This window comes from Apium graveolens, chromosome 11 (assembly GCF_009905375.1).
Source record: "Apium graveolens cultivar Ventura chromosome 11, ASM990537v1, whole genome shotgun sequence".
In the NCBI taxonomy this organism is placed as follows: domain Eukaryota; kingdom Viridiplantae; phylum Streptophyta; class Magnoliopsida; order Apiales; family Apiaceae; genus Apium; species Apium graveolens.
The window spans coordinates 181,064,927-181,137,015 of record NC_133657.1 but is presented as its reverse complement, the minus strand read 5'-3'; the positions used below and the strand labels follow the sequence as shown (position 1 = coordinate 181,137,015).

The following is a 72,089-nucleotide window of genomic DNA, read 5'->3' as shown; positions in this document are numbered from 1 at the left end:
CACATCTGCAAAAACTCTCATGGCCACTGCAACTAAGCTTGAATTAAACACTACTGAAAGGTCTGTGGATATTTCAAGCTATAGAGGCATGGTTGACTCACTTCTGCACTGAACAGCTAGTACGCCAGATATAATGATTGGTACATGTTTATGTGCTATATTTCAGGCTGATCCTAGAGAGTCTAACTTAATAGCTATTAATAGAATTTTCAGATATCTCAAGGGAACACCAAAACTTGGCGTTTGGTATCCTAGAGATTCTAGTTTTGATCTAACTGGTTATTCAGATGCAGACTATGCAGGTTGTAGAATTGACAGAAAAAGCACAACAGGAACTTGTCAATTTCTAGGAAACAAGCTTGTGTCCTGGTTCAATAAAAAGCAAAATTCAGTTTCTACTTCTACAGCTGAAGCTGAATATATTGCTGCTGGCAGTTGCTGTGCACAGATTTTATGGATGAAAAATCAATTGCTAGACTATGGTCTGCAAGTTGAGAGGATTCCTATTTTCTGTGATAACACAAGTGCAATTGCCATCACTGAAAATCCAGTGCAACATTCAAGGACAAAGCACATAGAAATCAAGTACCATTTCATAAGGGAACATGTAATGAATGGTACTGTAGAGTTAAATTCTGTTCCAAGTGAGAAGCAACTTGCAGATATATTTACCAAGCCACTGGATGAATCCACCTTTTCTAGGTTGGTAAGTGAGTAAGGTATGTTTAATTACTCTTGAATCTATCTGAGTTACTTTGCAAGTTAAAAAGTAGCCAGAAATTTAACTGATTTTTAGCCATGAATGAAATTTTGACTAAGTCAAAATTTACATCTCGACGGATGACCATTATCCATCGAGTTAAGTCATCCGTCGATATACAATGTGCAAATAAAAATCAATTATTTTTCTGGAATCTTTTAAAACTCGACGGATACCAGTTTATCCTCATCTGTCGAAGTGTCTAAATCTTAACCGTTAATTCTCTGAACATTATCCATCGAGTATACTTTCAGTTAGTAAGCATTACACGACGGATAATGAGTGGAATTTTTACAGTTTATTTTTAAAAACGACTAATTTAGGCAATTTCTATTGGGTAATTTACTTCTCTTTATTATTTTTATCCGTTGTTTTTGAGGAAAGTATAAAAGCTTATTTCATTCTAATCATTTTCTTTTATCATTCTCAAATTCAACTGTGTTTATTTCATTCTCTCTCAAGCAAAAATCCTCTTTCTCTTCAAGCTTTCCATCTCTAACAATGGCACCTGTAGTAAAGATTATGTCTCAGACTGGGTTCATTTATGAGAATAACAACTTCACTGCTTTGGTCAACAAGGGCATTCAGCAATCAGAAGACTATCACAAGATGATGGACTTCGTGAAGAACTGCAAGTTAAGTTTTTCCATGCTTGAATCACCCACAATCTTTTGTGAAGTTGTAGAAGAGATGTGGACCTCTGCAATTTACAACTCTACTGACAAAACCATCACTCTGACCATCAAAGGTAATGAATTATGTATCAATAGTGATGTGATAAAAGCATGTTTCAAGATTCCTGATGATAATGTAACTTCACCACACACTGACACTGATTTGATCAATATGCTTAACTCCATGCATTATGCACTTCCTACTAATAAACTAAGTGATATTAGGAGATTAGGTCATAGGAAGGAATGGAGTTTTATGTGTGATGTTGTAACTAAAGTTTTCTATGGAAAAATCAGTTATTTTGATTCTGTGAACATTTCCATGCTTAACATGCTATACATGCTAGTTACAGACAAATTTTACAATTTCAGCGACCTTGGCATATATGAGTGAGGTTTTAAACTAGGTGAGTTAGCTAAAAGGGGAAAGAACATATATTATGCTAGATTTTTTATGATATTGGCTAACCATCTTTGTCAAGAAATTGCACTTGAGAACCCAAACAACAAATTAGCTTGTTGGGTTCAAGAGAGAAGAATCATTGCAGATTTGAAAAGAGACAACCACCATAGGGATGTGCCAATGTTCTATTTCCCTATAATACTGACACCTCAGGTAAGTGAGGTAAGTTCATCCATACCTTCAACTATTCCAATCTCCTCTATTTCTTTGACTTCAGGCATAGCTATGGCAACTGTGACAATGACCAAACAGTTGCCTACCAAAGCTGCCAAATCAACTGTAATTTCCAAATCCAAATCAAAGAAAACCCCCTCTGGTATCTCTCAAAAGGTACCAGTTAAAAAATCTACCAAAACCAAAGAGGGGAGTGTGAAGGAGGGTCAGATAGGTGAGGGAAGGGGTGAACATCAAAGAAACCCCAAGGATAAGGTTGGAGAGTTGAGTGAATCCCAGCCTAGCCACACTGCAGTTTCCCAACAAACTGCAGTGCTTAAAAAGGACAAAAGCTCACTTCTAGCTGCATCCTCCCAAAAGGATGTGGTTATTTAACAAAGCTCTCATCCAAGAGCACAGGCCAAAAGGGTTAGGGACACAAGCTCACCCCAAACTTACATTAGAAAGAAGAAATCCAAAACAACTGGGGATGCATAGGGCACACACACAGTGCAAACTGGTGCTAAAGACACAGTCCCTGCACCTTCTCAAATTCAGATTGATGTGGCTCCAATAAATGTGGAGTCACAGCCAAAATCTCTTATAATAGAAGCCACTGAAACACCATACTCACCAACTAACTCACTGGAAGTGGATATGATAAACATTTCAATTCCTGATTCCCCTTCTTGAACTCTGTTGGGGAAGCCAAAATCTAGTGCAAGTGAGCATCATCTTTTAGATGATTTGTTGGCTCACTTGCCAATTCTTTCAAATACTATTGTGACATCTGTGTCTCAAATAACTTCAATCAACACAGAGTCAACAATAGTTTCTCTTCCCACCTCATTCATTTCTACTCTCTCGATAGATATTGCTCATCCGTCGAGTAGTTATTGTATCCCGACGGATAAGCTTAACAGCAGTTATCCGTCAGATAGCTTTACCACTCACCCGATGGATATCACTTATCCGTCGAGTGTCTCTGCACAACTTCAAACTTCAGTTATTTCTAGTGCAGAAGATTTAGTGGTAATACAATCACTCTTAGGACTGAGAGAGGAGAGTTCTTTGAGTGAGAGGCTGGGTTGCTCCCAGGCAAAAGGAGAGGAAAAGAGTGAATCTCAGCAATTCATTTCTTTAGGATTGGCAAAAGTGAGTGAGAGGAGTCCCACTTTAGTAGGTGAAGGTGAGGGTGGGGAGCCAGGGTGAGACCCTGATGCAACAAAAGAGAGAACATGAGAGAAAGGCAGGTACAGGAGAAATAAGGGTGGATCCAGCCATTGCTAGTGAATCAATGATTGTGGATTATGCTGAAAAGGGAAGATAATTTCAGTAACATTATAAAGCTGAAATTGATAAAATTTCCTTGGATGCTGACACTTTTACTCCTCCTGTGTCAGCCTATCAATTGTTAACTGCTCAGGGTAATGTGAAGGCAGAGCAGACTTTGAATTTGGTGTACACCATAGAATCTCTTCAAAGAGATAAAGCTGCTGTTAACAGGATGCCTTCTCAAGCTGAAGAGCCATCTGAATAATTTGGAGTAAATTCTAATGATGATGACTCTGGTTCTTTGGATGGAAGCATGAAATCAGGGGGAGCTGAAGGCCCAAGTTCTGCTTTAAGTTTACCTGAATGGGCATGGGCAAAGGATTCTACACTAGGACAATTTGAGGTTTCTTTGGTCAAACAAGTAATAGCTATTCAACAGACCCTTCAAAAAACTTCAGATGCTGGTACCAAGGCTGTTCTTCAAGATCACCTAGACTCTCTACATCTAATGAAGATCCAGCACTTAAGATAGAATCTCAGTGTGGATGAATTGAAAAGAGATATAGCTGACTTGAAGATCTATAACTCTTAGAAGCTGGATTCAGTAATGCCATATGGTACCATGCAAGATCTACTACTAAGATTGAGGAGAGAATCAGACTCTGAAAAGAAGCTAGCCAAGCTGGAAAATAGAGTTCAAGTTATTGAAGATTCAGTGGCTATTCTTCTTCAAAATCAACAGACTCAGACAAATCTTTTCATGCAACTGGCTAAAGCACAAGGCCTAACTCCTCAACCCGATGATAACAAAAAGAGGGAGAGAGAATCAAGTAAGGGGGAGAAAGGACCTTCAATTACAAATCAGCAAAGTAATTGTACCTTCAATTACTATCTCCAAGCCACCAGTTGCAGATGGTATAGATCTAATTAAAGCAGCACCAGCAGCAAATTTGAAAGTTGCTGAAAAAGGAAAGTTGAGTTTGATCAACTGGGATAAGATTGATGAGGAGATACAAAAAAAGTTTGAACTAGTCAAGGAGCCAGTTAAGTCAGCCATCCATCACTCTCATGTCAAGCCAATCAGTGTGAATGAGATGAGCATGAACTATCTAGAGAAAGGACAATCTTCCTGCATCAAATCATAAAAGGCTGAAATAATTCTCAAACCAAGGGCAAATTATCCAAAGTCATCTTTGAAGAATCCCTTGGACACTGTGTATGAGACACCCAAGCCTGATGAAAAGAAACTTCTGTCAAGATCCATTGTCTTCTATAAAGATCCAGCTGATTCAGCCTCAAAAAGGAGAATTGCTAAGATATTCAGAAATGGAAAGGAAATTTGTGTGGTAGCTGGACATCTACAGTTTGCTCAAGCAAAGAAAGAAGAAAAAGCCAGATTAAAGCAGAAAAAGAGGTAAGCTACTCTAGATGCAAAGAAGTCTAAACAAAAGAAAGAACATATTGCTATCTTGGCCAAGCTACAGGCTGTGAATTCTTCTCAACAAATTCCTTCTCAACCATCTGAAGCTGCTGAATCAAAGAAGAAGATTGAAGACCAGAAGAATTCCCCAAGAAAGAAAGAATTGGCTAGAAGAACTAAATGGAAACTGGATGTTGTTGACAAGGAATTGGAAGATCAATTTCCTAAGGAATCCACACCAGCTAAAACTCAAGCATCAAAGCCCTCTGTGGTATTTGAAGACATAAGGGTGGTGGACCCCTACAGGAACATACATGGAGAGCCTATTATGCCAAAGTATGAGCCAATAGAGTGGGATAAATTACCAATTCCTGACTTCAACTTGCAAATCCTTACCAAGCCAAAAAGGAAAAAATCAAGGGCAGTCAAGAAAGTGAAGCTGTCACCTCTCAAATCCAAGTCAGTAGTTAAAGCTCAACCTAAGGTCAACAGGGGAGACTACTTGTACTTGTGTGACATCAAAGAATTTTCAGATATAAACCTTTATCTAGAGGAACTGGATGAAGTAAGGGAAATTGATGCATACAGACACCTACCTGAAAGGTTGGTGTTCAAGTACAAAGGAGGAAGGGAGATTCAGTGGCCTCTTCACAGGATACTTCAAGAAAGCCAAGCTGTGTTGATCAAAGTCTATTCATCCTTCAAGAAAAACATTGGGTTCAATGTAACTGTAAGAAGACTAGTATTGAAGAAGATTGAAGAGCTGAGGAGTGTTAGAGCTAAAGATGCACTCCCAAAGACTCTAATCATCCCATACACAGGGAGAAGAGTGCATCTAAGGCCCTACTGGCTGATGGAATTCATGGATGATAAGGGTGTGACAAGATTCTTCAGACTAGAAGACCAATTGAGTATCTCTAGCAATGAGACTCTCTTGGAGATGCAAGAAATGCTAGATCTCTCAGAATCTGATGAACTTGAATTCCACAGGCAGCTCCAGAATCAAATTGAAGAAAACAATAGAAAGCTTGGAAGAAGATCCAGACTTTCAAGAAACTAGAAAAACCTGCTCAGGCTAGAGGAGCATCTTGAACTGACTGTGAGCCAAACGTTGTACATTTTGTTTAATTGAAGCACTTTCAGTTTTATCTACTTATCTTTAAAGATATATGTTTAGGATGTTTTGTTATCATCAAGTATCTCTTAATTTATGGCTACAATTCCAGTAGACATAAATTAGGGGAGATTGTTGTGAATATGTTGTGTACTTGATGATCACTTAAACAAAACATCTAAGTAGATTTTACTTAGTGAAATAATGTAGCAGTCGACGGATAAGAATTATAGTCCCGACGGATAACTCATTATAGTCCCGACGGATGATTAACTTATTATCCATCGAGTGAGTAGCTTATGTAAGAATAAATTTGTAGCACAGTGATGTATGCACCTTTGTATAGAATCTGTAGTAGCATATAAGTCATGTTGACTTTAACTAGATATGCAGAATAGGTTGATTAATTGTACATAAGCAATGTCTTGTAATTCTGTATAAGTAAAATGAAGTCAAGTGCCAAAATAGCTACCGACGGATGATTAACAAAGCCTTCGACGGATGATCAAATGACTATCAATGGATGTTTAACATAGCAGTTGACAGATGATCAATTAAGTCATCGAGGAATGATCTGAAAGTCGACGGATGATCATATCAAGAATTCAAACATCAGTTGAACAGTGAAAGCTGACACACACCCGTCGAGTTGGATACAAACACATTATGGAAGCCCATTAACTGGGTAATAGAGGACGAAAAACAGCAAAGATTAAGACTGTTAGATTTTATATTTGTTCAGTCTTTTTGACTTTGTAATCTTGGTATTATATAAACCAAGAGAGTAGTAAATAGAAAAATAACTGAGATAGCTAAGAAACACAAAAATAGAGAAATCTTTGTAAGCATAATCTTTAGCATTTCCTGTATTCTCAGCAGTTCAATTTGTAAGCAGCTGTGAGCATTTCTACATACAGATTCCTCTCGATATATTATATATATCTCTGGTGGAATTGTTTAAATCCACCAGAAAGTTTTTAAAGACTCTTATTTTTAGTTACTTGTGTTTTGATTCATTTGAATTTATATTCTGCATTGTGCTAATCAAAACAAATATATCAATAATCGAGTTGAACATTTTTATTTCAAGAAAAAGGTTCAAGAATTCCATTCAACCCCCCTTTTGTAATTCTTGCTACATTGTCAAGGGACTAACAACTTGCCTTATCAGCATTTGCCATCAAGGCATAATTCTCCTCACTTTCAGAATTTGAGGTGTTTGTCCTGCTTTTCTTCTTTGTGACAAGAGCCTTGCCTTTGTCACTCTTCACTTTCTTGCAATCAGGAGATATGTGGCCTTTCTCACCACAGTTGTAGCATTTGACATTTGTATAATCTCCTCTGTCATACTTTCCTTTTCTGCTCTCAGATCTTCTGAAATTCTTCTTATCAGAACTTGTGCCTTTCCTGGAAAACTTCTTTCCCTTCCCGAACTTTCTGTATGCAATCTTTGTGATCCCTTTCACCATAAGAGCACACAGCTTCATCATCTCTTCATCAGCATCCGTCTCAGGCAGGCTTTCAGATTCCGTGTCATCATCACTTTCAGAACTTGATGACTCAGTATCAGACTTTGTGAAAAGAGTTTACCCCTTGTCTTTCCTTGAGGTAGGTGCTTTGGGGGATTCTTCTTCAGCTTTAAGAGCAACTGTTCTTTACTTTCCTCCTTTCCTCTTGCTTCTTTGTTCCATCTCAAGTTCATGAGTCTTGAGCATTCCATAGATTTCATCAAGAGTTGTTTCATCAAGATTGTAGTTGTCTCTTATTATTGTTGCCTTTAAATCCCAGCATTCAGGAAGAGCTAACAGGAATTTAAGGTTTGAATCTTCAAGATAATACTCCTTATCAACCAGTGACAAATCATTCAAGAGTTTGACAAATCTATCATATAAATTAGTCAATGACTCATTAGCCTTTGAGTCAAAGTGTTCATACTCTTGAGTGAGTATTGTCTTCCTGTTCTTCTTAATCGTATCAGTTCCCTCACACCTTGTTTCCAGGGCATCCCATATCTCCTTTGCAGTCTTGCAGTTTATTACCCTGTTTGACATTATATTATCAATGGCACTATGCAGTAAGTGTCGTACCTTAGCATCCTTAGCAATTGATGCGATATCTTCAGCAGTGTAATCACTCTTCTCCTTTGGTACAGTCTTTGCTGCTTCACCTGCAACTGCAACCGCGAGCTTGGTTGGTTTGTGAGGCCCTTCCTTGATTCTATCAAGATATTCTGGATCTGTCGCTTCCAGGAACATGGTCATCCTCACCTTCCATATGGGATATTCAGATGGTCTCAATATGGGATTTCTGATAGTCTCATATCGGCTTTAAATTTGTGAATACAGTGTAAAGTACAATCAAATCGAACTTTAATAACTCAAGTAACATAAAACAAACTTTATTGAAACAATAAACTATGTTACAGTATGGAACTGTTACCTCTCAGTGATGAACAAATAGCACGAGAGCTGCTAGGGTTAAAATGAATAATATTTTCGATAATGATAACACTTATAGTGTAAACCCTATATATGTGTTTATATACTATACAATTACAAGATAATTGCTAATTGATATGGAACATAATTCTGCTTCCTAAAATATATCAATCAGATATCTTTTCTTCTAAGTATTATATTCTTCATAAAATTCCTTCTTCATGCATATCTCTTCTTATATTTGTCTCGATCTTCTTTTCTTTAATCAGCTGCTGTCCTTATCTGAACGTCCTTCAGTACTTAAGTTCTGATATCCATCTTCTGATGATTATCTCGTGATAATATAAGTACTGATATCCTTAAGTCCTGACTTTCAGTAAGTACTGATTTATCCTATTTAAGTAAGATCTGAAAACTAAACATAAATCATATTAGCCATGACATTATCAAATATATCTAACAAGATGCATTCTGTGTTGTGCACTGATATGATTTATAGGAAAGAGGAATGGATGTATGAAGTTACGTGATGATTATCAGAAGTTGGAAAAGTTGATGAATAGGAATAAGTAACCCTGCATAGAATTGATTATTTATGAAAGGAACGAGTTGGTTCTTGGAGGAAGACCTAAGATCAGACTACTGTCAGCTAAAGGTAAGCCTGAGGACATACCAAAGATTGTGATTAGAATGAGTTATGAGCGCTGTAAGTTTTGGTGATAATAGGCGGAGTAACGAGTGTATCAGTTATCTATAAGGAATTAAAGAATGTGGTGTATCAGGAGTACTTGCATGGTATAATCGTATTTATTGATAACATCCTTGCCATCTAAGGGCTAAGGAAGGCCAGGTTGAAAACCTAAAGAAATGTCGCAAAGGAGTGAACAGTAGCAATTGTATATTAAACCTTAAGAGTATGAAGTTCTGGTCAGGAGCCCGGTTGTTTGAGTAACTACAAACCAAGCAAGGTCCATTTAGGGACCGATGTCTTGAATAGGAGAGAAGAAATGAATATGGTTAAGATTACTGAGGAATTAATAGAAGAATTGGAAAGAGTAAAAGTTGGAGTTCGAATACTTAAAGGTGGATATATGAGACTACTTTCTAACCTTGACATATGAGAATAAGTAAAAAGTGTTCGAATGTTTGGAACTAAGTTGAAAATGAGTATTGCCTATCATCCGTAGATGAAGGGTCAAAGTGAGAAGGTGATTCAGAAAATATAAGATATGTGGAGAATATATATATGATGGGTTTAAAAAGTGAACTGCGATAATCACCTACTTTGGATTGAGTTCTCTATGATAATAGTTACCCTGTTAGTAAGAGAATACTATTTTGTGAAGTGTTGTGTGGACATAAGCGTGAGTCCTCACCCTAGTGAGAGAAAGTGGAAGTAGAGATATTATTAAGTCCTAAACTAATTCAGTACCTTAAGAGTGTAGTTGTGTTGATTTGAAAGAGAATTGAAACAACTCAGGAAAGATAAAGAAAGAAAGTGGATTTGTATCGAAAGAATATGAATATATAGAATTAGGATCGTGGTTCAGGAAAAAGTTTCACCTTGAAAGAGATTGGTTAAATAGAAGGGACAAGTAGAGTCCTAAATGTATTGAACCGTTCGAGGTATAAAGAAATATAGGTAAAGTTGTTTATGAGTTGGTATTATCACCACAGTTGCAGTATATATATATATATATATATATATATATATATATATATATATATATATATATATTTATTTATAAATAATATGTTATACGTGTCAAAATTAAGGCGATATGTACCTGATTCGAACCAAGTTGTTGATTGGGAGCCAAATGGCTCTCATCCGAATTTGTTTTGCGTGGAATGATCGATCCGAATTCTAGTTCGTTAAAAATGAATCCCTAGGAATGAGTTTATGTCTATAGTGAGTATGGTTTGAATAGATCATTGAGTAGAAGAGTCTACCTAGTAGTTAGAGAAAGATATGCTTGGCAAAATATCCTCACTTATTTAGTTAAGTCAGATTCTGAGGACATAATCCTTTTAAGGGGGAAGGATGTAATGACTCGTATACTTTTATATTTAATTAAAGTGTAATTATGAAATTATTAATTGGATAATATATGTGTATAGCTTCTGTCAGCAATGTGTTGTTTTACTTTTATCTATGTGTGTGAATTATGGTGTCCAGGGTGGTTGTGTAATTAATTATGGACTTGTATTGAATTGTTTTCACTTTTAAAAGTGTATTTAATACAAGTTTATTTGTGTAAATATGTGTATTGTCTCTAAAATTATTTTTATGACTTTACAATTTTAATATTTATTTATGGGATTTTATAAAATTTAGAACTCAATATTTCAACAATTATTTAACCCTGTATGATTCTCTAACTGCATTTATTTATAAAATCTGTATTTAAATCCCGAATTCTTCAAATATTATGGAACTCATGTTTATTTAAGTTGGGAATATTCTAGGAATTTTAAAATTATTTTGGGGGTTTTTGAGATTAATTTTACCCGCGCGTTGATTCTTTTATTTGAGAAAAGCGGGTATAAATTACATTTCAGAAATTGTTTTAAAATTTTAAAATGTACGTTTTTATTTACTTCGGGATATTTGTAACATTTTAAGACTGTTTCCATGATTTTTCTGAATTTCTTTTAAGTGCAGCTCGGTTCGTTAATTATCAAATGCGGGTATGAGTTGTGTTTTAAAAATGCTTTAAAAATTATGAAAAATTTATTTTATTAGTTTCAGGATTTTTAGAAAATTTTAAAACTATTTTTGTGCTTTTACGAGTTTATTTTAATCACAACTCGGTTCGTTTAATTTCGAATTTAAGATCAAAATAGCCCATCAAACCTTCGTGTTTATCTCAAATTCCACGTGTCAGCATTTCAGCGAATTAGTAATACATGTTGCAAACTGAGTAAGGGAAAAAATAAATAATAAACAACCCACTCCCTGTTCACTCATCTTTCTCCCTCACTCTCTCTTACTCTCTCTGTTCGATCTCTCATCTCATATCTCTCCCTCTCCTCTCTTTTTCTTGTTGTTCTTTTTCCTATTTCTTTCTCTTCGTTTCTTTCTTGTTTCCCAGACGTTCTCTTCGCCGACTTTCCTATTCCGGTTCTAGTTAAAGGACTCCAGAAGTGAAGTCGAACTAAGGATAACCTAGTCATCAGTCGACAAGTGTAGCGAGGTTCCAAGCGAAGAACCTGAACGTTGAAGTCGGATCCAGGATAGTCTGATAGTAAGGCGATAAAGCAGAGTGTTCAAGTTAGTCCAAGGTCAATCGGTAATAGTGGTAACGTTCTGTAACGCAAGTACCCCTGACCATTCTTTTGTGGTTCAGTATATATGAATAGATAAATGTTTTATTCTCGTAATGGAACAGAAACATTTTAAGTTACGTATCCCCTGTATTTGAAAATGTTGTTTAAAATTATATTTTGGGGAAAAGTAACTTCTGAAAACACCTATCTCTAAACGTGATTTAAATGAAAAGAGTTTTGAATAGTGCGCTGTGATAGATTAGTTTTAAAAAGAGATAGGTGACAGTGATTTTGGAAACTGGATAAAGAGACTGTTTTGATCCACCTATGTCGTGGAATTTTGGAAAGAGGCAAAAAGGGAATTCAGTGGATCTATTGGAGTTGCGTAAGAGGCCCGTTATTCGGTAACGGCCCAACATGTGGTTGCGTAAGTGGCTAATTGGATTGGGCATTTTGTTTAACCGATTAGTCCAGCATGAGGGAAAACCTAGCTAGTCTTTTCCTAAGTTCCGGAACACATTCTATTTCTGGATGGCCGCTAGTCACTGTCCGGTGAGGGTAGACTGATCAACTATCTTCACCCGTTAAACGTCCAATAGATTTGATTGATTCAGTTTTAAAATTGATTTAACAAATCAACTTATTGAGATAGATGATGTGAAAATGAAATAGCATGTTAAGCCTTGATTCTGGTAATTATACACAACACACGACTAATATTTTCTAACGAGTTATAAATTCTGTTCCTATCATTGTTTTATCATACATTATTTTATTGTTATTCATACAATGGTACTGCTGAGCAAGCAATTGCTCACCCTTGCAGAATGTTTTATATATATTGCAGATGCCTAGGAGATTCTTTCGTGGTAGTCAGGGCAAAGTTCCAGTTCCTTTTGGAGTCAGGCACCTCTGAGATAGTTATGCTGGAACAAAGATGGTCTGTTGAGTTGCTGTATTAGGTTAATTGCATCAGGATAAATTGTAGTAAGTTGGTGTTGTAATAGTTGTAACCTAAATTATACTTAAACTTGGAAAAGATCTTGGTAAAGGGGTCGTAGTTATATCCTGTTACTGAATTGTTTATCTTATGGTTGTTGTTGATAACATCAACTCCTGACCCCGGGGTTGAGGCCGTCACAACATCTATATACAATTTTTTTGTGATTTTGTTAAAATTTTATCAAAACAACGAATAATTTGTAGATGAGATTTTGTTTTTTGCATCCATTTTCCCAACATACAACTAAAATTAACAACCCATTTCTATCAACAAGCAATAGATTATAGGTTGCGCAAAAAAACATTAGAATTACAATGTGTGTAATTCTAAATATAAGTAAAATAAGATAATAGAAAACTATGGTATGCAAATTCTAACGGTTCTTTTGTTTATCTTCGTGATTTTGTTGAAGTAAAAGCTCCCACTAGTATTGGCAAACTGATATGTACTCCAATTTTATTTGTGAATCTCAGGAAGTATCTGCATTTATATGCTATATAACTATTTGTATACCTTTCAACAGGGATGATAAGTGCCCGGATTGACAATAATCCAACAGCTGGAGATAAAAAATGCATCATCAAAGACCCAGATCGGTTCATGTTGATGGCAAATGTGATCCGCCTTACATGGAAAAGCATTTAATTCCATGGAAAAATATCCGGTAATGCCAAAGAACTACTACAAGAAAGTGTGTCTTAGTTCATCAGCTTTGTCACCAGTGAAGCAAACTTCCGGTGCCAGAGGGAGAAATGTAAGACCATAACCGCAGGAGATGTGCTTTGGGCGATGAGTAGTTTGGGATTTGACGACTATATTAAGCCACTAACCATCTACCTAGACGGCTCCCGCGAGGCTGATGGTGGTGAGCGTAGAGCATTAAGGGTTGAGCCGCTGATGAGGAGGCCAGTTGAGCTTGGGGCAAGAGGGATTCCTCCTACATTTCCACCAGGGTACACTACAAGAAAGTCAGGGTATTTTTCGACCAACTAAAAATGACTACGGCTAAATTCTACCGTATTTGGTCGATTTTAAGGGACACGGGTAAATTCAACCATTTACGATCGAATTTAGGAGCAGTCGTTTTTAATCGGTCAAATTTAACAACTAAATTCAACCGATTTTTTATGACTTTTTTTCGGTCGTATTTAGTACTTTGCCAAAAAAGGGGGAAACTTCCCACCAATAACTTGAATTTTGGAAAAATAAATTCAACCATTTTTGGTCGAATTTAGTAAATAGTTTGGGTGGGAAATTTTCCACCTTTTTTTCAAAATGAATGGAAATAACAAATTTTCCTCTAAAGAAAATGCACCAAATTTTTTTTACTAAATTAGACGAAAAATGGTAGAATTTAGCTAAAAGCGACCGAAATCAGTCAAAATTTCAATTTTTTTTAAAAAAAATGTTTTTGTTTTTTAAATGGTTAGTAAATATCATGTACAGAAAAAATTTAAATTAAAGGACACTTTCATTCTTTAAAAAAAATATTTAAGAATATAAATATATATATAATATAAGTATGTTGAATTTCTATTTGTGTTATATTTGATAAAAATTAAAAAAAATCTTAATTAGTTAAAACAAATACAAAAAAATTGATATATCAAGAAGGCATATGCTTAAATATAAATTTACTAGAACATGCTATCATGGTGATAACAAAATCTTCTAATTTAATAATTATGAAGAATAAGTTTTCATAATTAAACATGAAGTTTATGGTATGAATTAGGGTTATAATATTTATTTTTAATTTTTTTAAGTGAATCAACCATACGAATGAGAAGATTGTCAAAAATAAAGAGTGTACATAAAAAATATTTACTTATATATTAAACATTAGTAAGAAATACTGGTCAAACGATTGGCTGTTAAAACAGTAAAATAAAAACATTTATTTTTTTTCTAAAATTTTTGTCATATCACTAAATTATATGGATCTTAACATCGTTACGGTTGAATTATTCATAAATATTTATTATAAAATATTAACATCAATATGGGAGTAAATATTAGTTGGAAGTATTATGCAAACTATTTGTTGATTATTAACATAACAAACAAAATAAATTATTTTTTTTTGAAATTTTTGTCATATCACCAGAATATGTCGATCATGACATATGTACGGTTGAATCATTTATAAATATTTAAAAAAAATCAAAACATGAATATGAGACTAAACAGTAGTCCCACTTATATTCCATATCTAATTCTTTTCTCACCACCTATATATACACACACTTATACACAAACTTCTCCACCACTGCACAAATTCTCAAACACAATTTTCTCTCAAACACTTATCTTTTATTCTGTCTTATTCAATCCCAATGGCACCCAAGAGACAAAGAACTCAAGTAAGCAGTAGAACCACCGATTCGTTGAGTGCAGGTGGTGTGAGGCCGAGGTTTTTTACTCCCGAGGCTGAAGCGGAGTACACGAGGCTTCTCTCGAAGCCTATAGCGAGGGAGCGAGGTTTTCTGCCATTAGGGAAGGATGGTAAGTTGTTCGAGATGATCTTGGAGATGGGCTGGGTTCCTTTTTGCGAGGCACCCGCTGCTGTGCTCATGAGTGTTGTTCGAGATCCTATGCTAATGTGAAGGTGGAGAAGAATGGTTTTACTATAGTTAGGGGGATGACTTTAGAGTATAGTGCTGATGTGATTAGGAGGGTGATTGAAAAAATATTTAAAAAACATGAATATTTATAAGAATTAGATATGGAATATAACATGAATATCAAACAAAATCATTCTTTTCTAAAATTTTTGTTATATTACCAAAATATATAGATCTTGACATCCGTACAATTGGATCATTCATAAATATTTTTTTTAAAAAAACTGAAATATCAATATAGGATTAAAAACTAGTAAGAAATACTGGTCAAACTACTTGTTGACTGTTAAAATAACAAACTAAATAAATTATATTTTTATAAAAAGTTTGTAATATCATTAAAATTTATAGATATTAACATCCATACGGTTGAATTATTCTTATATATTTTAAAAAAATTGAAACATCAATACAGAACTAAACAGTAGTTAGAAATACTATTCAAACTATTGGTTGATTGTTAAAATAAGAAGAAAAATCAATTTATTTTTTTCAAAAACTTTTTCCACATCACCAATATATATATATATATATATCTTTACATATATATATATATCTTTAAATCCGTACAGTTACATCATTCATAAATATATTTTTTTAAAATTGAAACATTAATATAGGATTAAACACTTGTAAGAAATACATGCGAGACTACTTGTTAACTATTATAATAGCAAACTAAATAAATTTATATTTTTCTAAATTTTTTGTGATATCATTAAAATATATATAAAACTTAACATCGGTACAGTTGGATATTCATATACATTTTAAAAAAATTGAAACATGAATACCGATAGAAGTACTATTCAAACTATTGGTTGATTGTTAAAATAACAAGCAAAAATAATTTATTTTTTCTAAAACTTTTGTCACATCACCAAAATATATATACATCTTGACATCTTTACGGTTGGGTCATTCATAATTATTTTTTAAAAAAATCAAAACATCAATATATGATTAGAAATGGCATACTAGATAAATTTATTTTTTATAAAATTTTTGTGATATCATTAATATATATAGATCTTAACATCCGTACGGTTGGATTATTCATATATATTTTTAAAAAAAAATAAAACATTAATATGAGACTAAACACTAGTTAGAAGTAATAATCAAACTATTAGTTGATTGTTAAAATAACAAACACAATCAATTTATTTTTATTTCTAAACATTTTTTCATAACTAAAATACATAGATCTTGACATCCGTATATTTGGATCATTCATATATTTTTATTAAAAAATTGATATATCAATATAGGGTTAGACACTAGTAATAAATGACGATTAAACTACTGGTTGACTGTTAAAATAGAAAATCAAATTAATTTTTTTAACATTTTGTCATATCACAAAAATATATATTTAAATTAAGAGTGTATGTGAAAAATCAAACTATTTAAATATTAAAATATTAAATATTTAGTAAATATATGTTTCATATGCATTAAATACTACAATAGTTGTTCAATTTAGCTACTAAGTTCTACAAAAAATGGTCAAATTTAGGTGCAAAATTCGACCAAAATTAGTCAAATTTAACTGCTAAATTAAAAAAAATGGTAGAATTTACCCGTGTTTTATTTTTGACTAAATCTGGTTGAAAAAAGTAAATTTGACCATTATTGGTCGAATTTAGCACATTTCAGAATTGCCATTTGTCACGCTTCTATTGGCCGAGAAGAAAGCACATGGATTGCCAACTTGAATTAATCTTGATCATTCATTTATTTCTCAATCTTTTCATCCCAACCATTCAATTTTTCACCCTCATCTCTTTCTCTTTATATTCCTCATTCAATTTTATTCCCTTTGCACTCATACTTAACCTTACTCTCTAACTACATACACACTCATTCATATTTTGTATATTCCAAATAATATATATATATATATATATACATACACACACACATCTCTCATACTAAATCTCCTTTAATTATATTTCTCCAAATGGCAAATTAATTTAAACCAATTCTGATTCACACCAATTCCGACCAGTTCACAATTTCACAACAATTTCGGCGAGTTCAACTCCGTCACCTCCGACGAGAGTTTATGCCATCACCTCCGACAAATTTATTTCCGAAAACTTAGAAGTAAAATAAGACTTGTATTAATTAGTTCATGTATATGAACCAATTTAAGTTTATTTTTATTTTTTTTTCATATTTGTTTATCATTTGGGTGAGTTAATTTTTATAATATTTGATTTCCAATATGTTACTAAAGGATAGAATTTGTTGTATTTTAAAATCTATATTACATATTTATGTAATTTTAATATTAGTAAATAAAAATTACTATTATGTCCGTTATTATTTTTTAATATTACATTATGGAAAAACTAGTAAAGAATTCCGAAAAAAATTTTGAGCAACAAAATGCATTTTACTACATTTTGTTGCTGTTTTTTTAAAAATCTGACGCTTACTAAATTCTACCAAATTTGGTCGAATTTAGCATAGTAATTTCGACCAGATTTGGATGAATTTAGCGTAGTAATTTCGACCATATGTGATTGAATTTAGTATTTGTGGGCGGGATTTTTGAATTTTTACGAATTTTTTTCAAAAAATTTTGGGAATGAGTTTTTACAACCAATTTCGGTCGAATTTAGTTGGTCAAATTTATTCGGTCGAATTTAGTAAGGTCGAATTTAGCTAAATTCGACCGCCACTTCTTATTTTCGACTAGCGTTTGTTCGACCAACAACTGGCTGGTCGAAAATAGCTATTTTCGACCAAAATCGGTCATATTTAGCTAAATTCGACCAAAAAAATTCGGTCGAATTTAGCCAAATTTCTTGTAGTGGTACTATAGGGGATCTCATACTGCGCTTTTAGGGGCTATGACCGGAGGTTTTGTTCATGATGTTCCCAATGCTGGACCTTCTGGTGCTGGAGCTAATAGCCTTGATCCATAAGCTTTTAAATGCAAAGAGGATGGTAAGTCAAGTATCTTAGAGATATTAAATGAGTAGTAGTTCTCTCTTATTAGGAGCATCTGATGAGAATGATTTGTCTGTTATTTTAGTACCAAAAACTAGTAGCTAAAGTTTATTTTTATTGTTGTCTCTTTAATTTAACTAATTCATGTTTCCTTTTACACCTTTAGGAAATTGACCATGAATCTGAATGAACTGATTTAATATGAAATTTGGTTGATGTGTCTCTTAACTAATTTAGTGTATATGCTAGCAAGATCATTCAACAATTTAGTGAAGCACACTAACACATCATATTTAAAGCATGTTTTCTAGCGTTTGAAAGGAAAAAGCAACTAGAATAGATTCAGTACTGGATATTTATAAATGTTCAAAAAGGAACTGGTTGACTTAGCTAAAAGATATCTATGAAAGAATGTGTCTCGGCTTTCATCTGCACTGTGACAACTGCAGCCCCCACTAGGTGCCCAGAGGATATGCGCAACACTATTAGTGACAGATGTGTTAATATCATTAAAGATTAACTTAGGCTTCTACAACTACTTAGCGCTAGTTTTTATAATTCTGAACAACTTTCCTAAGTCTGAAGGTGATGAGCATCCACTGTCATCCCTGCCTGGTGCTGGGGACTGATAATGCATTGGAACATGATCAAAATGTGGAAGAGTACATGAAAATGGGATGCTTTTCTAGGGTTGGTCATAATGATGGTCAAGTGTGAAGAGACTTAAAAAGAAGAGCAAGGTGCACATAATTGGCTATATAAAATATATACGGAATGATATGATGTGGCATTGTCATCTAGCACCTACATTAAATACATATACATTGTCGGCCATTATAGTGATTTATTTTATTTTCCTTTTACTCTCACAACATTTTTCCCTAAAATTCAAACAATATTTATTTGTTTCTTAGTTTAGTATGATTATAAAATTGAAAACCAGTTTCGTAAAAACATCTTTTACTTCTTTTACTTTAGTATGATTTTATAGTTGCATATAGCTTCTTTTACTCCAAAACACTTTTTTTTATTTGATTTGCACATTTAAAGAGACTAAAAAATCTTTACATTATAATTTTAAATATAGAGTTGATATTTTAGTTTAATAAAATATTATAAAATTTACTTACCATATTTAAATAAACAAATATAATACTTGTTAGTTGTTACAACTCACTCTCTTTGTAATTTAACGATTTACAAAATCATTTTAGTCAATTTTGTTAGGATATTTTAATATAACATATAATAGTAACAATTATTTTTTTATATTATCATGTTATTTTCTTAACATCTATTTATGTCAGGATGATAATCCTGATGATGCTACTCTGAAAGCTGGAATAGAAGCATCTAAAATGTATAATTTTGGTTCATCACCTGGTCATGCTCCTACTCTTAGTACTCAAAGGGCTCATGAATGGAATCACTCCTGGAGATTACCAAGTGAAAATATCTCTCTAGAATCTTCTCCGACTTTAGCTGATCATGCCGTTCATTTGGTTTCTACTTCTGATATGAAAGCATCTATCAAGGCCACAACAGTTTTAGTCAAAGGATTGCATTCTTATGTCTCTGTACTTAAACAAGATAATGTTGATCTTAGAGAAGATATTGCTGATCTGTTTTGTGCCTATTAAAGGAACACACATACATAAAGGCTTGATAAAGAGGATGTTCAGCATGGAGACTAAGCAAGATCACATGTCTGAGATGATGACATCTCTAGAGGATGGTTAGAATGCAAAAAATTCTAAGTTGGATGCTATTCTCTCTCTTCTACAAAGTCTGTATGCCAAAAAGGGGAGATAGTATCAAAGACAAAATGTCAACCTGAATCAGTTTTGTGGAGAAATACCAATTCTGATGATGATGGTGATAAGCAAGCAAAGAAGACCTCTATTGTTGTGATAATTCAAACCGGAACTGGAATTCAAAATCAAACTACACCGTCAACTCAAGTCTTTAAGGGTAGATCACATGGATCTAATCTAGAAGCTGTTCTTGTTACCCCAAGTTTAATTCCTGACAACAAAGATACAAGTTCTGATTCTTTTCCTAACACTGACCATGTTATAGTAATTCCTGATTCTGTTAAAATTGAAGAGAATACATTCTATTTTGGATGGATTTACAGATTCTTTCTGCTTATGTTGATGCTTTAAATGCTGAAAATTTCAAGGAAGAATAAATGGCTTTCGACAGAGAAGAAAAGGCATAGGAAGGAAAAATCAGAATTACTATTGATAAAGCAAATCATGCATATAAAAATATGCTTGGAATATCTGAAGGGAATAAATGGAGGAGTACAGATATGAAGATGTTATATGAAAGAGCATAAAGGAAAGCTCAAGTATTTCCAAAGATCAAGAATAAGTACAAATAGAGAAATATTGCTGATCTTATTTGTGATGATAAACTGTGCTTTAATTCTGGAGGAATAAGGATGGATGGTTTACCTGGTTCTAATACCATGGGAGATAAGAAGTCTTGGTTCGTACAATCCAAGAATTTCAAGTTGATTGAAACATTCACAAGAGCTTGAATAAGAAATCAAGAAACTAAACTCGTCAACTTAAAGTTATTGAACTTCACTCTTGCTGATAGTCTTGGTCAGGAAGTAACTGTTGATTATCTAGATAGAATTGAAGCTGTGAAGATTATTCTTAACAAACATGATGGTTCTGAACCTAAGCAAAATATCTTACTGATATTGTGAAATGATCAAGTTCAATTTCTTTTAGTAGATGAACTGCTGATCATGTCTACAAAGGAACTGAAATACATTCACTATTTGCTAAGAGTTGAAGATGAAATTTTAAGGTTATGGTCAAAAATGATTCTTGCCAATATCAGAAAAAGGATACTGGATGATGGTCAATATTACTTTGGATCATATATTCCTACATACATAAATTTCAAAGGGCAAGAAGTCAACATGAAGATAAGAGAAACTATGATTGAAAATGTTCTTACACAAAGATACATAACTATGAATCATGATGGCTCTAAAGCTTGCTATATGACAGTGGAGGAGTTGATGATTCAAAGAACTCCTATCAGAAACTTAAGGGCTGTTATCTATCAACTGTCAGATAAATATGGATATGAGAAGAACTTGAAGATCAGATTACAAGAGATATTATTGAAGAAGATTGATGACAGATTTAAAGCTTTTGTTCAGAGATAATGTAGAGTTTATCAAGGAATATGAAGATTTAAGTATGAAATAATTATGCTTTGTACTCTATAATTTGTCTCTTTGGTTTTTGGCACTAGAAATTAATAGAATTTATGCTTATTTTGCAAAGCATAAAATAGGGGAGATTATTAGGAACTGTCTATGTCAGGAATCAGGATTTATCAAGGCGTCAGGATCTGACAAAGGAATCAGGATATGTTAAGCCAATCAGGATCTGTTTGACAGTCAGGATATGTCAGTACGTCAGATAAGAAGACTGTTAGGATCTGAGTGGATAAGTCAATTCTGCGGGATAAATTAGGAGGTACTGATTTATAGGATCGTAGTTGATTTAGATATATATAGAAAGTTTTAGAATTATACTATAACATATCTTGTGATTGATAGTGTTTGATTGTAGCTGTGTAGTATACAAACACATAATAGGTTAACACTTTAGGTGTGGTGCTTAACTAGAGTATTCGTATAACCTAACAACTCTTAAGAATATTGTTCTTGAGAGAGTTTTGTAACAGTTTATCAAAGATCAATATAAAATGTTATTTGATTCTTCTGTTCTTACTTTACTTTCATAATACATTGATTTGTTTAGTAATTTTATCCAACCCCCTTAAACAATTACTTTACTGGGCAACACTTGATGATCCCAATGGAGTGGAAAACCAGGTGTATAGTTATTATCTATGCTAATTTTGCATTGATTTTTGATTTTATAAAGAAGGGTTCTTCTAGAGAATTTAAATGTATTTGTCTAACTTATGTGTACTTTGGCCACTTAAAATTTATGATACTTAATTTTTATTATTTTAGGCATAAAGGCATTCTGTAACAAACTTATTGTAAAGTAATACAATGTATTACATGACATATTAACTATAGAACCCTTTGTTTCATTGTAAATTCAAGTTTGCATGTAGTAGGTTAGGATACATTTTATATACTCTCTATATAATCAAGTCGGTGTAAAAATGTTTGAAATGAGACAACTTGATCATACCCTAAGTGAAGGAGAAGTCTTTCAAAATCATGCAGTTGCAGAAAAATGGTGGAAGGAGATTCTTCTACATTAGGATATTTCAAGGTCCTAGAGAAGGCAGTTTTATTCAGTACATAATATTATATCATGAAGTCACCAGGTAAAATAGTCAATAAAAGTCACCATATAATAAACTCTGATAAGCTATGTCGTGAAGTCTAGACTCCATAATTTTCAAAGTCAAGGGCATTCAATACTCATATCATATCATGTCTATTACATAACTACAAAAATATGTGCTTTAATAATAATTTTTGTGCTTAATTTATGTAGATGTAAAGTCTGAGATGCTCTAATTTTGATAACCAATTTAATCATCTTGATGGAGTTTAGTGAAAGCAGTTCAAATAAGATAATATATAATTGGTGTAGGCATCCCTGCTAACTCGGATATAAGCACCAAATAAAGATTCCAAATTATGAGAACTCACATATATTTAGAACTTAATTTTTAAATGAATTATTTTTATCAGATGTAGATAAGCTTGCAAATTAATGTTTCCTCCTATTGTTGTATGTGTGAGTGCAGGTGTTTATATATTTGAGATGTTTCAATCCACATTATAGTGCAAATCTCAATCCTTAAAAATATGTTTAGTACTTGACAATCTCAAAGTTTATATTTAAAACTCAAAGGTTCATAATGTTGATGCTTGAATAATGGTGAAGCTACATTGCAGCAACTAAAATCAGGTACCAATTTTGTTCCCTTCATCAATACTTAAAGATCCATGGCTATGGAAATAGAGATGTTCTCATGCAGGAAAAAAGGATCTGAAGCAAAAAAACCTTTCCTACTAATTAATTAAAGCTAAGAATGAGTCAAAATAAATCAGTTACCAAATACTGTAATTACACAAGGACAATAATCCTGAACTTTAAGTGTGTCATACTGAAATCCAGAAACATCCAATGCACGTCTCAGTAGTTCAAATTATAATTTCAGCATGAAATTTAAATTTGTTGGATGTAGAATACTGGACTGACCAAAAGCTTGCACCAACTCACTAGTTGTAACTAGATGTGGATGGATCTTAATTGCCTATGACGATTTCTTCTACCGTTGTCGAAATTTCTGCATTTGTTAGTTTAAACAAATTAAAGTTTAGTATCTAGTTGTCGAAGAAGTAATAAATATTTATTGGCAAGCTTCAATGGAGGGTATATATTCTCAGTAAATAGGCCAAGTTATTTTTTTCCAGATAAACATCGATAGATAATAAATCCTTTTGTAACCTCAAATGGAGATTATGATTTTCATAATATATTATACTTAATTATGTTTATTTAACTGTTTGACAGATTAAAAATTATGGAGCACCGTATTTAAAGATTTCAAATCTAATATAAAAATTAAACTACTATAGGTTGCAGAAAGACCTGCAAATGGCTGTTTACTTGTGTCCTAGTCAGTCCCGGCAAATTCAAAATCTTCAAAATTTTCTTCCCAGAACATCCTTGATCTCCAATTCAAACTCCTGCTGTAAAAGAACCAATTGAATCAATCTAGCCTTCGAGTCCTTTTTCGAGACGAGATAGCGAATAGCAACGTGATCAGTGAAAACTGTCACCTTCGTCCCAAGAAAATAAGATCAAAACTTCTTAAAACCGTAGACATTGGCTAAGAGTTCTTTCTCAGTATTAGTATAGTTCAGTTGAGCACCATTTAGGGTCTTACTAACATAGTAGACCACATGAAATATATTGTTCTTCCTCTGCCCAAGAACTGCTCCAACTGCAAAGTCACTTGCATCGCATATCATCTCAAAAGGTTCATTCCAATCAGGCGCAGTTATGACAGGTGTCGTGATTAAACTCTTCTTTAAGATCTCAAAAGCAGCTAGGCATTCGTCATCAAACTTAAAGGGGACATCTTTCTCTAGAAGATTGCACAGTGGTTTAGAGAATTTCAAGAAGTCCTTGATGAGCCGCCTATGGAAACCCGCATGACCAAAAACGTTGTGGACTCCCTTAACAAAAATTGGTGGAGGAAGGTTTTCAATGAACCCTACCTTGGCTTTGTCCACCTCAAGTCCTTTACCAAGAGACCTTGTGCCCAAGCATGATGCCCTGTTGCACCATAAAGTGACATTTCTCCCAGTTGAGAACCATATTGGTCTCAACACACCTTTTAAGAACTGCACCAAGATTTTGCAAGTACTCGTCAAAAGAATCACCGAACACAGAAAAATTGTCCATGAACACCTCCACATTCTAACCAATCATGTCAGAGAAGATAGCCATCATACATCTCTGAAATGTGGCAGGTGCGCCACACAACCCAAAAGAAACTCTTGTAAAGGCAAAAGTACCAAACGAACAAGTGAAGGTAGTGTTTTCCTGATCTTCTAGAGCAATGCAAATCTGATTATAACCCGAATAGCCATCCAGAAGACAATATTATTCATGCCCAGCCAACCTGTCAAGCATCTGATCAATGAAAGGAAGAGGGAAATGATCCTTCCTCGTGGCTTTGTTCAGCTTCCTGTAATCCATGCAAACTCTCCACCCAATGATTGTTCGAGTAGGAATGAGCTCATTCTTCTCATTAGCGACCATAATGATACCTCGTTTCTTCGGCACACAATGTATTGAACTCACCCAAGAACTGTCAGAAATAGGATAAATGATCCCTGCATCTAGCCACTTGAGAATTTCCTTTTTCACAACCACTTTCATTATCGGATTTAGCCTTCTCGGCGGCTTAACATTTGGCTTGCTTCCTTCCCCTACCAGAATTTTATGCATGCAATAAGAAGGGTTGATTCCCTTGATATCTGCTATGTTCCTTCCAATTGTCGATTTGAATTCTCTCAAAATTCTCAAAAGCTTTTCCTCATCACTACCTGAAAGGTCAGATGCAATAATAACAGGCAAAGTAGATTCATCACCTAAAAAAGCATACCTTAATTATTTAGGCAAAGGTTTAAGCTCGAGTGTAGGAGCTTCCTCCTTGAGGCGCTTTGGAGACTTTTTTAGCTCTTCCAATCCAAAAGATTCAAAAGGTATATCCAGCCTTCGCTTCCAAGGAGAAGCATTCAAATATTGCAACTGCTCATCACCTTCATCATTTTCACTATCTGAATTCCCCAAGAAGGCCTTTTCTAAAGCATCAGACCTTAGCATTTGGTCAAGTTCTGAAGTAACCACAGAATTGACCAACTACACTTTTAAGCACTCCTCATTATCACTAGGGAATTTCATGGCGTTAAAGACATTAAGAGTCACATCTTGATCCAGCACTCGCATAGTGAGCTCACCCTTCTACACATCAATCAAGGTTCGGCCCGTAGCCAAGAATGGTCTTCCCAAAATTATGGAAATCTTTTTATCCTCCTCGAAATCAAGAATTACAAAGTCCGCTGGAAAGATGGGTTTGTCCACCTTGACCAAGACATCCTCCACAATGCCTCGTGGATACGTAATAGAGCGATCGACCAACTACAAGGACATAGAAGTGGGATTTGGATTAGGTAAGTCCAACTTCTTTAAGATAGACAAAGGCATCAGATTGATGCTAGCTCCCAAGTCACAAAAGCATTTGTCGAATGACACTTTTCCGATAGTACAAGGAACAGTGAAGCTTTTAGGATATTTAAGCTTTGGAGGCAACTTCTGTTGCAGCACATCACTACATTCCTCCGTGAGAGCAACGGTCTATAAGTCATCTAGCTTATTTTCGAGAGAGAATACCTTTCATGAACTTCGCATAGATAGGCATCTGTTCAAGAGCTTCAGCGAAAGGTTTGTTGATACGAAGTTTATTGAACACCTCCAGAAACTTAGCAAATTGCTTATCCAACTTTTGCTTCTGCAAGCTTTTAGGAAAATGAGGTGGAGGATAGACCTGTTTTTCCCTTGTATTACCCTCAAGAGGAGTGTGTTCTATAGTTTTCTTCCTTGTTTCCACTTCTGCTTCCTTTGGCACTTCTTCTTCATCCACACCTTCAAATTCCGAAACTTGAGCTTTTTCTTGGCTTGCAACCTTCCCAAACCTCAATGTAATTGCCTTCACCTGCTCTTTTATTTCCTTCTTACCTGGTACTTATGTGTCACTAGGGAGTGTACTAGGTTGTCGATTCATCAATGCATCGATAATCTGCCCAATTTGATTCTCGAAGGTCTTGATAGATACTGCTTAGCTCTTGCACATGAGCCTCAACTCCTCAAATTCAGATTTTTTATTAGATTGTTGTAGTTAGAGTTGTTGTCTTGGGGCATATTGTGGTTGTTGAAAACCAGTAGGGTTGTATTGTTTTGCTGCATACTACTGATAAGGCTGTTACACCGCATTCTGAGTGTTGCTCCAGCTAAAGTTAGGATGATTGCGGTTGTTGGGATGATAGGTGGCTGTAACTTATTCCTACGACCTCTGAAAGTTGCTCACGAACTGAGCTGATTCACTAGAAATAGCACACTGCTCTGTCTCATGGGCACCAGCACAAAGCTCACAGACACTAGTGATCTGATTAATTCCATAATTAGCCAAAGAATCTACCTTTATCATCAAAGCCTTAAGTTGAGCAGCTATAGCCGTAGCTACATCTACCTTCGGAATTCCCGCTACCTTGCCTTGAGTCAGTCTCTGAGATGGGTTCTGGTATTCATTAGCAGCCATCAGTTCAATCAAATCATATGCTTCATCGTAGCTCTTAGCCCATAAGGTTCCACCTGATGTTGTATCAAGCATGGGTCTAGAAGTCACACCCAAACCATTATAAAAGCAGTTAATGATCATCCAGTTAGGCATCCCATGATGAGGACACTTTCTAAGCATCTTCTTATAATGATCTCAAGCTTCACACAAAGATTCTCTCGATTGCTGCGTAAATTGAGTAAGAGCATTCCTGATTGCAGCAGTCTTCGCCATAGGAAAGAACTTAGTGAGAAACTTCTGAGCAAGATCTTCCCACTTGGTGATAGAGCCTTGTGGTAGAGAATGCAACCAACACTTAGCTTTACCCCTTAGAGAGAATGGGAAAAGCCTTAGCTTTATAGCATCTTTAAACACATAGTTCAATTTAAAGGTGTCGCAGATCTCGATGAAATCTCTAATATGCATATTGTGATCTTCCGTTGGAGAACCCCCAAACTGAACCGAGTTCTGCACCATCTGAATCGTGTTACCCTTGATTTCAAAAGAGTTAGCCGAGATGGCTGGTCTGACAATGTTAGACTGAATATCATTGATCTTCGGCTGAGAGTAGTCCATCAGAGCCTTTGTATTTATTTCTGGTTTACCCATTGCCACTAGAGCTTCTTCATCAACTTTCTCCTCTACTATAAGAACTTCTTCCTCTACTAAAACTTCTTCCTCCGCTTTATTCAGTGTTCTCTTTCGAGATCGAGAACGTGTTAGTATAAACGCTCACTAGAGTACCTAAAAAAGCAACAAGCAAACAAGTAAAATATCCGAGTCAGTGAACTTTAACGACCACTGATGTCAAGAACATAAACTAAAAATTAACACCGAGTCCCCGACAGCGGCTCCAAAAACTTGTTAGGATGAAAACACGCGCTAATATTCACGTAAGTGTACGCGTTCACAGAGATTGGTTTAGATTAACTTCAATCTATGCACTTATGCAACAATGGTATGGTTATTAGTCAATGCTAAGATGATAACAAGTTGAGATTGTTTATAACTAAGATATTAACTAACATGCAATTAACTAAGAGATTAAAAGGTTTGATTTACTTATATGACACAATATGGGATTCTAACTTCATTAAATATTTCATTCATTAGTCTCTTTGTTCTTAACCTTAGCATGAAATGGTGATGACACTAATCAGATAACAAGAAACTAGTAAACGCCAACTTTCGTTGTACGAATACCCTACTACCATACATCCATTAAAGAGATAGAACAAGAATAGACACCAATTATATTGAGACCCTATATGTCTATAGAATTTGACAACATAACGGTTTAATGTACAAGTTATCTATCATGATTACATAGGGCAAGTAAGATGGTTAAAATTACCTACGAATCATACATATCAAATACATGAACCTATGCTAGAATAGCAAGTTCTAAACCCCTATATTCACTTTCGCTTCAATAGAGATTAACAAATAAGAAAACTAGCATCCAAGATTATAACTCAATTAAAGAATCACAAGTATAAACAAGTTGTTCTTCTCCTTTGTTGTATTTGTGCTCCTAGGTCTTCTCAATGTCTTCTCCTTAAGCTCCGTTACGTGCTTCTTATGAAAAACGACCTTAAGTCATCATTATATAGCAGCCCATGTAGATTAGAATTCCAGAAAATCAGTTCTCTACTTGAAACAGGGTTCTGTCTCTCTCTAGTTCTGGCGCGGGCGCGCTCTATCAGAGTGCGGGCGCGCTGACATTCTGGAATTTCTACTTCTGCTTGTTTTCTTGACAGGTTTGAGATGGTGTTCTACGAGCAAACTTCCTAGACACCCTCCTAACACCACTTTAGCAGCAAAACAATGCTAAATCTCCTTGATCCCTTATTTATGCCTGAAATGCAAAATACTACAAAAATGAATCAAATACATAAAATACTAGAGTACATAACACTAATCCAAATCTTTATAGAACGTTTTATGTAGACATAAATGCCACTTAACACACCCCAAAACTTGAACCGATGCTTGTCCCCAAGTATAAACAGACACAAAGAACAAGAAATAAAAATGCATGAATGCAACTAACATGAATGCAATGATCCCCTCAGAATAACTAAACCAACCAATAAGTAACATCTCAACAAATGAAGTTATTCGCACAAAGATCAATCAAATCCCATAAATCAACTCACAATCCAGAAATGTGCGTGTGTGCAATTGCTTAACAGATATACTGTCGTAACTAGATCAATAATCATGACTCACTACTGATCAAGGCAATCACAAGGTTATAAATAGAATAAAAGCTAAACTCAAAATGATTAACAACACTTCAATTCTTTTATCGGAGTTATTATATGTTTTATGCTTTTATTTATAACACATAAACAATCACAAATATGTTTATTTGACCGTGCAATGAGTGAGGTCCACAAAAGACTTATACAATAATAACCATGTAGCGAGCATTAGGTTAGTGGATCCCAGACTATAAAAGCCGTAGGTCACTAGGCACAAAGTCCCCTAAGAACTTAATAACTCGAGTATTAAAGAGCCCACTCGTGATCAATTATGCATCGACACATATTTTTTTCTTTTCTTTTTTTTTCTTTTTTTTTCTTTTATTTTTTTCACATGACTTTTGAATGAGTGCATTTCGCTCCATCTAGTTCAACCATAGACTACTCATATAAAATGAGCCGACTACTAGCCATTTGACACCTAACCACAACAACTAGCAATGAAATCCAATGTTTTCTTCAATTTTTAAATATCCATGTTATATTACCATTAAGAGAATTTAAATTCTAAATATAAAAAAGTGATTAAACCTCCACAAACTTCCATGTTCCACGATCAAACTTCCTAGACACCCTCCTAACACCACTTTAGCACCAAAACAATGCTAACTCTCCTTGATCCCTTATTAATGCCTGAAATACAAAACACTACAAAAACTAATCAAATACATAAAATACTTGAGTACAAAACACCAATCCAAGCCTTTATAGGACATTCTACGTAGACATAAATTCCACTTAACAACTTCTAAGGTGGAACTCCATGTCTTACTTGCATGATCGGAAGAATTAGCTTACCTCTCATTCAAACTTCTCTTTTGTTGACTAGTACCAGAGCAGTTCCCTACTCTCAGAGTGTTCACTCCCTTCCTTCATACCTATATATGTTAAAGTAATTGTTTTATCATGTGGAGATGTAATACAACCTGTACCTTTATCAACTTCTATGAAGTAGCAGTTGATCGAACAATTTGAACTATCAATGGTTGTGCTGTTAGAATAGCCATTGATGGACTAACACTTATCAATGGCTGATAGATAGTCACTGATGAGGTGAACAGAAGACGTCACTGTGGTTAAAGTCTGTGAAAATTGATTAAAGATTTAAGAGCATATTTTTAGATACATGTGATTTAAATGAGATATTTATGATTATTAGCTTTAGTGAAAGACTTCACCATGAATTCAAGAGTTATAAAACTGCCTTGAGGTATTGGTATTTAACCCACATTCATGAGATGAGTAGGTGATCTGCTACGGTGATTATGTGAGTTTGCTTTCAAGATTGATTTACAAGATTTTGGTTGTAATTTTGCAGAGACAGGTATCACATCAATCTGAATTTAATAAAGGTATTGTCTTAATGAGTGAGATGCCTCTAGTTTTGAAATGAACAACTGAACTCACATAATTAATGATTTAGCATTAAATCATTTCTTTGGTTATATGGATGTGTTCTTCACTTTCATGAAACTCCAGTATACTAGAGGGGATTTAACTACATCTTCCAGTTAGATTGTATTCTCAAACCCTGGTTCCCTTTAAAAATGGACTACCATTGTTAAGGGTTTCCTATCTTGACAAATCAAAATAGTTTTACTTATTGTCTCAATAATTCTGTAAAGTGTATCTTAGTCAATAGTTGTGAGGGATGTTATTTAAATAAACTGAACCTCCATTTGAATTGAAGTGGGTTTGAATTGTTTTCCCTAGAAAATATCATTCTCAAACCATGTAGTCATTGCAGGTCTCCTTGCACATAAGGAGAGAGAGAGAGTAACCAGAGAGAGTGTGCTGAGAGAGATGGGTAACGAGAGAGTGTGTGTTGAGATAGAATGAGAGGCGGACTAGTTTGACTTGCCAAAATTCTCAATTTGTCTAAAAAGATTTAGGTAGATTTTTCCCCAAAATTTCACCCTCTCAACAAATTACTGGGCCCATAATTTGGATATATGTTCATGCCCAAACTGCAATAGTTATGTAATAATTAATATTTAAATTATTATACAATTTTTATGTATTTTAATATTTTATATAAATTTGTATTATACAATTTTTTATTTTTTTTTAATTTTGTTATAAAGATATTCTTGTATCACATATCTCATTTTTTAAATTTATATTAGTATATCAGGTTAGATTCTTGAAAAATGAATTAAAATTAATATTAAATCTTAAAAATATTATAATTATATTTCAATACTCTAAGCTAACACTTTGACAAAAATGCTCCAAGCAACACTTTCTACCTAATGCAACATCAATTTTTTGGCTAAGGTAACACAAAAACAACACCTAATGGTTGGTTCAGTTGGTTAAAGAGGGGATAACAATCCTCTTGGTCACAGGTTCGAATCCTGTCGAGGAGAATATATGAATATACCTCCTGAAGAGTCTATCACTTAAATGCGATTTACCTTGGTTCACGTGGTTTGCAGGCTATTGCGTGAGCCCGTGGGTTTACCCGGTGTGCACCTGAATGGTAGCGGCTGCGGGTTCCGTAAGATAAAAAAACCACAATGTTAGATTAGCTTACGAGTACCATATCTAGGGTATCAGGTAACATTCTTCAACTGGGCGTTGCGATACGGCTTCTATGGTGTAGTGTAATGAGATAAGTTAAGTGTGCAGGGGGATTCAGTACAGTAGGTGGATAGTACTAAATAAGGGTGTTTTAAGTATTATTTTAAGTAATACCAACCATTATTTAAGAGATTACCTTTAATTTTGGAGAATCTTATAGATTTTTCTAAAGTTATATTTGACAAATTATAAATTTTTTATTATAATGTTAAAAGAAATTTTAGTTTATATTAATTATGTTAAGAATTACTTTTATGCTTTATTTTAGAATGTACAACTTTTTTAAATGTGCATACATACTTTAAACATTTTTTTCTATACCACATTAGAGGATCCGCTATTAGCGGTGTCTAAAATAATATAAAATGATGATTATGTAAAATTTACTCAAGGTGTAACTGAGCTGCTCTACTAGGGACGGTTATAATGTTAAATTTATGCTTAGATATTTGCTACAACTTTCTAGAGATTCACAAAAGTTTAGCCAATACGAGGAGGTTGGCTATATTTTTAGGTAAGGGGATTTTAGATGGTTGGAGTATCCAAATTTAGACATGTCAATACTATACTATGCTATAATGGAATGTGGTATACTTTTTAGTTTCGTTAACCCTCATTTCAGTTAGGATAGTCTGATTTTCTTCATCAAATAATCACATCCTGTTAGATTCAAATACTAAAATAAGTTCTCAGGTTCAAATTTATAAAAATACATATAAGTTCTCAAGTGTAAATATTACCAAAAACAAATATTTACATTATCAATGGGTGTTTGCATAAGGTTGGAATATATTAACTCAACTTTTTTCATTATGTTCCTAAAGTTTTAAAATTATTAAAACTTTTGTGCTTATTAATTTTTTCTTCAAATATGTTCCTAACTACAAATTTCATAAATTTTAGTTTAAATATAGGTTAGTATTATATTATATTAGTTGTTTTCAACTTTTTCTAAAATTTAAAATTTTAAAATAAAATTCAAACATGCTAATTAGTAAATGGGTTTAGTAATATCTCATGGTTAATATTATAATATTATCTGTTATTAAAATATTTTTTATGTTTAGAATTATTTTTGTTAACAAAACCCTATCAAATCAACCACTTATTTCAATTATATATAAGCATTTAGTTTGATTTTCACAATAAATAACTTAGTGTAAGATCAACATAACAATCATTAAAGAATTTTTAAAAATAGCATTTTGAATTAGTTATATTTTGATGTTTTTGATATTGTTGGTATCATTTTTAGAAATTTAACTTATTTTATATAAATAATTTTAATAGTAATTCAGTTAAACAAAAGAAATCAATAAATTTTGATAAAAATATGGAATCAAAAATATAATTGATTGTTAAGATGATTAGAAAATATAATTAAATATAATAAAATTATAAAATGTACATTAGAAGGTTCAATTACAATTTTAAATTTTAAAGAGACCGTGAGCAAGAGAGGAGATGATGTTGTTGATAAAATACAAAGAATTTAGACACAGTGAAAAGTGAGCAAAATTTAACTTTCACTAATAAGTCAAACATAATATACTAGAGATAAACAAGACCAATTTGTAATATTGCCCTTCATTTTCTGTTCATCACGTCTTTGCCACATGCCAAAAGCACGTGTTCATTTAAACACACTATACAATTAGCATTTCTCACTTCACTTGAGCTAGAGATGGTTAGAACACATCCACCAAGAAGAGGTTTCCAACCATATCAGAAAATTAGTGAACACGAACACATACTCTTTCCTGGTAATATTTTGTGTCTCTTTAATGCATTTTTTTATCATTTTATCATTTCATTATTAATTTTTGTGCTAACAAAATGATGTCCATACACATATGTGTTTATGTGTATATTGGGGGCATATATAATTTTAAGATTGTTTATTTGCAATTTGAAATATTTCCATTAGAAGATCTAATTTTTATTTAGATGTGAGGTGCATTTCTCTCATTTAATAAGTAGCCATGGTACTTCATGCAATTACAAAGCATCTTTCTTACTTTCATGTCTCTCTTTGATCTATAGTTACAAATCAATAGTTTTAATTAGGCCTTTCTTCACCTCCAATTCTATAATAACTATAACTAAGAAGAGATATGGTTGATGATAACACACACATTTACCCATTCAAATCCAAATATATAACGGTTTTCAAACTATAGATATATATTGCCTATTTTGCTTATCAAAAAATAATGCACAACACATCTGTAACGACTAGTATACTTTTATATTTAATTAAAGTATAATTATGAAATTATTAATTGGATAATATATGTGTATAGCTTCTGTCAGCTATGTGTTCTTTTATTTTTATCTATGTGTGTGAATTATGGTGTCCAGGGTGGTTGTGTAATTAACTATGGACTTGTATTGAATTGTTTTTACTTTTAAAAGTGGATTTAATACAAGTTTATTTGTGTAAATTTGTGGATTGTCTCTAAAATTATTTTTATGACTTTATAATTTCAATATTTATTTTTGGGATTTTATAAAATTTAGAAATAAATACTTCAACAATTATTTAACCGTGTATGATCTTCTTACTGCATTTATTTGTAAAATCTGTATTTAAATCCCGAATTCTTCAAAAATTATGGAACTTATGTTTATTTAAGTTGGGAATATTCTGGGAATTTTAAAATTATTTTGGGGATTTTTGAGATTAATTTTACCCTCGCGTTGATTCATTTATTTGAGAAAAGCGGGTATAAATTGCATTTCAGAAATTGTTTTAAAATTTCAAAATATACGTTTTTATTTACTTCAGGATATTTGTAACGTTTTAAGATTGTTTCGATGATTTTCTGAATTTCTTTTAAGTGCAACTCGGCTCGTTAATTATCAAATACGAGTATGAGTTGTGTTTCAAAAATGCTTTAAAAATTATGAAAAATTTATTTTATTAGTTTCGAGATTTTTAGAAAATTTTAAAACTATTTTTGTGCTTTTACGAGTTTATTTTAATTACGACTCGGTTCATTTAATTTTGAATTTAACATCAAAACAGCCCATCAAACCATCGTATTTAACCGATTATTCCAACGTGGGGGAAAGACCTAGCTAGTCTTTTCCCATGTTCCGGAACACATTCTATTTCTGGATGGCCGCTAGTCGCTGTCCGGTGAAGGTAGACTGATCAGCTATCTTCACCATTAAACGTCCAATATATTTGATTGATTCAGTTTTAAAATTGATTTAACAAATCAACTTATTGAGACAGATGATGTGAAAATGAAATAGCATGCTAAGCCTTGATTCTGGTAATTATACACAACACACGACTAATATTGTTATTTTTGAAAGCATGCTAGTTTTGAATATCCGGTTATGAATATTTTCTAACGAGTTATGAATTCTGTTCCTATCACTGTTTTATCATACATTATTTTATTATTATTCATATAATGGTACTGCTGAGCAACCAATTGCTCACCCTTGAAGAATGTTTTATATATATTGCAGATGCTTAGGAGATTCTTTCGCGGTAGTCAGGGCAGAGTTCCAGTTCCTTTTGGAGTCAGGCTCCTCTGAGATACTTATGCTGGACTAAAGATTGTCTATTGAGTTGTTATATTAGGTTAATTGCATCAGGATAAATTGTAGTAAGTTGGTGTTGTAATAGTTGTAACCTAAATCATACTTAAACCTAGCAAAGATCTTGGTAAATGGGTCGTAGTTATATCCTATTATTGAATTATTTATCTTATGGTTGTTGTTGATAACGTCAACTCCTGACCCCGTCACAGTTGGTATCAGAGCTACAGGTTAGAGTCCCTGATTTAGGTTAGGAATAGAGTCAAAAGAGTATAGGAAGGTTTATATATTGATGTGGGTCAGCAACTCAACTAGAGGATCAAGTCTATGGGTTTAGTCAAGGGTTTCGGAAACTGTAACCCTGACGTTTCTTGAGGATTGACTGGAACTGCCCTAACCTAGAGTACGTTCCCTTCATATATGTATTATTAGTAATGTTCGATAGAGATTTTTAGTTTTCTTGAGAAAATGAGTTTGGTTGCGAGGATTCAGCGTTGAGCGGGGCCATGTTGTGGCAGTTGAGAGGACGCCAGCGTTATTCCTAAATAATACCTCTTCTATGTTAAGGAATGTTATTGGCCCGATTGTGTGACCTTGGTGAGTTTGGATAACATGATAATAGTCAGGGGCTTCTATGATGACCAAGTTTTATAGTGCATGTGGATTGGATCGGGAGGTGATATCTTTGAACCCTTATACTTCTTCCTTGATACGAATTTTGTTTCTAGAGTCATTGTTTCTTATCCTATACGTTGCTTACTTTTCCTGTAAGGAAGTTGGGAACTCGGAGTAAACCACTTAGGGTTCTGCTGGTTTAGTTATAAATCAGATTTTTCTTCCTCCTTATTTGTCAATCTCTATTTAAGCATTGTTTCTTTTCTCGGAGACTCTATCGGTTGATTGGGGCGAACAGTGCATATGAGTTGACCATTTGTCTATATGACAAAAGGGTCTGGTCGGACGCCACTGAATTATGTGTTGTTACCGTATGGTACTAAGACTGGCCATCTTACGTAGTTGTATGGTTGTTCCCAGTCATACCTACATCTTCCTCACTGTTTCTTCTTATTCGATTCCCTCGAGTCGGAAATTTTATTGGATTTTCTATCGTAATGAATTTCTGCGATTAGATAGTCCTCATTATGGAAAGCAAGTAAGAGCGACTGTTGGGAAGAACATATATCAAGACATCATTTAAGAATTATGGTAACCGTGAGATTTTAGGACTTAATGATGGAATTATAGCCTTCGGGGAGAAAATCAGTGGTTGAGGAATTCTTTATTGGTAATAAGAAATCCTCCTTAGAAGAATGATTGGTTAGAATTGGACTATGGTGCCTAGAAGAGTGCAGTGTTCCTTAAGCCGACCTGATATACTAGTTGATTTATGCAATTGGTGGTTGATATAGCCATCCAAGTTCCGTAGTGTAGCAGATTAGTGTTGATATGGTAATGGAGAAATGACGGAAAGTTAGTCAGTTGCTGTTGTCTTAAGGAGCCATGCTACGGTGACTAGTTTATTTATATTTCAGTTTTTCTGTACTATAGTTGATTTTGCTACTATTATTGTTGCTATTGTTGCTAATGCTGCTAATCTAAATTTCTTTTGTAAATGGACCCCGATATTAAAGACATGGGTACTCTGATTGGGTAGCATTTTCCTGATATAGGTGCATCATTTAAACGGTGATACCTTTTGTTAAATATTTTTGTTATTGAATAAACTCATTTATATATTTCAGGAAGTTGCCACCCAAGAAAGCTACCCAGTCTAAAGAAAATAGTAGTAGTTTTACGGAGAGTCCAGCTATAAATGAAATTCTAGACTTGTTGCGTCAGCAGTAGCAACAACAGTTGTAGTTAATCCAACAGGTTCAGCAACAACAACTACTGTTGCAGCAGCAATAACAAAGAGTGAACCGAAGTGTTAGTTTTAAATCTTTTCAGAATGTTAACCCTCCTGATTTAAAGGTGAACCTAATCCGGTAGCTTCTGGAGCATGGTTAAAAGAGATGGTGAAAGTTTTCAATCTTGTTCAAGTAAGTGAGAATCTTAAGACTGATTATGCAAGCTATTTCTTGAAAAATGAAGCGAATTATTGGTGGGAGTCATCAAGGGCGTTAGAAGGAGAAGGCCCTGTTCCATGGGCTAGGGTTACTGAATTATTTTTGGAAAAGTATTTTCCTTATTGTGTGAGGAATCAAATGGAGATTGAGTTTTTAGAACTGAAGCAAGGTAACAGAAGTGTAGCTGAATATGAGGCAAAATTCACAGAGTTGGCTAGGTTTGTACCTGATTATGTGTGCTCTGAGGCTCAGAAGGCAAGGAGGTTTCAACAAGGATTGAAGCCTGAAATTTGTAGTGGAGTGGTGGCATTGCAACTCAAGACGTATCCTTCCGTAGTTCAGGCCGCCTTAGTAATTGAATTTGATGAGAAAAAGAAGATAAGAAGCGAAAGGTTGCTGATATCGAAGAAGCATCAGATCAAGAAGGATCCAGTCAGAATTTTCATAAAAAGGTCGGAAGGAGTAAGAATAAAGAATTTAGAGAGAATAGTATTTCTTTAAATAGAATTAATAACACCTCAACTAGCTCTAATTAGGCCAATTCGGTTAAATAGCCTATATCGAAATGTAAGCAATGCGGTAAGAGACATGGTGGAAGGTGTAAAGCAAATACTGAATGTTTTAGGTGTAGTCAGAAGGGACATTATGCGTCAGAATGTAAGGTGGAAAATCCAGGAGTCGTATATTAAAACCGTGACAAGGTAGGGCAAGTTGCCAAGAATTGTAGAAGTACTTCCCGAGATAGCATGGGAGGTAGTGCATCAAAAGGTTTGACGTCCAGTACAGCCAAGGCTAAGACTTGTAATGTGATTAAAAGTTTAGCTGCTCAGGACCCTGATAAGGAACAAGGGGAAATAATTGATTACGGGAAGAAGCAAACGATAATTTCTCCGGAAATTAATATTAGGATAAGTATTCAAGGAGATAAGCAAGAAGATAATGCGTAATTAGCGCATATAAGGGATATTAAGAAGGAAACTTCAGGATTGTGGGATGAAAGAATAATGAGATAAGGTGCATTTTGTGTTTTGCACTTATGTGATTTATAGGAAAGAGGAATGGATGTATGAAGTTACGTGATGATTATCAGAAGTTGGAAAAGTTGACGAATAGGAATAAGTAACCCTATATAGAATTGATTATTTATGAAAGGAACGAGTTGGTTCTTGGAAGAAAACCTAAGATCGGACTATTGTCAGCTAAAGGTAAGCCTGGGGACATACCAAAGATTGTGATTAGAATGAGTTATGAGCGCTATAAGTTTTGGTGATAATAGGCGGAGTAACGAGTGTATCAGTTATCTATAAGTAATTAAGGAATGTGGTATATCAGGTGTACTTGCATGGTATAATCGTATTTATTGATAACATCATCTCCATCTAAGGGTTAAGGAAGGCCAAGTTGAAAACCTAAAGAAATGCCACAGAGGGGTGAACAGTAGCAATTGTATAATAAACCTTAAGAGTATGAAGTTCTGGACAGGAGCCCGGTTATTTGAGTAACTACCAACCAAGCAAGGTCCATTTAGGGACCTATGTCTTGAATAGGAGAGAAGAAATGAATATGGTTAAGATTACTGAGGAATTAATAGAAGAATTGGAAAGAGTAAAAGTTGGAGTTTGAATACCTAAAGGTGAATATATGAGACTACTTTCTAACCTTGACAGATGAAAATAAGTAAAAAGTGTTCGAATGTTTGGAACTAAGTTGAAAATGAGTATTGCCTATCATACTTCGATGAAGGGTCAAAGTGAGAAGGTGATTCAGAAAATATAAGATATGTGGAGAATATATATATATATATGATGGGTTTAAAAAGTGAACTGCGATAATCACCTACCTTAGATTGAGTTATCTTTGATAATAGTTACCCTGTTAGTAAGAGAATACTATTTTGCGAAGTGTAGTGCGAACATAAGCGTGAATCCTCACCCTAGTGAGAGAAAGTGGAAGTAGTGATATTATTAAGTACTGAACTAATTCGATACCTTAAGAGTGTAGTTGTGTTGATTTGGAAGAGAATTGAAACAACTCGGGAAAGATAAAGAAAGAAAGCGGATTTGTATCGAAAGAATATGAATATTCGGATTGTTCCCTGTAACTCGGGAACATGAGACAAACAAGAGGGGGTTAAAGACCATTCAAAAAATGAATAGAATTAGGATCGTGGTTTAAGAAAAAGTTTCACCTTGAAAGAGATTGGTTAAATAGAAGGGACAAGTAAAATCCTAAATGTATTAAACCGTTCGAGGTATAAAGAAATATAGGTAAAGTTGTTTATGAGTTGGTATTATCGCCGCAGTTGTAGTGTATATATATAAATAATATGTTATACGTGTCAATGTTAAGGCGATATGTACCTGATTCGAACCAAGTTGTTGATTGGGAGCCAAAGGGCTCTCATCCGAATTTGTTTTGCGTGGAATGATCTATCCGAATTCTAGTTCGTTAAAAGCGAATCCCTAGGAATGAGTTTATGTCTATAGTGAGTATGGTTTGAATAGATCCTTGAGTAGAAGAGTATACCTGGAAGTTAGAGAAAGATATTCTTGACAAATATCCTCACTTATTTAGTTAAGTCAGATTCTGAGGACATAATCTTTTTAAGGGGGAAGGATGTAACGACTCGTATACTTTTATATTTAATTAAAGTGTAATTAGGAAATTATTAATTGGATAATATATGTGTATAGCTTATGTCAGCTATGTGTTGTTTTACTTTTATCTATGTATGTGAATTATGGTGTCCAGGATGGTTGTGTAATTAATTATGGACTTCTATTGAATTGTTTTCACTTTTAAAAGTGGATTTAATACAAGTTTATTTGTGTAAATATGTGGATTGTCTCTAAAATTGTTTTTATGACTTTATAATTTCAATATTTATTTTTGGGATTTTATAAAATTTAGAAATCAATATTTCAACAATTATTTAAACATGTATGATTCTCTAACTGCATTTATTTGTAAAATATGTATTTAAATCATGAATTCTTCAAAAATTATGGAACTCATGTTTATTTAAGTTGGGAATATTCTGGGAATTTTAAAATTATTTTGGGGATTTTTGAGAGTAATTTTACCCGCGCGTTGATTCGTTTATTTGAGAAAAACGGGTATAAATTGCATTTCTGAAATTGTTTTAAAATTTCAAAATGTATGTTTTTATTTACTTCGGGATATTTGTAACGTTTTAAGACTGTTTCCGTGATTTTTCTGAATTTCTTTTAAGTGCAACTCGGTTCGTTAATTGTCAAATACAGGTATGAGTTCTATTTCAAAAATGCTTTAAAAATTATGAAAAAATTATTTTATTAGTTTCGGGATTTTTAGAAAATTTTAAAACTATTTTTGTGCTTTTACGAGTTTATTTTAATCATAACTCGGTTCATTTAATTTCGAATTTAAGGTCAAAACAGCCCATCAAACCTTCGTATTTATATCAAATTCCACGTGTCAGCATTTCAGCGAATTAGTAATACGTGTTGCAAACTGAGTAAGGGAAAAACAAATAATAAACAACCCACCCCTTGTTCACTCATCTTTCTCCCTCACTCTCTCTTACTCTCTCTGTTCGATCTCTCCTCTCATATCTCTCCCTCTCCTCTCTTTTTCTTGTTGTTCTTTTTCCTATTTCTTTCTCTCCATTTCTTTCTTGTTTCCTAGACGTTCTCTTCGCCGACTTTTCTATTCCGGTTCTAGTTAAAGGACTCCAGAAGTGAAGTTGAACTAAGGATAACCTAGTGATCAGTCGACAAGTGTAGCGAAGTTCCAAGCGAAGAACCTGAATGTTGAAGTCGGATCCAGGATAGTCTGATAGTAAGGCGATAAAGCAGAGTGTCCAAGTTAGTCCATGGTCGATCGGTAATAGTGGTAACGCTCTGCAAGGCAAGTACCCCTGACCATTCTTTTATGGTTCAGTATATATGAATAACTAAATGTTTTATTCTCGTAATGGAACAGAAACGTTTTAAGTTACGTATCCCCTGTATTTGAAAATGTTGTTTAAAATTATGTTTTTGGGAAAAGTAACTTCTGAAAACACCTATCTCTAAACGTGATTTAAATGAAAAGAGTTTTGAATAGTGTGTTGTGACAGATTAGTTTTAAAAAGAGATAGATGACAGTGTTTTTGGAAACTGGATAAGGAGACTGTTTTGATCCACCTATGTCGTGGAATTTTGGAAAGAGGCAAAAAGGGAATTCAGTGGATCTATTGGAGTTGCGTAAGAGGCCCGTTATTCGGTAATGGCCCAGCATGTGGTTGTGTAAGTGGCTAATTGGATTGGGCATTCTGTTTAACCGATTAGTCCAGCATGGGGGAAAGACCTAGATAGTCTTTTCCCAAGTTCCGGAACACATTCTATTTCTGGATGGCCGTTAGTCGCTGTCCGGTGAGGGTAGACTGATCACCTATCTTCACGCATTAAACGTCTAATAAATTTGATTGATTCAGTTTTAAAATTGATTTAACAAATCAACTTATTGAGATAGATGATGTGAAAATGAAATAGCATGCTAAGCCTTGATTCTGGTAATTATACACAGCACACGACTAATATTGTTGTTTCTGGAAGCATGCTAGTTTTGAATATCCGGTTATGAATGTTTTCTAACGAGATATGAATTCTGTTCCTATCACTGTTTTATCATACATTGTTTTATTGTTATTCATATAATGGTACTGCTGATCAAGCAATTGCTCACCCTTACAGAATGTTTTATATATATTGCAGATGCTTAGGAGATTCTTCCGCGGTAGTCAGGGTAGAGTTCCAGTTCCTTTTGGAGTCAGGCTCCTCTGAGATAGTTATGTTGGACCAAAGATGGTCTGTTGAGTTGCTGTATTAGGTTAATTGCATAAGGTTAAATTATAGTAAGTTGGTGTTGTAATAGTTGTAACCTAAATCATACTTAAACCTGGAAAAGATCTCGGTAAAGGGGTCGTAGTTATATCCTGTTATTGAATTGTTTATCTTATGGTTGTTGTTGATAACGTCAACTCCTCACCCCGGGGTTGAGGCCGTCATAACATCCATATACAATTTTTTTGTGATTTTGTTAAAATTTTATCAGAACACCGAATAATATGTAGATGAGATTTTTTTTTGCATCCATTTTCCCAATATACAACTAAAATTAACAACCCATTTCAATCAACAAGCAATAGATTATAGGTTGCGCAAAAAAACATTAGAATTACAATGTGTGTAATTCTAAATATAAGTAAAATAAGATAATAGAAAACTATAGTATGCAAATTCTAACGGTTCTTTGGTTTATCTTTGTGATTTTGTTGAAGTAAAAGCTCACACTAGTTTTGGCAAACTGATATGTACTCCAATTTTATTTGTGAATTTCGGTAAGCATCTACATTTATATGCTATATAACTATTTGTACACCTTTCAACAGGGATGATAAGTGCCCGGATTGACAATAATCCAACAGCTGGAGATAAAGAATGCATCGTCAAAGACCTAGATCGGTTCATGCTGATGGCAAATGTCATCCGCCTTACGCGGAAAAGCATTTAATCCCATGGAAAAATATCCGGTGATGCCAAAGAACTACAAGAAATTGTGTTTGAGTGCATCAGCTTTGTCACCAGTGAAGCAAACTTCCGGTGCCAGAGGGAGAAATGTAAGACCATAACCGCAGGAGATGTGCTTTGGGCGATGAGCAGTTTGGGATTTGACGACTACATTAAGCCACTAACCATCTACCTAGACGGCTCCCGCGAGGCTGATGGTGGTGAGCGTAGAGCATTAAGGGTTGATCCGCTGATGCGGAGGCCAGTTGAGCCTGGGGCAACAGGGATTCCTCCTACATTTCCACCAGGGTACACTACAAGAAAGTCAGGGTATTTTCGACCAACTAAAAACGACTACGGCTAAATTCTACCATATTTGGTCAATTTTAAGGGACACGGGTAAATTCAACCATTTACGGTCGAATTTAGGAGCAGTCGTTTTTAATCGGTCAAATTTAACAGCTAAATTCAACCGCTTTTTTATGACTTTTTTTGGGTCGAATTTAGTACTTTGCCAAAAAAGGGGGAAACTTCCCACCAATAACTTGAATTTTGGAAAAATAAATTCAACCATTTTTGGTCGAGTTTAGTAATTGGTTTGGGTGGGAAATTTCCCGCCTTTTTTTTCAAAATGAATGGAAATAACAAATTTGCCTCTAAAGAAAATGCACCAAATTTTTTTTTACTAAAATAGACGAAAAATGGTAGAATTTAGCTAAACGCAACCGAAATCGGTCAAAATTTCTAATTTTTTTTAAAAAATGTTTTTGTTTTTTAAATGGTTAGTACATATCATGTAAAGAAAAAATTTAAATTAAAGGACACTTTCATTCTTTAAAAAAAATATTTAAGAATATAAATATATATATAATATATGTATGTTGAATTTCTATTTGTGTTATATTTGATAAAAATTAAAAAAAATCTTAATTAGTTAAAACAAATACAGAAAATTTGATATATCAAGAAGGCATATGCTTAAATATAAATTTACTAGAACATGCTATCATGGTGATAAAAACATCTTCTAATTTAATAATTATGAAGAACAAGTTTTCATAATTAAACATGAAGTTTATGGTATGAATTAGGGTTATAATATATATTTTTAATTTTTTTTTAAGTGAATCAACCATACGAATGAGAAGATTGTCAAAGATAAAGAGTGTACATAAAAAATTATTTACTTATATATTAAACATTAGTAAGAAATACTGGTCAAACGATTGGCTGTTAAAACAGTAAAATAAAAACATTTATTTTTTTTCTAAAATTTTTGTCATATCACTAAATTATATGGATCTTAACATCCTTACGGTTGAATTATTCATAAATATTTTTTATAAAATATTAACAGTAATATGGGAGTAAATATTAGTTGGAAGTATTATGCAAACTATTTGTTGATTATTAGCATAACAAACAAAATAAATTATTTTTTTCTGAAATTTTTGTCATATCACCAGAATATGTCGATCTTGACATATGTAAGGTTGGATCATTTATAAATATTTAAAAAAAATCAAAATATGAATATGGGACTAAACAATAGTAAGATGTAGTAGTCAAACTAGTGTTTAACTGTTAAAATAACAAACACAATCATTCTTTTCTAAAAATTTTGTTATATCACCAAAATATATAGATCTTGACATCGGTACAATTTGATCATTCATAAATATTTTTTTTTAAAAAATTGAAATATTAATATAGGATTAAAAACTAGTAAGAAATACTGGTCAAACTACTGGTTGACTGTTAAAATAACAAACTAAATAAATTTTACTTTTATAAAAAGTTTGTAATATCATTAAAATTTATAGATATTAACATCCATACTGTTGAATTATTCTTATATATTTAAAAAAAATTGAAACATCAATACAGAACTAAACACTAGTTAGAAATACTATTCAAACTATTGGTTGATTGTTAAAATAAGAAGCAAAATCAATTTATTTTTTTCTAAAACTTTTTCCATATCACCCATATATATATATATATATCTTGACAATTGTACAATTACATCATTCATAAATATTTTTTTTAAATTGAAACATTAATATAGGATTAAACACTTGTAAGAAATACCTACTTGTTAACTATTATAATAGAAAACTAAATAAATTTATATTTTTCTAAATTTTTGTGATATCATTAAAATATATATAAAACTTAACATCCGTACGGTTGGATATTCATATATATTTTTAAAAAAATTGAAACATGAATATGGATAGAAGTACTATTCAAACTATTGGTTGATTGTTAAAATAACAAGCAAAAATAATTTATTTTTTCTAAAACTTTTGTCACATCACCAAAATATATATACATCTTGACATTTGTACGGTTGGGTCATTCATAATTATTTTTTTAAAAAATCAAAACATCAATATATGATTAGAAATAGCATACTAGATAAATTTATTTCTTATAAATTTTTGTGATATGATTAATATATATAGATCATAACATCGGTACGGTTGAATTATTCATATATATTTTTTAAAAAAATTGAAACATGAATATGGGACGAAACACTAGTTAGAAGTAATAATCAAACAATTAGTTGATTGTTAAAATAACAGACACAATCAATTTATTTTATTTCTAAACATTTTTTCATAACTAAAATATATAGATCTTGACATCCGTATGTTTGGATCATTCATATATTTTTATTAAAAAATTGATATATCAATATAGGGTTAGACACTAGTAATAAATGGCGATTAAACTACTTGTTGACTGTTAAAATAGAAAATCAAATATATTTTTTAACATTTTGTCATATCACAAAAATATATATTTAAATTAAGAGTGTATGTGAAAAATCAATCTATTTAAATATTAAAATCTTAAATATTTTAACAAATATATGTGTCATATGCATTAAATACTACAATAGTTGTTCAATTTAGCTACTAAATTCTACAAAAAATGGTCAAATTTAGGTGCTAAATTCGACCAAAATTAGTCAAATTTAACTGCTAAATTAAAAAAAAGGTAGAATTTACCCGTGTTTTATTTTCGACTAAATCTGGTTCAAAACAGTAAATTTGACCATTATTGGTCGAATTTAGCACATTTCAGAATTGTCATTTGTCACGCTTCTATTGGCCGAGAAGAAAGCACATGGATTGCCAACTTGAATTAATCTTGATCATTAATTTACTTCTCAATCCTTTCATCCGAACCATTCAATTTTTCACCCTCATCTCTTTCTCTTTATATTCCTCATTCAATTTCTTTCCCTTATAAAAAATTGCACTCATACTTAACCTTATTCGCTAACTACATACACACTCATTCATATTTTGTATATTCCAAATAATATATATATATATATATATACATACACACACACATCTCTCATACTAAATCTCATCTAATTATATTTCTCCAAATGGCAAATTAATTTAAACCAATTCTGATTCACACGAATTCCGACGAGTTCACCATTTCACAACAATTTCGGCGAGTTCAACTCCATCACCTCCGGCAAATTTATTTCCGAAAACTTAGAAGTAAAATAAGACTTGTATTAATTAGTTCATGTATATTAACCAATTTAAGTTAATTTTCATTTTTTTCATATTTGTTTATCATTTGGTTGAGTTAATTTTATAATATTTGATTTTCAATATGTTACTAAAGGATAGAATTTGTTGAATTTTAAAATCTCTATTACATATTTATGTAATTTTAATATTAGTAAATGAAAATTACTATTTTGTCCATTATTATTTTTTAATATTACATTATGGAAAAACTAGTAAAGAATTACACAAAAAAATTTTGAGCAACAAAATGCATTCTGACGCTTACTAAATTCTACCAAATTTGGTCGAATTTAGCATAGTAATTTCGACAAGATTTGGACGAATTTAGCGTAGTAATTTTGACCAAATGTGGTCGAATTTAGTATTTGTGGGCGGGATTTTTGAATTTTTATGAAATTTTGAAATTTTATCAAAAAATTTTGTGAATGATTTTTTACAACCAATTTCGGTCGAATTTAATTGGTCAAATTTATTCGGTCGAATTTAGTAAGGTAGAATTTAGCTAAATTCGACCGCACCCCTTATTTTCGACTAGCGTTTGTTCGACCAACAACTGGTTGGTCGAAATTAGCTATTTTCGACCAAAATCGGTCATATTTAGCTAAATTTGACCTAAAAAATTCGGTCGAATTTAGACGAATTTATTGTAGTGGTACTATAGGGGACCTCATACTGTGCTTTTAGGGGCTATGACAGGGGGCTTTGCTCATGATGTTCCCAATGCTGGACCTTCCGGTGCTTGAGCTAATAGCCTTGATCCATAAGCTTTTAAGTGCAAAGAAGATGGTAAGTCAAGTATCTTAGAGACGTTAAATGAGTAGTAGTTCTCTTATATTAGGAGTATCTGATGAGAATGATTTGTCTGTTATTTTAGTACCAAAAACTAGTAGCTAAAGTTTATTTTTATTGTTGTCTCTTTAATTTAACTAATTCTTGTTTCCTTTTACACCTTTAGGAAATTGACCATGAATCTGAATGAACTGATTTAATATGAAATTTGGTTGATGAGTCTCTTAACTAATTTAGTGTATATGCTAGCAAGATCATTCAACAATTGAGTGAAGCACACTAACACATCATATTTAAAGCATGTTTTCTAGCGTTTGAAAGGCAAAAGCAAATAGAATAGATTCAGTACTGGATATTTATAAATGTTCCAAAAGGAACTGGTTGACTTAGCTAAAAGATATCTATGAAAGAATGTGTCTCGGCTTTCATCTGCACTGTGACAACTGCAACCCCCACTAGGTGCCCGGAGGATATGCGCAACACTATTAGTGACAGATGTGTTAATATCATTAAAGATTAACTTAGGCTTCTACAACTACTTAACGCTAGTTTTTATAATTCTGAACAACTTTCCTAAGTCTTAATGTGATGAGCATCCACTGTCATCCCTGCATGGTGTTGGGGATTGATAATGCATTGGAACATGATCAAAATATGGAAGAGTACATGAAAATGGGAGGCTTTGCTAGGGTTGGTCATAATGATGGTCAAGTGTGAAGAGACTTAAAAAGAAGAGCAAGGTGCACATAATTGGCTACATAAAATATATACGGAATGATATGATGTGGCATTGTCATCTAGCACCTACAGTAATTACATATACATTGTCGTCCATTATAGTGATTTATTTTATTTTCCTTTTACTCTCACCACATTTTTCCCAAAAATTCAAATAATATTTATTTGTTTCTTACTTTAGTATGATTATAAAATTTGAAAACCAGTTTCGTAAAAACTTCTTTTACTTCTTTTACTTTAGTATGATTTTATAGTTGATATAGCTTCTTTTACTCCAAAACACTTTTTTTTAATTTTTTTTATTATTTGATTTGCACATTTAAAGAGACTAAAAAATCTTTACATTATAATTTTAAATATAGAGTTGATATTTTAGTTTAATAAAATATTATAAAATTTACTTACCATATTTAAATAAACAAATATAATACTTGTTAGTTGTAACAACTCACTCTTTTTGTAATTTAACGATTTACAAAATCATTTTAGTCAATTTTGTTAGGATATTTTAATATAACATATAATAGTAAAAATTATTATTTTATATTATCATGTTATTTTCTTAACATCTATTTATGTCAGGATGATAATCCTGGTGCTGCTGCTCTGAAAGCTGGAATAGAAGCATCTAAAATGTATAATTTGGTTTCATCACCTGGTCATGCTCCTACTCTTTGTACTCAAAGGGCTCATGAATAGAATCACTCCTGGAGATTACCAAGTGAAAATATCTCTCTAGAATCTGCTCCGACTTTAGATGATCATGCTCCTGTTCATTTGGTTTCTACTTCTGATATGAAAGCATCTATCAAGGCCACAACAGTTTTAGTCAAAGGATTGCATTCTTATGTCTCTGCACTTAAACAAGATAATGTTGATCTTAGAGAAGATATTGCTGATCTTTTTTGTGCCTATTAAAGGAACAAACAAACATAAAGGCTTAATAAAGAGGATGTTCAGCATGGAGACTAAGCAAGATCACATCTCTGAGATAATGACATCTCTAGAGGATGGTTAGATTGCAAAAAATTCTAACTTGGATGATACTCTCTCCCTTTTACAAAGTCTATATGCCAAAAGGGGGAGATAGTATCAACGAGAAAGTGTCAACCTTAATCAGTTTTGAGGAGAAATACCAATTCTGATGATGATGGTGATAAGAAAGCAAAGAAGACCTCTGATGTTGTGATAATTCAAACTGGAACTGGAATTGAAAATCAAACTACACCCTCAACTCAAGTCTTTAAGGGTAGATCACATGGATCTAATCTAGAAGCTGTTCTTGTTACCCCAAGTTTAATTCCTGACAACAAAGATACAAGTTCTGATTCTTTTCCTAACACTGACTGAGTTATAGTAATACCTGATTCTGTTAAAATTGAAGAGAAGACATTCTATTTCGGATCGATTTACAGATTCTCTCTGCTTATGTTGATGCTTTAAATGCTGAAAATATCAAGGAAGAATAAATGGCTTTCGACAGAGAAGAAAAGTCATAGGAAGGAAAAATCAGAATTACTATTGATAAAGCAAATCAAGCATACAAAAATATGCTTGAAAGATCTGAAGGGAATAAATGGAAGAGTACAGATATGAAGATGTTATATGAAAGAGCATAAAGGAAAGCTCAAGTATTTCCAAAGATCAAGAATAAGTACAAATAGAGAAATATTACTGATCTTATTTGTAATGATAAACTGTGCTTTACTTCTGGAGGAATAAGGATGGATGGTTTACCTGGTTCTAATACCATGGAAGATAAGAAGTCTTGGTTCGTACAATCCAAGAATCTCAAGTTGATTGAAACATTCACAACAGCTGGAATAAGACATCATGAAACTGAACTCGTCAACTTAAAGTTGTTAAACTTCACTCTTGCTGATAGTCTTGGTCAGGAAGTAACTGTTGATCATCTGGATATAATTGAAGCTGTGAAGATTATTCTTAACAAACATGATGGTTCTGAACCTAAACAGAATATCTTACTGATATTGCGAAATGATCAAGTTCAATTTCTTTTACTGGATGAACTGCTGATCATGTCTACAAAGGAACTGAAATACATTCACTATTTGCTAAGAGTTGAAGATGAAATTTTAAGGTTAAGGTTAAAAATGATTATTGCAAATATCAGAAAAAGGATACTGGATGATGGTCAATATTACTTTGGATCATATATTCCTACATACATAAATTTCAAAGGGCAAGAAGTCAACATGAAGATAAGAAAAACTATGATTGAAAATTTTCTTACACAGAGATACATAACTATGAATCATGATGGCTCTAAAGTTTGCTATGTGACAGTGGAGGAGTTGATAATTCAAAGAACTCCTATCAGAAACTTAAGGGCTGCTATCTATCAACTGTCAGATAAATATGGATATGAGATGAACTTGAAGATCAGATTACAAGAGATATTGTTGAAGAAGATTGATGACAGAGTTAAAGCTTTTGTTCAGAGATACTACAGAGTTTATCAAGGAATATGAAGATTCAAGTATGAAATAAAGTATGCTTTGTACTCTACAATTTGTCTCTTTGGTTTTTGGCACTAGAAATTAATAGAATTTATGCTTATTTTGCAAAGCATAAATTAGGGGAGATTATTAGGAACTGTCTATGTCAGGAATTAGGATTTATCAAGGCGTAAGGATCTGAGAAAAGAATCATGATATTTTAAGCCAATCAGGATCTGTTTGACAGTCAGGATATGTCAGTACGTCAGAAAAGAAGACTGTCAGGATCTGAGTGGATAAGTCAATTCTGCGGGATAAATCAGGAGGTACTGATTTATAGGATCGTAGTTGATTTAGATATATATAGAAAGTGGAAGAATTATACTATAACATATCTTGTGATTGATAGTGTTTGATTGTAGTTGTGTAGTATACAAACACATAACAGGTTAACACTTTAGGTGTGGTCCTTAACTCGAGTATTCGTATAACCGAACAGCTCTTAAGAATATTGTTCTTGAGAGAGTTTTGTAACAATTTATCAAAGATCAATATAAACTGTTATTTGATTCTTCTATTCTTACTTTACTTTCATAATACATTGATTTGTTTAGTAATTTTATCCAACCCCCTTAAATAATTACTTTACTGGGAAACACTTGATGATCCCAATGGAGTGGAAAACCAGGTGTATAGTTATTATCTATGCTAATTTTGCATTGATTTTTGATTTTATAAAGAAAGGTTCTTCTAGAGAATTTAAATGTATTTGTCTAACTTATGTGTACTTTGGCCACTTAAAATTCATGATATTTAATTTTTATTATTTTAGGCATAAAGGAATTCTGTAACAAACTTATTGTAAAACCCTTTGTTTTATTTTAAATTCAAGTTTGCATGTAGTAGGTTAGGATGTATTTATATACTCTCTATATAATCAAGCCGGTGTAAAAATGTTGGAAAGGAGACAACTTGAACATACCCTAAGTGAAGGAGAAGGCTTTCAAAATCATGTAGTTGCAGAAAAATGGTCGAAGGAGATTCTTCTACATTGGGATATTTCAAAGTCCTGGAGAAGGCAGTATTATTAAGTACATAATATTATATCATGAAGTCACCAGGTAAAATAGTCAATAAAAGTCACCATATAGTAAACTCTGATAAGCTATGTCGTGAAGTCTAGACTCCATAATTTTCAAAGTCAAGGGCATTCAATACTCATATCACATCATGTCTATTACATAACCGCAACAATATGTGCTTTAATAATAATTTTTGTGCTTAATTTATGTAGATGTAAAGTCTGAGATGCTCTAATTTTGATAACCAATTTAATCATCTTGATGAAGTTTAGTGAAAGCAGTTCAAATAAGATAATATATAATTGGTGTAGGCATCCTTGCTAACTCGGATATAAGCACCAAATAGAGATTCCAAATTATGAGAACTCACATATATTTATAACTTAATTTTTAAATGAATTATTTTTATCAGATGTGGATAAGCTTGCAAATTAATGTTTCCTCCTATTGTTGTGTGTGTGAGTACATGTGTTTATATATTTGAGATGTTTCAATCCACATCATAGTGCAAATCTCAATCCTTGAAAATATGTGTAGTACTTGACAATCTCAAAGTTTATATTTAAAAGTCAAAAGTTCATAATGTTGATGCTTGAATAATGGTGAAGCTACATTGCAGCAATTAAAATCAGGTACCAATTTTGTTCCCTTCAGCAATACCTAAAGATCCATGGCTATGGAAATGGATATGTTCTCATGCAGGAAAAAAGGATCTGAAGGAAAAAACCTTTCCTACTAATTAATTAAAGCTAAGAATGAGTCAAAATAAATCAGTTACAAAATACTGTAATTACACAAGGACAATAATCATGAACTTGAAGGGTGTCATACTGAAATCCAGAAACATCCAATGCACGTCTCAGTAGTTCAAATTATAATTTCAGCATGAAATTTAAATCTGTTGGATGTAGAATACTGGACTGACCAAAAGCTTGCACCAACTCACTAGTTGTAACTAGGTGTGGATGGATCTTAATTGCCTATGACGATTTCTTTTGCCGTTGTCGAAATTTCTACATTTGTTAGTTCAAACAAATTAAAGTTTAGTATCTAGTTGTCGAAGATTAGCAACCTTCAATGGAGGGTATATATTCTCAGTAAAAAGGCCAAGTTATTTTTTCTAGATAAACATCGATAGATAATAAATCCTTTTGTAATCTAAAATGGAGAATATGATTTTCATAATATATTATACTTAATTATGTTAATTTAACTGTTTGACAGATTAAAAATTACGGAGCACTGTATTTAAAGATTTCAAATCTAATATAAAAATGAAACTACTATTGGTTACAGAAAAAACTGCAAAGGGCTGTTTACTTGTGTCCTAGTCAGTCCCGGCACATTCAAAATCTTCAAAATTTTCTTCCCAAAACAGCCTACAAAAAATAGAATTTCAATAATACCTTAAATTAGATGTTATAAATGATTTAAAGTTATGAATTTGGATCTCTCTCATGCCCTAAATCTTTGACGGCTTTCATAAATTTTGAATGGGGATCATGTGTCCAATCAACTCTTGGGGCCCTTTTATAATCGATTTTTATAGTATGTGATGATGTGCATACATTATAAACTTAGTTGTCAAAATTTTATTGGCTTTCTACTCTAAAATAAAGATGTCTTGTGGATTTAAATAAATTTGATTTCATTAAAATATGAATAAATAAGTACTACTTAAAAAAAATATATAAAACTAAAGGAATGTAAAGAACTTAATTGGCAAGTTCTTGCACAATTTTCATAGATATTAAAATTTTACCTTCCAATAAATGTAACAGGACTTCAATATTATATATCAAAATAAAAACATATTAAATCATATTTTTCAATATTATTCCATTGACGAGCCGAAGATCTTCAAAGTACATATCGGTGTTTAGGGAAAACAAATAACAGACTATGAATGATTTTGATATTTTGTGTAATTGTATACTAATATCTAGATCGAATCGTAGTTGGATCTTAAATTAAGCTCAAAACCAAAACTCAAATATGATTCATGATATTTTAGCATAATTTGTATTCATTCAAAACTCAATCTAAATATAAAATTTTGAGTTCAATTTGAAATGACAAAACACATATTCATTGAATCGTACAAGACTTACCCGGTTAGATAATACAAGACTTACCCGGTTAGATTGGATAATCGGGAAAAACAATTAACTTCAATCAGAAAATCAAACATCACAAATAACACGATCCCTCGATCTTCAGATTGTAATGCATTGCAATGCAGTCCCCAACTCCTGGGTAAGGTCCAGTGCAAACCTGCTATTGATGTCATGCATCGCATCCATCCTCCTCATCAAGCGCCTATACTACGCTGAACTCAAACCGGCACTGCCCTCACCATTCTGCTGCTGCTGCAAAGAACCGGGCTCACCCCTCTGAGCTCTCCAAGATGCTCTACTAGCCTGAGCAGAACCACCAGCATATGTCTGATCAGCTGGTCGTCCACCAGGCAAGTGATCAAAAGAGTAATCGAGCCCCTTCTCATTCGACTTCCCACCGTACCACTCCTGCATCACTACTATAGTCGAACTGTCAATCGGGGCACTGGGCATCTGTAGCTGCTCGTGTGCGGGCCAATGAACTCCAACCGCCATACACAGCTTTGTCACAATAGAGGCATAGGAAATAGATCTTGTAGTGTTGCCTCAAAGAAACCTCAAAATACCCTGATAAATCACAGACCCCAAGTCCACATAATCATCCTCCATAATACCCCATAATAACCGTGCTTGCTCCACAGAAACATCATGCACGTGAGAAGATGACATGATGTTTGCATAAATAAAAGAATTTCATGCACGTGCAAACCTGTTCATGCACGATGCAGGGAAAGTGGCATAGTCGTTCGTGTCCTTCTTGAACTTCCAATGAGTCTCTGGCACACACAACCTAGCAACAATCAAGTCCAAGTTAAAATCATCCCCCGTCTTAGCATTCCAATCCTCCTGCTCTAGCCTCCTCTCGGGCTAGTTAAGCACCCTCTTAATAGTCTCATCACTATAACCCACCATCAACCCCCTCACCACAGTAAAACAATTCTTATGCGCCTTCGAATTCGCGTAAAACTTGCGCACAACATTCATGGGCACAACAACGAGTGTCTCACAAAAAGTGACCCAACCCATCTCCAGAATTATCTCTAGCAACTTACCATCCTTACCCGATGGCAGAAAACCCCTCTCCTTCACAATCGGCTTCGTCAACAGCCTCACATACTCCGCAACAGCCTCTTGAGTAGAAAACCTAGGCCTCACACCGCCAACACTCGAAGAATCGGTGGTGCTGCTGCTAACTTGAGTTCTTTATCTCTTGGTAGCCATCAAATTGAATAAGTTTGAGAAAAGAAAAGTATATAAGAGAGATTTGTGTTTTAGAATTAAGAAGTGATGGAGAAGATTGTGTATAAGTGTGTGTATATATAGGGAATTATGAATTAGTTTTGGAAAAGAAGTGGGATTTGATTAAGGGAATAATGGGAGTAATGGGGGTAACAGAATTGATTTGGAGAAGGAAATATGGAAATGGAGGGAGTAAAATTCGGCTGGGGTTTATTTTGTTTTTGAATTTTTCATTTTTCAATTTTTTTCCAACTTCATGGGCCAGCGCGGCAGTGTGCTATCCTAGCACGGGCGCACCGTGCTTCTATCAACCCAGAGCGGCTGCCCCGCCAGGCAGCGCGCACGTGCATAGCCTCTGTTCTATCAACACGACAGCCCCCTTGTGCTTTTTGGTTGCCTCCCAAGAAGCACTTGGTTTACGTCACTAGCTTGACGTAGAATCCCCAGATCAAGTGGACAATAAAACGGAACTAACCACCTCCCAGTTTTCCGTATCTCCATAGTAACGCTTTAAATGCTACCCATTCACCTTGAACGCTTGGCCTGGATCATTCTCAAAAATCTCCACCACTCCATGTGAAAACACAGTTTTGACAACAAACGGCCCTGACCATCTTGACTTCAACATTCTAGGAAAAAGACGGAGATGAGAGTGGAACAAAAGAACTTGTTGACCCCGCATAAATGACTTGAGCACCAAAGCCCTATCGTGCTACCTCTTGAATTTCTCCTTATACATTTTGTTGTTCTCATACGCTTGAAGTCGAAACTCGTCGAGTTCATTCAATTGAAGCATCGTTTTCTTACCAGCTGCATCCATATCAAGGTTTAATTTCTTCAAAGCCCAATATGTTTTGTGCTCTAGCTCCACAGGAAAATGACATCCCTTACCATAAACCAACTGAAATGGTGACATGCCTAGCGGAGTCTTGTATGCTGTTCGATACGTCCAAACAGCTTCATCCAGCTTCAAAGACCAATTCTTCCTTGATGGACAAACAACTTTCTCTAGAATACGCTTGATCTCTCTTTTAGATACCTCATCTTGACAATTAGTCTAAGGATGGTAAGCTGTAGTAATGTGATGATTCACATTATATTGCTGCATCATAGCAGTGAACTTGCGCTTGCAGAAATGCGATCCCTTGTCATTGATTATGACTCTTGGAGTCCCAAATCTTGTGAATATCTGCTTATGAAGAAAATTTAGCACCACCTTTGCATCATTTGTCTGTAAAGCCTTAACTTCAACCCATTTCGAGACATAATCAACCTCCAACAAGATATACTGATTATTGCAAGATGAGACAAATGGCCCTATGAAGTCAATTCCCCAAACATAGAATACCTCAACCTCAGGAAGCACATTAAGTGGCATCTCATCCCTCTTAGACATATTACCAACACGCGGGCAACGATCACACTTCAAAATGGACCGTGCGCATTCTTAAACTATGTAGGCCAAAATAATCCTGCTTGAAGGATATGAGCTACTGTCTTCTCTCCACCATAGTGGCTTCCATAAACAGTCGAATGAAAGTCTCGTAAGATACCTCCATCTCGCTGTACGGAATATATCTCCTGATGATTTGGTCAACTCCTTGCCTAAACAAAAATGGCTCATCCCACATGTACCATTTTACCTCATGAAGAAACTTATTCCTTTGAGCAGAAGACAAGTCTGGAGGCATTATATTGCTCACAAGGTAGTTCACAATGTCTGCGAACCACAGTTCCCCTTCTTGCTCCCCAAATAATTCTCATCGGGAAAAGACTCATTTATCAATGTCTTATCCTGTGAAGTCACACTCGAATCTTCTAATCATGATAGATGATCAACAACTTGATTCTCAGTACCTTTCCTATCCTTTATCTCCAATTCAAACTCCTGCAGTAAAAGAACCCATCGAATTAATCTAGGCTTCGTGTCCTTCTTCGAAACGAGATAGCAAATAGCAACGTGATCAGTGAAAACTGTCACCTTCGTCCCAAGCAAATAAGATCACAACTTCTCAAAATCGTAGATATTGGCTAAGAGTTCTTTCTCAGTGGTAGTATAGTTCAGTTGAGCACCATTTAGAGTCTTACTAGCATAGTAGAAGACATGAAATATATTGTTCTTCCTCTACCCAAGAACTGCTCTAACTGCAAAGTCACTTGCATCGCACATCATCTCAAAAGTTTCATTCCAATCAGGCGCAGTTATGACAGGTGCCATGATTAAAATCTTTTTTAAGATCTCAAAAGCAACTAGGAATTCATCATCAAACTTAAAGGGGACATCTTTCTCTTGAAGATTGCACAATGGTTTAGAGAATTTCGAGAAGTCCTTGATGAGCCGCCCATGGAAACCCGCATGACCAAGAAATTTGCGGACTCCCTTAAAAAAATTGGTGGAGGAAGGTTTTAAATGAACCCCACCTTGGCTTTTTCCACCTCATGTCCTTTACTACAGACCTTGTACCGAAGAATGATGCCCTATTGCACCATAAAGTGACATTTCTCTTAGTTGAGAACCAGATTGGTCTCAACACACCTTTTAAGAACTACGCCAAGATTTTGCACGTACTCGTCAAAAGAATCACCGAACACAGAAAAATCGTCCATGAACACCTCTACATTCTAACCAATCATGTCAGAGAAGATAGCCATCATGCATCTCTGAAATATGGCAGGTGCACCACACAACCCAAAAGAAACTCTTGTAAAGGCAAAAGTACCAAACGGACAAGTGAAGGTAGTCTTTTCCTGATATTCTGGAGTAATGCAAATCTGATTATAACCCGAATAGCCATGCAATAGTATTCATGCCCAGTCAACCTGTCAAGCATCTTATCAACGAAAAGAAGAGGGAAATGATCCTTCCTCATGGCTTTGTTCAGCTTCCTGTAATCTATGCAAACTCTTCACCCCATGACTGTTCAAGTAGGAATGAGCTCATTCTTCTCATTAGCGACCACAGTGATACCTCCTTTCTTCGGTACACACTGTACTGGACTCACCCAAGAACTGTCAGAAATATGATAGATGATCCCTGCATCTAGCCACTTGAGAATTTCCTTTTTCACAACCTCTTTCATTATCAGATTTAGCCTTTTCTGCGGCTTAACATTTGGCTTGCTTCCTTCCCCTAGCAGAATTTTATGCATGCAATAAGAAGCCGTGATATCTGCTATGTTCCATCCAATTGCCGATTTGAATTCTCTCAGAATTCTCAAAAGCTTTTCCTCATCACTACCTGAAAGGTCAGATGCAATAATAACAGGCAAAGTAGATGCATCACCTAAAAAAGCATACCTTAAGTGTTTAAGTAAAGGCTTAAGCTCGAGTGTAGGAGCTTCCTCCTTGAGGTGCTTTGGAGAATTTTTCAGCTCTTCCAATCCAAAAGATTCAAAAGGCATATCCAGCCTTCGCTTCCAAGGAGAAGCATTCAAATATTACAACTGCTCATCACCTTCATCATCTTCACTATCTGAATTCCCCAAGAAGACCTTTTCTAAGGCATCAGAGTTTAGCATTTGGTCAAGTTCTTAAGTAACCACAGAATCGACCAACTCCACTTTTAAGCACTCCTCATTATCAGTAGGGAATTTCATGGCGTTAAACACATTAAATGTCACATCCTGATCCAGCACTCGCATAGTGAGCTCACCCTTCTATACATGAATCAATGTTTGTCCCGAAGCCAATAATGGTCTTCCCAAAATTATGGGAATCTTCTTATCCTCCTCGAAATCAAGAATTACAAAGTCCGCAGGAAAGATGAGTTTTTCCACCTTGACCAAGACATCCTCCACAATGCCTCGTGGATACGTAATAGAGCGATCGACCAACTGCAAAGACATATAAGTATTTAATCAGATTGATGCTAGCTCCTAATTCATATAAGCATATGTCGAATGACACTTTTCCGATAGTACAAGGAACAGTGAAGCTTCTAGGATCTTTAAGCTTTGGAGGCAACTTCTGTTGCAGTACAGCACTACATTCCTCCGTGAGAGCAACGGTCTCTACGTCATCTAGCTTCTTTCCGAGAGAGAATACCATTCATGAACTTTGTATAGCTAGGCATCTGTTCAAGAGCTTTAGCGAAAGGTATGTTGATATGAAGTTTATTGAACACCTCCAGAAACTTAGCAAACTGCTTATCCAACTTTTGCTTCTATATCCATTTAGGAAAATGAGGTGGAGGATAAACCTGTTTCTCCCCTGTATTACCTTTAAGAGGAGTGTGTTCTACAGTTTTTTTCCTTGTTTCCACTTCTGTTTCCTTCTGCTCTTCTTCTTCAGCCACACCTTCAGATTCCAAAACTTGAGCTTTTTCTTGGCTTGCAACCTTCCCACACCTCAATGTAATTGCCTTCACCTGCTCTTTTGTTTCCTTCTTACCTGGTACTTCTGTGTCGCTAGGGAGTGTACAAGGTTATCGATTCATCAAGGCATTGACAATCTGCCCAATGTGATTCTCCAAGGTCTTGATAGTTACCGCTTGGCTCTTGCACATGAGCCTCAACTCCTCCAATTCAAATTTTTCATTAGATTGTTGTAGTTGGATTTGTTGTCTTGGGGCATATTACAATTGTTGAAAACCAGGCGAGTTGTATTACTTTGCTGTATACTACTGATAAGGCTATTGCACCGTATTATGAGTGTTGCTCTAGCTGAAGTTAGGATGATTGAGGTTGTTGGGAGGATAGGTGGCTAGAACTGGTTGCTGCGACTTATAAAAGTTGCTCACGAACTGAGCTGATTCACTAGAAATAGCACATTACTCTGTCTCATGGGCACCAGCACAAAACTCACAGACACTAGTGATCTGATTAATTCCATAATTAGCCAAAGAATCCACCTTCATCGTCAAAGCCTTAAGCTGAGCAGCTATAGCAGTAGCTGCATCTACTTTAAGAATTCCCGCTACCTTGCCTTGAGTCAGTCTCTGAGATGGGTTCTGGTATTCATTAGCAGCCATCAGTTCAATCAAATCATACACTTCATCATAGCTCTTAGCCCATAAGGCTCCACCTGATGCTGTATGAAATATGGGTCTAGAAGTCACACCCAAACCATTATAAAAGCAGTTAATGATCATCCAGTCAGGCATCCCATGATGACGACACTTTCTAAGAATCTTCTTATAATGATCTCAAGCTTCACACAAAGATTCTCCCTATTGCTGCGCAAATTGAGTAAGAGCATTCCTGATTGCAGCATTCTTCGCCATATGAAAGAACTTAGTGAGAAACTTCTGAGCAAGATCTTCCCACTTGGTGATAGAGACTGGTGGTAGAGAATGTAACCAACACTTAGCTTTATCCCTTAGAGAGAATGGGAAAATCCTTAGCTTTATAGCATCTTTAGACACACTGTTGAATTTGAAGGTGTCGCAGATCTCGATGAAATCTCTAATATGCATATTGGGATCTTCCGTTGGAGAACCCCCAAACTGAACCAAGTTCTGCACCATCTGAATCGTGCTAGCCTTGATTTCAAAAGTGTTAGCCGTGATGGCTGGTTTGACAATGCTAGACTGAATATCATTGATCTTCGGCTGAGAGTAGTCCATCAAAGCCTTTGTATTTACTTCTGCTTCACCCATTACAATAAGAGCTGCTTCCTCAACTTTCTCCTCTACTACAAGAACTTCTTCCTCTGCTAAAACTTTTTCCTCCGCTTTATTCAGTGTTCCCTTTCGAGATCGAGAACGCGTTAGTATAAACACTCTCTAGAGTACCTGAAAAAGTAACAAGCAAACAAGTAAGTAAAATATCTGTGTCAGTGAACTTTAAAGACCACTGATGTCAAGAACATAACCTAAAAATTAACACCGAGTCCCCGGCAGTGGCGCCAAAAACTTGTTAGGATGAAAACGCGCGCTAATATTCACGCAAGTGTACGCGTTCACAAGTAATATAGAATTATTTCTAGTTCGTTCCCACAGAGACTGGTTTAGGTTAACTTCAATCTATGCACTTATGCAACAATGGTGTGGTTATTATTCAATGCTAAGATGATAACAAGTTGAGATTGTTTATAAATAATATATTAACTAACATGCAATTAACTAAGAGATTAAAAGGTTTGATTTACTTATATGACACAAACATGGGATTCTAACTTCATTAAATACTTCATTCATTAGTCTCTTTGTTCTTAGCCTTAACATGAAATGGTGATGACACTAATCAGATAATAAGAAACTAGTAAACGCCGACTTTCGTTGTACGAATACCCTACTACCATACATTCACAAAAGAGATAGAAGATGAATAGACACCAATTATATTGAGACCGTATATGTGTATATAATTTGACAACATAACATTTTAATGTGCAAGTTATCTATCATGATTACATAGGGCAAGTAAGATGGTTAAAATTACATATGAATCATGCATATCAAATACATGAACCTATGCCAGAATGGCAAGTTCTAAACCCCTATATTTACTTTCACTTCAATAGAGATTAACTAGCTATCTTATAAGTTCGCGAGGCTCATAAGACGAATAAGCACAACCAAAACTAGGATATCATACAATCACCACACACTAAGGTATCGAAACAAATTAACTAAAGAAATCCATAAGTAAATCCGCCAGAACCCCATGATAACGATTAGCCCATAACCGAACATATCATCACCGTAGGTTCCGGTGAAAGCATGGTATAATAAACTATGTCTTTATAAATTGAATAAAAACCAAAGTACGTTATCAAGAGTAATAGGTTCAACAAATAAGAAAACTAGCATCCAAGATTACAACTCAATTGAAGAATCACAAGAATAAAGAAGCTTTTCTTCTCCTTTGTTGTATTTGTGCTCCTAGGTCTTCTCGATGTCTTCTCCTTAAGCTCCGTTACATGCTTCTTATGAAAAATGACCTTAAGTCATCATTATATAGCAGCCCATGCAGATTAGAAGTCCAGAAAATCAGTTCTCTACTTGAAACAGGGTTATGTCTCTCTATAGTTTAAGCGCGGGCGCGCGCTATCACAGCGCCGGCGCGCGCTATCACAGCGCGGGCGCACTATCACAGCGCGAACGCGCTGACATTCTGGAATTTCTACTTCTGCTTGTTTTCTTGACTGGTTTGAGATGGCGTTCTATGAGCAAACTTCCTAGACACCCTCCTAACACCACTTTAGCAGCAAGATAATGCTAAATCTCCTTGATCCCTTATTTATGCCTGAAATGTAAAACACTACAAAAACGAATCAAATACACAAAATACTAGAGTACAGAACACTAATCCAAGCCTTTATAGGATGTTCTAAGTAGACATAAATGCCACTTAACACACCCTAAAACTTGAACCGATGCATGTCCTCCAGAATAAATAGACCCAAAGAACAAGAAATAAAGATGCATGAATGCAACTAACATGAATGCAATGATCCTCTCAGAATAACTAAACCAACCAATAAGTAACATCTCAACAAATGAAGTTATTCGTACAAAGATCAATCAAATCCCACAAATCAACTCACAAGCCAGAAATGTGTGTGTGTGCAATTGCTTAACAGATATATTGTCGCAACTAGATCAATAATCATGACCCAGTACTCATAAAGGCAATCACAATGTTATAAATACAATAAAAGCTAAACTCAAAATGACTAACAACACTTCAATTCTTTTATCGGAGTTATTACATGTTTCATGCTTTGATTTATAACACGTAAACAATCACAAATATGCTTATTTGACCGTGTAATGAGTGAGGTCCAAAAAAGACTTATACAATAATAACCATGTAGTGAGCATTAGGTTAGTGAATCCCAAACTATAAAAGCCGTAGGTCACGAGGCACAAAGTCCCCTAAGAACTTAATAACTCGAGTATTAAAGAGCTCACTCGTGATCAATTATACATCGATACATATTTTTTTTCTTTTTTTTTCTATATTTTTTTTTCACATGATTTCTGAATGAGTACGTTTCGCTCCATCTAGTTCAACCTTAGACTACTCATATAAAATGAGCCGGCTACTAGCCATTTGACACCTAACCACAACAACTAGCAATGAAATCCAATGTTTTCTTCAATTTTTAAATATCCATGTTATATTACCATTAAGAGAATTTAAATTCTAAATATAAACAAATAAAATACACAAAATACTTCCATGTTCCACGAGCAAACTTCCTATACACCCTCCTAACACCACTTTAGCACCAAAATAATGCTCACTCTCCTTGATCCCTTATTTATGCTTGAAATGCAAAACACTACAAAAACGAATCAAATACACAAAATACTTGAGTACAAAACACCAATCCAAGCCTTTATAAGACATTCTAAGTAGATATAAATGCCACTTAACACCTTCTAAGGTGGAACTCCATGTCTTACTTGCATGATCGGAAGAATTACCTCTCATTCACACTTCTCTTTTGTTGACTGGTTCCAGAGCAGTTCCTTACTCTCAGAGTGTCACTCCCTTCCTTCATACCTATATGTGTTAAAGTAATTGTTTGATCATGTGCAGATGTAATACAACATGTACCTTTATCAACTGCTATGAAGTAGCAGTTGATGGAACAATTTGAACTATCAATGGTTGTGCTGTTAGAATAACCATTGATGGACTAACACTTATTAATGGCTGATAGATAGCCACTGATGAGGTGAATAGAAGATGTCACTGTGGTTAAAGTCTGTGAAAATTGATTAAAGATTTAAGAGCATAGTTTTAGATACATGTTATTCAAATGAGATATTTATGATTATTAGCTTTAGTGAAAGACTTCACCATGAATTCAAGAGTTGTAAAACTTCCTTGAGGTATTGGTATTTAACCAACATTCATGAGATGAGTAGGTGATCTGCTAGAATGATTATGTGAGTTTGATTTTAAGATTGATTTACAAGATTTTGGTTGTAATTTTGCAGAGACAGATATCATATCAATCTAAATTTAAGAAAGGCATTATCTCAATGAGTGAGATGCCTCTAGTTCTGAAATGAACAATATAACTCACATAATTAATGATTTAGCATTAAAGCATTTCTTTGGTTATGTGGATGTGTTCTTCACGTTCATGAAACTCGAGTATACTAGAGGGGATTTAACTACATCTTCCAGTTGGATAGTATTCTCAAACCCTGGTTCCCTTTGAAAAGGGACTACCACTGTTAAGGGTTTCATATCTTGACAAATCAAAATAGTTTTACCTATTGTCTCAACATTTATGTGAAGTGTATCTTAGTCAATAGTTGTGAGGGATGTTATTCAAATAAACTGAACCTCCACTTGAATTGAAGTGGGTTTGAATTGCAGGTCTACTTGCACCTAAAGAGACAGAGAGAGTAATGAGAGAGTGGTAGATAGAGAGAGTGTGATAAGAGAGATGGGTAATGACAGAGTGTGTGTTGAGATAGATTGAGAGGTAGTCTTGTTTGACTTGCCAAAATTTTCAATTTGTCTAAAAGGATTTGGGTGGCTTTTTCCCCAAAATTTCCCCTCTCTACAAATTACTGGGCCCATAATTTGGATATATGTTCATGCCCAAACTGCAAAAATTATGTAATAATTAATATTCAAATTATTATACAATTTTTATGTATTTTAATATTTTATATAAATTTGTATATTACATTTTTTTATTTTTTTATAAAGATATTCGTGTATCATATATCTCATTTATTAAATTTGTATTAGTATATTAGCTTAGATTCTTAAAAAATGAATTAAAATTAATATTTAATCTTAAAAATATTATATTTATGTTTTAATACTCTAAAGTAACACTTTGACAAAATTGCTCCAAGCTGCAACACTTTGTACCTAATGCAAAATCAAGTTTTTGGCTAAGGTAACACAAAAAAAACACCCAATGGTTGGTTCAGTTGGTTAAAGAGGGGATAACAATCCTCTTGGTCACAGGTTCGAATCACACGGGAGGAGAATTTATGATTATACCTCCTGAGCCAGAGTCTGTCACTTAAATGCGATTTACCTTGGTTCACGTGGTTTGCAGGCTAGTTTACCCAGTGTACACTAGAATGGTAGCGGCTGTGGGTTCCGTAGGATAAATAAAAACCACAATGTTAGATTAGCTTATGAGTACCATATCTAGGATAACATATCATGTAACATACTTCAAGGGGCGTTGCGATACGCCTTATATGGTGTAGTGTAATGAGGATACTTAAGTGTGCCATTTTGAAGGAAGAATAAGGGGGATTCAATATGGTGAATTAAAAGTGAGGTGGGTGGATAGTGCTAAATAAGGGTGTTTTTAGTATTATTTTAAGGTAGGTTTATGCTTAGAGATTTGCTACAGCTTTCTAGAGATTCACAAAAGTTTAGCCAATACTAGGAGGTTGGCTATATTTTTAGCTAACGGGATTTTAGATGGCTGGAGTGTCCAAATTTAGATATATCAATACTATACTATACTAAACTATAATAATGGTAATGGGGTATAATTTGTTCTTTGGTTAACCCTCATTTCAGTTAGGATTGTCAGATTTTCTTCATCAAATAATCCGCCTGTTAGATTCAAATACTAAAAAAGTTCTCAGGTTCGAATTTATAAAAAAACATATAAGTTCTCAAGTGTAAATATTACCAAAAACAAATATTTACATTATCAATGGGTGTTTGCATAAGGTTGCAATATATTAACTCAACTTTTTTCAATATGTTCCTAAAGTTTTAAAATTATTAAAACTTTTGTGCTTATTAATTTTTTCTTTAATTATTTTTCTAACTACAAATTTTGTAAATTTTAGTTTAAATATAAGTTAGTATTATATTATATTAGTTGTTTTCAACTTTTTCTAAAATTTAAAATTTTAAAATAAAATTCAAACATGCTAATTAGTAACTGGGTTTAGTATTAACTCATGGTTAATATTATAATATTTTTTGTTATTAAAATATTTTTTATGTTTAGAATTATTTTTGTTAACAACATCCTATCAAATCAACCACTTATTTCAATTATATATAAGCATTTAGTTTGATTTTCACAATAAATAAGTTAGTGTAAGATCAACATAACAATCATTATTTTTTTAAAAAAAATAGCCTTTTGAATTAATTATATTTTGATGTTTTTTATATTGTTTGTATCATTTTTAGAAATTTAACTTACTTTTTATAAATATTTTAATAGTAATTCAGTTAAACAAAAACAATCAATAAATTTTGATAAAAATATGGAATCAAATATATATTTGATTGTTAAGATGATTAGAAAATATAATTAAATATAATAAAATTATAAAATGTACATTAGAAGGTTCAATTACAATTTGAAATTTTAAAGAGAGAGGAGATGATGTTGTTGATAAAATACAAAGAATTTAGACACAATGAAAGGTGAGTATATTTGGAAATGGGGACTAACTATCAAAATTTAACTTTCACTAATAGCTCTAACATAATATACTAGAGATAAACAAGACCAATTTGTAATATTGCCCTTCATTTTCTCGTTCATCACCTCTTTGCCACATGCCAAAGACACCTGTAATATGCAACTCCTACAACACTCATGTGTTCATTTAAATACACTATACAATTAGCATTTATCATTTCACTTGAGTGAGAGATGGATAGAACACAACCACTGGGAAGAGGTTTCCAACCATATCAAAAAATTAGTGGGCACCAACACATACTCTTTCGTGGTAATATTTTAGTGCATTTTTTTATCATTTTATCATTTCATTATTAATTTTTGTGCTAACAAAAAGATGCCCATACACACATGTGTTTATGTGTATATTGGGGGCATATATATTTTTAAGATTGTTTATTTGCAATTTGAAATGCTTCCATTAGAAGATCTAATGGGAAGAGTATTGTGTTTATGCTTCCATTAGAAAAATAAATTCGACCATTTTAGGTCGAATTTAGTAAATGGTTTGGGTGGGAAATTTTCCGCCTTTTTTTCAAAATGAATCGAAGTAACAAATTTGCCGCTAAAGAAAATGCACCAAAAGTTTTTTACTAAATTAGACGAAAAATGGTAGAATTTAGCTAAAAGCGACCAAAATCGGTCGAAATTCCTATTTTTTTTTAAAAAATGTTTTTGTTTTTTAAATGATTACTACATATCATGTAAAGAAAAAAATTAAATTAAAGGACTCTTTCATTTTTTAAAAAATATATTTAAGAATATATATATATAATATAATATAACTATGTTGAATTTCTATTTGTGTTATATTTGATAAAAATTAAAAAAATCTAAATTAGTTAAAACAAATACAAAAAAATTGATATATCAAGAAGGCATATGCTTAAATATAAATTTACTCGAACATGCTATCATGGTGATAAAAAAATCTTTTAATTTAATAATTATGAAGAACAAGTTTTCATAATTAAATATGAATTTTATGGTATGAATTAGGGTTATAATATTTATTTTTAATTTTTTTAAGTGAATCAACCATAAGAATGAGAAGATTGTCAAAAAATAAAGAGTGTATATAAAAAATTATTTACTGATATATTAAACATTAGTAAGAAATACTGGTCAAACGATTGGCTGTTAAAACAGCTAAATAAAAACATTTATTTTTTTTCTAAATTTTTTTTCATACCACTAAATTATATGGTTCTTAACATCCTTACGATTGAATTATTCATAAATATTTTTAAAAAAATATTATCATCAATATGGGAGTAAATACTAGTTGGAAGTATTATACAAACTATTTGTTGATTATTAACATAACAAACAAAAAAAATTATATTTTTCTGAAATTTTTGTGATATCACCATAATATGTCGATCTTAACATCTGTACGGTTGGATCATTTATAAATATTTAAAAAAAATCAAAACATTAATATGGGACTAAACAATAGTAAGAAATACTAGTCAAACTACTATTTAACTGTAAAAATAGCAAACCAAATCATTTTTTTTCTAAAATTTTTGTTATATCACCAAAATATATAGATCTTGACATTCTTACACTTGGATCATTCATAAATATTTTTAAAAAATCTGAAATATCAATATAGGATTAAAAACTAGTAAGAAATACTGGTCAAACTACTTTTAAAATAACAAACCAAATAAATTATACTTTTCTAAAAAGTTTGTAATATCATTAAAAATAAATAGATATTAACATCCATAGAGTTGAATTATTATTTATATATTTAAAAAAAATTGAAAGGTCAATACAGAACTAAACACTACTTAGAAATACTATTTAACCTATTGGTTGATTGTTAAAATAATAAGCAAAATCAATTTATTTTTTTCTAAAAGCTTTTCCACATCGCCAATATATATATATATATATATATATATATATATATATCTTGACATCCGTACGGTTACATCATTCATAAATATATTTTTTAAAATCAAAACATTAATATAGGATTAAACACTTGTAAGAAATAAAAGCGAGACTACTTGTTAACTATTATAATAGCAAACTAAATAAATTTATATTTTTCTAATTTTTTTGTGATGTCATAAAAATATATAAAACTTAACATCCATATGGTTGGATTATTCATATATATTTTTAAAAAAATTGAAACATGAATACGAGACTAAACAGTAGTTAGAAGTACTATTCAAACTATTGGTTGATTGTTAAAATAAGAAGCAAAAATAATTTATTTTTTCTAAAACTTTTGTCACATCACCAAAATATATATATGTATATCTTGATATCCGTACTTGGGTCATTCAAAATATTTTTTTTTAAAAATCAAAACATCAATATAAGATTGGACACTAGTTAGAAATACTGGTGAGACTACTTGTTAACTATTAAAATAGCAAACTAGATAAATTTATTTTTTTATAAAAAAATTGTGATATCATTAATATATATAGAACTTAACATCCGTACGGTTGGATTATTCATATATATTTAAAAAAAAATTGAAACATGAATATGAGACTAAATACAAGTTAGAAGTAATATTCAAACTATTAGTTGAAACCTGAATATGAGACTAAATACAAGTTAGAAGTAATATTCAAACTTAACATCCGCACGGTTGGATTATTCATATATATATTTTTTTAACATTTTTTCATATCACAAAAATATATATTTAAATTAAGAGTGTCTGTGAAAAATCAATCTATTTAAATATTAAAATCTTAAATATTTTAACAAATATATGTGTCATATGTATTAAATACTACAATAGTTGTTCAATTTAGCTACTAAATTCTACAAAAATGGTCAAATTTAGGTGCTAAATTCAATAAAAATTAGTCAAATTTAACCTTTAAATTCGAATAAAAATGGTAGAATACTCGTGTTTTATTTTCGACTAAATCTGGTTTAAAACAGTAAATTTGACCATTATTGGTCGAATTTAGCACATTTTAGAATTGCCATTTGTCACGCTTCTATTGGCTGAGAAGAAAGCACATGGATTGCCAACTTGAATTAATCTTGATCATTCATTTATTTCTCATTCCTTTCATCCCACAATTTTTCACCCTCATCTCTTTCTCTTTATATTCCTCATTCAATTTCATTCCCTTATAGAAAATTACACTCATACTAAACCTTACTCTCTAACTACATACACACGCATTCATATTTTGTATATTCCAAATAATATATATATATTTACATACACCCACACATCTCTCATACTAAATCTCCTCTAATTATATTTCTCCAAATGACAAATTAATTTAAACCAATTCCGGTGAATTCATTCGATTTACACCAATTCCGGCGAGTTCACCATTTCACAACAATTCTGGCGTGTTCAACTCCATCATCTCCGACGAGAGTTTATGCCATCACCTCCGACAAATTCATTTCCGAAAACTTAGAAGTAAAATAAGACTTGTATTAATTAGTTCATGTATATGAACCAATTTAAGTTTATTTTTAATTTTTTTTCATATTTGTTTATCATTTAGGTGAGTTAATTTTATAATATTTGATTTTCAATATGTTACTAAAGGATAGAATTTGTTTTATTTTAAAATCTATATTTCATATTTATGTAATTTTAATATTAGTAAATAAAAGTTACTATTGTGTCCGTTATTATTTTATAATAACACATTATGGAAAAACTAGTAAAAAATTCCAAAAAAAAAATTGAGCAACAAAATGCATTATGCTGCATTTTGCTGCTATTTTTTTAAAAAATCTGACGCTTACTAAATTCTACTAAATTTGGTCGAATTGAGCATAGTAATTTCGACCAGATTTGGTCGAATTTAGCGTAGTAATTTCGTCCAGATGTGGTTGAGTTTAGTATTTGTGGGCGGGATTTTTGAATTTTTACGAAATTTTGAAATTTTGTCAAAACATTTTGGGGATGACTTTTTGCAAACAATTTTAGTCGAATTTAGTTGGTCAAATTTATTCGGTCGAATTTAGTAAGGTCGAATTTAGCTAAATTCGACCGCACCCCTTATTTTCGACTAGCCTTTGTTCGACCAACAACTGGTTGTTCGAAAATACCTATTTTTGACCAAAATCTGTCAAATTTAGCTAAATTCGAACCAAAAATTCGGTCAAATTGACCCTACTAAAAATAGTGCATACGACATCGGTACTTAGACATCGGCACGTAATGCACCCGATGTTAAAAGGTTTTTTAACATCAGTTTGTAATTAAGCAATGTTTATAAGAATTTTGACATCGGTTTCGTATAGTAACTGTTGTCTATGTTCAAATATTAGAAATACCAAATAAACGTTTTGAACTTTGACATCGGTTATTTTTACAAGTCGTTGTCTATAACCAATTCTAAAAAAAATAAAATTTAAGTTATGATTTTTCCCCAGTTCATTATACAATTTCCCCCCTTAACTAAAAAGTTCCCCCCTTCAACTCATTTTTCATTTCCCCCTTCTTTTAGAATATCTCCCCCTTTGCCCCCTTTTCTCACACCCGACTCTCTCTCTCTCTCTCTCTCTCTCTCTCTCTCTCTCTTCTCAAACATCGACTCCATCTTAAACACCATGGTCGTTCCTTTCAAGCCTCGACTTCATCCCCCTCATCTTTCATTGATTTCTCTCCTTTTTCACCCTCCCTCCCATAAACCCCCTAATTTAGATATAGGGACCTAATTAAGCTCCAAATCGAGCTTTTTCTCTGTGTTCTCTCTCTTTCTCTCTCTTTTTTCTTTCGTCTATCTCAGCATCTCACTCTCCCTGTCACATCTCCCTATCAACACATCTTAAACACTGATTTACCATATTCTAACAATTTAGTACTCATAGTTTCACAAATTCAAACCACAAACCATAATTCGGGCCTTGATGAAAGCGATTGAGGATATTTTGATGAAAGGTAAGGAGTTTGTGTTAGTTATGTTTAATAATTGTAGATGGATGCTCTCCTTTTTAGTTTATTATAGATGTAATTTATTATACTAAGAATTTTTTTATATTTTTAGGTTGGGGAAAATTTTAAAGCTGATGTTTCGATGGGACAGAGTTGGAGACAAGATTTTTTATCAATCTTCTCAAGTTTTTGGTTTTTTAGAGTATTAATCTTTCATTCTTTTAATATTGACTAAATAGAAATTTACTTGGTCTTTTTGCACGATCTACTTGTGAATAATCTACATTGACTAAACAAAGAGATGGTGATGTAAGTTAACAATCTTTCCCTTTTAGTTTTTGCTCCTTTTACTTGATTCTAAAACATGAATTATTTGAAATGCACCTGAAAATATGAGTACGCATTCAAATTAAACTGTTTAGATTATTTGGCGATACAGATTCCGCCTCCGACATGGTGTGTAGCTTCAGCTGCAGTAACAAATGCACAGCTTTAGAGATTCATAGACTTCGCATGCGGATGAAAGATAGATTTTCGTTTCATACAGCCCGGGGAAACTATTTTGACCCAAACACACCAAGAAGCCATGGATCTTGGTGTCTTGATACCTATTACAGAGAATATAAAGACTGTAATCAGATTGGTAATATCGTTTACCAGGACCCTTGTAAGATCACTAGCTCTATCCTATATTTGATTTGTTTCTTACTTCAAAAATGTTCTTTTTTGTTATGCTATTGTGTTTAATTAACGTATTATCTATTGTTCGTGCAGCTTTTGGAGACTGTCTTTATATTTAATTTCAGT

At 33.3% G+C, this 72,089-nt stretch overlaps 2 non-coding genes and 2 pseudogenes across 2 annotated transcripts; all 4 read left to right on the top strand.

The window, feature by feature from the left end:
- The first annotated feature begins 13,095 nt into the window (after nucleotides 1–13,095).
- On the top strand, nucleotides 13,096–18,130 carry LOC141696225 (nuclear transcription factor Y subunit B-1-like; annotated as a pseudogene).
- Nucleotides 18,131–25,763: 7,633 nt separating this feature from the next.
- LOC141696224 (nuclear transcription factor Y subunit B-1-like) lies at nucleotides 25,764–47,361 on the top strand (annotated as a pseudogene).
- On the top strand, nucleotides 27,142–27,248 carry LOC141699611 (small nucleolar RNA R71). The gene has a single exon (XR_012566053.1). It is a non-coding gene; the product is annotated as a small nucleolar RNA R71 (small nucleolar RNA).
- A 12,759-nt stretch (nucleotides 47,362–60,120) lies between the features above and the next one.
- Nucleotides 60,121–60,227, top strand: LOC141698827 (small nucleolar RNA R71). The gene has a single exon (XR_012565327.1). It is a non-coding gene; the product is annotated as a small nucleolar RNA R71 (small nucleolar RNA).
- Nucleotides 60,228–72,089: the final 11,862 nt, after the last annotated feature.